This window comes from Gouania willdenowi, chromosome 4 (assembly GCF_900634775.1).
Source record: "Gouania willdenowi chromosome 4, fGouWil2.1, whole genome shotgun sequence".
Classification (NCBI taxonomy): domain Eukaryota; kingdom Metazoa; phylum Chordata; class Actinopteri; order Blenniiformes; family Gobiesocidae; genus Gouania; species Gouania willdenowi.
Window position 1 is genome coordinate 38,144,411 of NC_041047.1, and position 61,416 is coordinate 38,205,826.

At 40.0% G+C, this 61,416-nt stretch overlaps 3 protein-coding genes across 7 annotated transcripts; 1 reads left to right on the plus strand and 2 right to left on the minus strand.

Moving 5' to 3' along the window:
- Positions 1-8,611: 8,611 nt before the first annotated feature.
- LOC114462127 (homeodomain-interacting protein kinase 2-like) lies at positions 8,612-18,984 on the minus strand. 3 transcript variants are annotated; one of them, XM_028444787.1, is made up of 10 exons: positions 18,723-18,984; positions 16,832-16,996; positions 10,666-10,841; positions 10,397-10,573; positions 10,094-10,275; positions 9,848-9,971; positions 9,605-9,724; positions 9,425-9,517; positions 9,088-9,257; positions 8,612-8,993 (listed from the first exon to the last, which is right to left on the minus strand). In XM_028444787.1, exons 3-10 carry the CDS (start codon positions 10,828-10,830, stop codon positions 8,816-8,818), a joined length of 1,209 nt encoding a protein of 402 aa, XP_028300588.1. In that variant the 5' UTR covers positions 10,831-10,841; positions 16,832-16,996; positions 18,723-18,984; the 3' UTR covers positions 8,612-8,815. The 3 variants fall into 3 exon arrangements, with proteins under 3 accessions (XP_028300588.1, XP_028300589.1, XP_028300587.1); XM_028444788.1 differs by lacking the exons at positions 16,832-16,996; positions 18,723-18,984 and adding an exon at positions 12,701-12,759; XM_028444786.1 differs by lacking the exons at positions 16,832-16,996; positions 18,723-18,984 and adding an exon at positions 11,895-11,972.
- A 245-nt stretch (positions 18,985-19,229) lies between these two features.
- On the plus strand, positions 19,230-21,729 carry LOC114462125 (tubulin alpha chain-like). The gene is made up of 4 exons (XM_028444784.1): positions 19,230-19,319; positions 19,466-19,688; positions 20,502-20,650; positions 20,733-21,729. The coding sequence occupies exons 1-4, from the start codon at positions 19,317-19,319 to the stop codon at positions 21,708-21,710; spliced, it is 1,353 nt and encodes a 450-aa protein (XP_028300585.1). The 5' UTR covers positions 19,230-19,316; the 3' UTR covers positions 21,711-21,729.
- Positions 21,730-34,617: 12,888 nt separating this feature from the next.
- Positions 34,618-56,866, minus strand: LOC114462121 (zinc finger protein 135-like). Of its 3 annotated transcripts, XM_028444779.1 has the most exons (7): positions 56,786-56,859; positions 56,124-56,245; positions 49,069-49,134; positions 48,901-48,958; positions 44,256-44,426; positions 39,825-39,899; positions 34,618-37,603 (listed from the first exon to the last, which is right to left on the minus strand). In XM_028444779.1, exons 2-7 carry the CDS (start codon positions 56,142-56,144, stop codon positions 37,590-37,592), a joined length of 405 nt encoding a protein of 134 aa, XP_028300580.1. In that variant the 5' UTR covers positions 56,145-56,245; positions 56,786-56,859; the 3' UTR covers positions 34,618-37,589. The 3 variants fall into 3 exon arrangements, with proteins under 3 accessions (XP_028300580.1, XP_028300579.1, XP_028300578.1); XM_028444778.1 differs by lacking the exon at positions 34,618-37,603 and having other exon boundaries at positions 39,115-39,899; positions 56,786-56,866; XM_028444777.1 differs by lacking the exons at positions 34,618-37,603; positions 39,825-39,899 and having other exon boundaries at positions 40,852-44,426; positions 56,786-56,866.
- Positions 56,867-61,416: the final 4,550 nt, after the last annotated feature.

The window sequence follows — 61,416 nt, forward strand, 5'->3', positions numbered from 1 at the left end:
GTTCAACTCCACCCTGTTCGGCCATTTTTGTAGTTTGATAGAAGAGATACGATTATGTAGCGGCGCAGAAACTTTTTATTCACACGTTATTTACAAAATGTCAACAACAGAAGACTTGTCCATCCAGCCTTACATGTTCGAGCCAGAGTCTGACCTGGCGGAGCGAGATGAAAATGATGATGAACCTGCAGAACAACGTCTTCATATGGACGTTAACAAGTGAGCTAACACAAGCGCCGAGCGAACGCGAGCTCCAAGCTAACGTCACAAAATGCATTTTAATACAGTCTTTTCGGAGACAAAAACGGCAAAATGAAGTGACTAATGAAAACTTTAGACTTAAATTAAATCGCGTAGGCCATATCATGAAGGATCTAAAACAAGCACACAGCGCTAACATATGAAGACGGTGCAACTGCTAATGCTAACAAAACAATGACAGGGACGTCTTATCACACTTTTTAGCGTTATTTACAGCTTACCGAAGTGCTCTGTTCATCGTCTCCAAAGATAGAAGGAATTGAACCCTCAATCAGACGAAGTCTTTCGGCAAATCCTTCTTTATTCTGGTTGCAGAAGCAGTCATCCTTGAAGTGCTTCACACACACAAAAATGACCTTACCCACAGATGTGGGTACATTTCCGTGAAAAATAAAACTCAACCAGGCACTTTGAAAAGGTTCTGATGCTGGGAGACGTAATGAAGCGTGTGGGTTACTACATCCAACAACCAAACATTTTGATTTCTCCTCTCGTAACTTCTGCATCCTGGAGCTTGGACTACAAAATAAAAGCGAGAAATAAAAATGGCGGATTGCTCGAAGTGTTGGGCCTGGAGTCGATGTCCTAATTTGGCAGTTCCGCTGACGTTATTGTTCAAAAAACGTAATAGAGAATCGAAAAATCGACACAGATTGAAAAATATGACCAAAACAGAATATAAAGATATCAACGGAGCACCTGAAGAGATTAATTTGAACTTTTCTGTGCTTCTAAACAATCTAAGTATACATCAAAATGCATTTAAGGTTTAAAAAAGTGGATTTAGCATAATATGTCCCCTTTAAGACGTCTGGCCCCTTCATCAAGAGATCATTTAAACTTAGGCCTTTAAATCACTGGCTACTGTTCCAAACAAGTCTAACTGGGGTGGTGACAGAGTGCGGGTTGGGTGCAATGAGATGGCTGATGTACCACACAGGGCCAGACCATGCAAGCATTTCTTCTCTTGTCAGCTTCACTGCGGCTTGACGGGCAATCATCTCATGAACTTGGTGTAGGCAGCTTTCCACTCTAGATCCCTTGAGAGTTGCTTCTCCGTTTCTAAAAAATGTGGCTTCGACACCTTTCCTGTTGTTCAGGAGCATTGCTGGGTCTGCCAACCACGGATAGCTGCTGTGCCAGTGTGGATCTCTGCTGTGCTCATCACTGGGGATGTATGAAAGTCCATTCTTCACCACTTCCAGCTCTCTTTCCTCTGCAAGGGTCATGTCTTTACCGCCTGGCTGGCAGTTCCCACAGCGGCAACCACCACACTTGGGCTCACATGCTGCACCGATACTCTCCCATCTCCACCATTTCAAGAAGTCATGACTTGAAGTGAAGCAGGACTTCTCTGGTGGGCAGCAGCTATCTATCAGTTCTTCATATCTGACAGCAGCAGACCTCATTGAATGAGCAAAGTGAGTCTTTGAGGTGTGGGCCTGAACAATGGATTGCTCAAAGAGCCCAGGATGAGCACCACCAACTGTCTTCCCCAATGGGCCATCCCACAGCACCAGGTCACCAATGGTTTGAATCTTTTGTGGGACCTGTCTGCCTTCCTTGTGACTGATGAGGAGATCTATCCTTTTTGGCTTTCTCAGTTCATCAGGATGGACATCTGGGAAGAAACGTGCCAGTTGTCTTGTTGAGACATGTTGCTGGATTCCAGCAATACTGTCAAGACCGTAGCATAGCAGTTGGTGGGAAGTTATGGTTCCTTGAATGGAGTGAACCCTAATTTTCAAGAGACACCTTTTTGTTTTCACTAAGGTCTTCATGCCTCCAACTCCGTGCACTATCAGTGTGACATCCTCGCACCGTAAATTAAGCCTCTCTGCTGCCGCGTGGGTGATATAATTTGTGTCTGATGCTAGGTCTATCAATGTGCCAATCTTCTGACCTGCATTTGCCGTCACCTCCAAGATCATCACGATGACAGGTATTTCTTGGACACCTTGGTCTTCCAGTAGATCTGACTGATTCTTAGAGTTTAGGGTCCTAGACACTGTGTTGCAGAAAGCGTTCTTGCATTGCTGAGTGAGATCAGGTGCCAATTTTGCCAGGAAAACCTCTTGAGCCTCTGTGCACCTGCTTCCCCTTGGTGTGCTACCATTGCTCGTTCTGGGAGTTTTTTCAGCTTTTGTGCAGAGGTTGTAGTGATGGTTTGACCGATTTTCACACTCTGGCCTCTGGCATAGGAAGGCAGGTTAACAAGTATAGCTTCTTTCGTGGACCTCTAGACATTTTTTGCATGCACCGGCCCTCTTTACTGTCTTCCCTCTCAGCAGGTTTCGTGAATCGAAACTTTTTGCAATGGTACAGCTTCTTGGAATGCTTTGGGTCCCCACAGAGTCTGCATATTGACAAGGTGTCACTGCTACTGGACCCTGTAGCTCTGGTCCTGGCTTGTCTAGGTTCAACCTTGTCTCTCTCCGACTGGTTTCATCATCTTTTAGCTGATCCATCTGTTTGTAAATACTTTCTTGGCTTTTTAGGAAGAACAACAGGTTGTCGAAACGATTCTCTTGAGTACATTCATTTCCCTTCTCAGCAGCATACAGCAACCATTCTTTTTTTAGTCCATCAGGAAGCTTACTTTCTATAGATTTGGTTGTCAAGGGATTTTTTATGGCTCCAGTATCACCAAGGTCCTGCAGATCACTCAGGGCTTTCTCAGCTGCTTGAATCAAATCTATAATTCTTCTTGGCTGTTGACTCCTAATGGGTGGTAACCTTTGTAGCTCTTCCACTATCTCAACAGCAATGGCCGTGCGATTTCCAAAGCGGTTAGTTAGCACCCGAACAATGTCATCTGCTGAGTTGTAGGACGAGAGCCGCAGGTCTCGGACTATTTTGTCTTCCAAACTGTCGAGCAACTGGAACTTCTTGACCTCTTTTGATCCTGATGGTTCAGCTTGTGATTGCAAAGCGTCCCACTCTTTCCACCAGCGGTAGAAGTCACGCTTGTTCCCTGTAAACTTTGGAAGGGACGTTGGCTTCAGTCTAATGGCTGGTGTGAATGAAGCAGTCTGACCAAACATAGACATTATTCCTTCCTCTTCCCTTTTAGCCTGAATGTAATCAGCTTTCCTGGACACCAACTCTGGGAGGGACTGCTCAAGAACTCTTAGCAGTTGGGTGATGTCCCTAGCTTCAGGACGGGGAGTCCAGCGATACCATTTCTGGAAGGTTGCCTTTGCCGTCTTTAAAAGCTGCTCCAGATGGTCTACCATAAAATCATAGGTCTCTTTGCTCGTGCCTGGTTGGGTGCTTGTAAACCTTTGGTTTCTTTTCTCGGCAGCTTCCAGTGCCAGTGTCACCTCTGCTTCTTCAAAGTCCGCCCACAATCTCCCTTGCAGTAGGCTTTTGGTCTCCTTTAGCTTGGTTTGACACTCCTCTTCTGTCCTGGCCAAGTCAGTTCTTTGCTCAGGACTAAGTTGTTCAGCTTCTCTTACTTCAGCAAGCAGTTTGGCCTCTATGTCATTGTTTATGTCCATTATCTTTGCACCCTCAGTTGTCAGTTTAAAGAAACTTTCTTCAAGCTCTTCCACAGTCATCTCGGTATATGTCCTTCCGACACGATTTACAATCTTTGTCAACTGTCTCTTGGCCACTGTTCTGAGGGCCTTTAATTGCTGCACAGACACTGGTTCTGCCATCTTGTCTGAGATTAGGATGTGCCTGAAGCTTGACTGTTTGCCTGCCACTGGAGTTTGAACTGGAGCTCAGTCGGACTGGAACTGGAGTCAGGCTGGAACTGGGCAGGAGTCAGGCTGGAACCGGAGTCGGACTGGATCTGGAGTCGGACTGAAACCGGAGTCGGACTGGATCTGGAGTCGGACTGAAACCGGAGTCGGACTGGAACTGGAGTCGGACTGGATCTGGAGTCGGACTGGATCTCCTTGGAGCCTCTTTCCCTTCTTCGGTAAATCCACAAGCGGTTTTTTACTGTCAAGTACCCTCTTAACTGTCCTGTACTTGATAGGACGAGAGACCCACTCAGAAGATGTTTGACAGGAATTTACTCTGACATCAGGTTTCTTTACTGCATTTCTTTTATTAGTTGTAGCAGGTAGCAATGCCTTCAATCTTTCTTCCTCATTTTACATTTTCTGTCCATACCTAGTAGGACGGCAGGCATTACAGGACAAAGTCAAATAAATGCTTTCATAATTATGATATTGTAACGGACTGGGTCATATGTTAATGAGTAATGTTCCACATTAAGTTTATTCAATGTGTAACAGTGTTGTGGTTTCCCATGCACATGAAGGCATCATTGTTACGTGCAGCTTTATCTGCCAATGTTCGTCTTTGTTTACAAGTGTTCTGCGTGTTGAATGGCTGGGAGGCTGGAAAAGGGTGGGCGTAAGCGGAGAATAGGAGAATGGTTCCCACGGGTGTTGAGGAAATACATGATGGAGTAGACGATTCTGTTTGTGTTTTAATTGTTTATTTTGGCTTCGGCGGGCCGGATTAAAAAGACCAACGGGCCGGATGTGGCCCGCGGGCCGTAGTTTGTCGATCTCTGTCCAAGAGGATCTCGCACTGTGCAATAAAATAGTTACGAGTAGAAATCTGTCCAATAGTGCTGTGGCTAAATTTAAAGAGGCCATTCCTGCTGCCTTAAATTCAGTGCACCATCCAATAAATAACTATGATATTAATTATAACTCAACTGGATCTGCTTGTCGATAGCTCTGCTAGTCTATTAAAATCCACCTTGGACTCAATTGCCCCATTGAGGGAAAAAACTATTAAACATCAGAGGAAAGCGCCGTGGTTTAGAATCCGTGTATCATTCGTTCATTCGTTTTTCATTATGTAACAAAAACATGAAAAACGAAAAAAACACTCATTATTTGATATTTGTTTCCAAACCCAAAATGAAAAAAAATGGAAAACGCCTTGTTTTTCAAATTCAAGCTCTTTTGCTTCGGTACAGAAAATGGTAAACTGAAAACGAACACCTTTATTTGTTTTCTCCATCACCGATTTGCCAAAGTACGTGACCCGGAAGTGAAGCGTTACACATTCTGTGACATCTTTATCTCTGCAACACTTAGGAGTCTCAAAATCCTCCTAAATGTCCGTGAGGAGGTTCTGTGTTCAACACCTGCTAAAGCAAAAAGGACACGTTTTGGATGCACAGCTGGAAGCAGCGATCTTGTCATGCCGAACTGTCGTTAGCATAGCCGTTAGCGTCAGATGACACTTCCGGGTCACGTACTTTGGCAAATCGGTAATGGAGAAAATTAATAAAGATGTTTTTTTTTTTCCGTTTTTCGTTTTCTGTACCGAAGTAAAAGAGCTTGGATTTGAAAAACAAGGCGTTTTTTGTTTTTTCATTTTGGTTTTGGAAACAAATATCAAATAATGAGTGTTTTTTTTTGTTTTTCATGTTTTTGTTACATAATGAAAAACGAATGAACGAATGATACACGGATTGTTTAGCTCTGAAACTCGCACACTCAAACAAACAACCCGTAAATTAGAGAGAATGTGGCGCTCCAATAAAACAGAGGAGTCACGAATACTCTGGCAAGAAAGCCATAGTAAATACATGACAGCCTTACGACAAACTCGATCTACATACTACTCCTCACTAATTGAAGAAAATAAAAATAATCCAAGGTACCTTTTCAGCACTGTAGCCAGGCTAACACAAAGTCAGAGCTCAATTGAGCCCATGATTCCTCTAGCCCTCAGCTGTGAGGACTTTATGACATTTTTTAACGATAAAACTCATAAGATTAGAGATAAAAATAGCCACTCCCTGCCTTCACCTGGGCCTGCTGTACCATTAAATGTAAATAGGCCTAACCTAAACTGTTTCACACATATAGGACCTCAGGAACTTCTCTTGAACCATCTACCAACCACGGTTCGGGGGGCAGACACCCTCTCTACCTTTAAGGTTAGGCTCAAAACATTCCTCTTTGGTAAAGCTTTTAGTTAGGAACCAGCTCATTGCTCATAGTTAAGATGCAATAGGCATAGACTGCCGGGGGGGTCTGGCATGCTCGGTTGGAGAGAGGATGGAGAGGGCGTTAAAGGGGACATATCATGCTAAATCCACTTTTTTAGCCCTTAAATGCATTTTGTTGTATATTTAGAGTGCTTAGAAGTACAGAAAAAATCAGGTGCTCCGTAGATATCTTTATATTCTGTTTTGCTCATATTTTTCAATCTGTTTCGATTTTTCTATTCTCTATTACGTTTTTTGAACCCACACGCATCATTACACCGTCTCCCAGCATCAGAACCTTTTCAAAGTGCCTGGTTGAGTTTTATTTTTCACGGAAATGTACCCACATCTGTGGGTAAGGTCATTTTTGTGCGCGCGAAGCACTTCAAGGATGACTGCTTCTGCAACCTCCACCAGTATAAAGAAGGATTTGAAAAAAGACTTTGTCTGATTGAGGGTTCAATTCCTTCTATCTTTGGAGAAGACGAACAGAGCACTTCGGTAAGCTGTAAATAACGCTAAAAAGTGTGATGATAAGACGTCCCTGTCATTGTTTTGTTAGCATTAGCAGTTGCTTAGCAGTTGCACTGTCTTCAGACTTCATATGTTTGCGCTGTGTGCTCGTTTTAGATCCTTGATGATATGGCCTACGTGATTTATTTAAGTCTAAAGTTTTCATTAGTCACTTCATTTTGACGTTTTTGTCTTTGAAAAGACTATTAAAATGCATTTCGTGACGTTAGCTTGGCGCTAGCGTTAACTCGGTGCTTGTGTTAGCTCACTTGTTAGGGTTCTGCAGGTTCATCATCTTCATTTTCATCTCGCTCCGCCGGGTCCGACTCTGGCTGGAACATGTAAGGCTGGATGGACAAGTCTTCTGTTGTTGGCATTTTGTAAATAACCTCTGAATAAAAAGTTTATGCGCCGCTACATAGCCGTATCTCTTCTATCAAACTACAAAAATGGCCGAGCAGGGTGGAGTTGAACCGAGTGTCACCTGAAGAGGGGGCGGGATATGGAGTTGCTCTTAGAAGCACATCAGAAAAGGGGTAGAAAAGGTGCCTGTGGAGCTATAATAATGAGGAATTCAGACCCAAGCATTGCAGTTCCGCTTTATATAGACCACAACTGTATGATTTATATGTAAAAAGGAAGGATTTAAAACCATGATATGTCCCCTTTAAGAGAGAGGTCATTTAGGTTAGAGAGGGACCGGAGAGGGTCCCATTCCTCTCTCTAACACTCCCTCTATGTCTGCTTCTTCCATTGTGTGTTTGCTCCTGTACTCCTTCTGGCTTTTGTCTTGCAGGTCCGTGGGATCCTCAGTGTGGAGTTACAGAGTCTCAACAACTCTGTCTACACCCTTTCCTCTGCACACACCCAACACAGCATAACGTGGATGGCTGTTCATCATAGGAATGGGATCCACACAAGGTTCCTGCTGCTTAACAGAAGGTTTTCTTTGCCGCCATGATGAATTCATGTTGGGTGTGGGATACATATGTATGTGTATGTACGTATATATGCATATGTGTGTATCCATAAAATGAAGAGTCCGTCCTTAAGACTGCTCTACTGTAGTGTCTTGAGATATACCATTGGTTATGATTTGGCACTATACAAATAAAAGATTGAGATTGATTGATTGAGAGATCTGCTGCACCTGTACAGTGAATAATTGATCCAAGTACTACTTTGATTGTTTGTGGCGAACAATGCCCTAATTATAATTCAGGTCCTAATTGTCTCCATCATATTTGATATATTCAGTGGGTGATAGAGGAGAGCAATCCCTGTCACCTTTTAGAGAGCAGAGGCCCTTTTTCATTTTGATGTGCAGTTTTGTTAGCTACACCCATGGCCGACCCTTTTCATTATTTTTGTACTGTGCTGAGCTCTTCCATAGGTAACTGATTATGGACAGAGTCAAAATTATTACGACTGTTCATAAATTATTAATATTTTGTCAGATTTTATTCCATCACAAATGTTTTACCAATTCTAAATATATGATTTATTATTATATCAGTGACATTATTGTTGAAGAATTGCATGAGGTGAATAGACAGGACAAAGGCCACATGGACTCCTGGTAACCATAGGAGGAAGTTGAGATCATGCTACCAAGTTGGAGTTTGGAATTAGTTTTGAGGCCGACATTGTATTGGGCAATATGCCATAACCCTTAGTGACTTATAAAAACAAAGCCCCTTTTCATTTTGTTCCAGGAGATTTAGCAGCTCTGCAGAACTTTTAGCACACTACAATGTCAGGGACTTCCCCGAAGAACTAAAAAGAAAATGTTTGAGAAAGGGGTCAAAACTATGAAAACATTAACAAAGCAGGTAAGTCATAAATATTTATTGTAAAAATGTGGCTAAAAAATTCATGCAATAGGATTATTTACAAATACAATGAAATAAAAAAATATACTAAGATTATTCATTCAATACAGTTACTTAAAAAATACATTGAAATAAACAAATTTACAAAGAAATACAAAGAAGAACAAGAAAATACTACTCAGAATGTCTACATTTACCAATTGCATGAGAGAGGGTACTTGGTATTTCAATCTTTGGGCTAATATGCCACAATGAGTCCACATTTGTTGTGTTCATTGAAGAGAGGGTACTCGGCATCCCAATCTTCAGGTAATTGTACCACAATGCGTCCACAGTTGCCATTTTCATTATTAAGAGGGTACTCGGCATCCCAATCTTCAGGTGAATGTTCTTCAATGACCTGTGCCTCGGTTTGACTAGAGGAAAAATAAAAGAAGATTAGTACAAAATTCAAAAGAACAACAAAATGACCTTCATGTGCGTGATCGCTTTCACAGTGCAGTTACTCACTGTTCTCTGTTGTCTGGCTCCTGGCTCAGGTATGACCCTGTAATGTAGGGATGCTGAAGAGCATCAATGGGAGAGATTCTCTCTTCCCCATCCAGATTCAACAGTTCTTTCAGGAACTCGATGAAGGCCTTCCTGTCTTCTACCGTCTCATTGTCCCCTAGTTCAGACATCTGGATTAAATAAAATAGAGTTTGGTCAATACACTAGTTTATACCTCTCTTGCTCATGTTAACGATAATGGTGAGTAAATTCAGCTTATAAACATGTCTGAAGTAGGTTAGATTTTAAAGTAGAGATCTCTAAGTATTTGTACTCAAATGTCATAGAGAACACTTACATAGAGCAGGTCATCTAATGATGACAAATGTGGACGATATTCGGGCCACTCCTCAGCTTGTCTTCTGTTCCTAGAGGTGTACTCTTCTGGTGTCTGAGGAAACACAATGACAATATAAGGGGTTTAAGATAAGTTTAGGGCAACAGTCAAGGTTCAACAACAATAAAAACTATGTTTTACCAGCAGCCTCCATCTTGTGCCCAATTCATCCACCTCATGACAAAAGAACCTCTTGCTGTATAAGCCAAAGTGGAGCTGGTACTTTGATGGCATTCCCAGCATCTCCACCATGCTCTGCATCTGCACAAAAAACACACAATTATACACATTAGGGGCAGTTCTTCAACACTTTCTATACCTGTAAAAAAGAGCACATGGGTAATTAAATGAATGGAGGGATGATGTATAGAAAAGACGACCTACCATGAGGTATTCACAGTGGACAGGAAAGAGGTTGTCATTTAGGAAGAGGAATGCCAGCGTGCAGCCCACTCCCCACATGTCAATGGCCCCCGAGTAAGGAAGGCCAAGACAAACCTCTGGGACCCTGTGAAGCAAAATGAATGAAATATACTTCAGAACTCTATATTTTAGCATTAAGTACCAACACTATAATAACACAGGTTTGTTCCAAAAACCCATAAGTCATTCAGGGTGACATCCTCATACCTGTAGCCGATGGGCTGATGTCTGAGCCCGGGCATGGCGGCAGAGATGGGAGAAGCCATTCCAAAATCAATGAGCTTTACACTGAATGGACTTTCATCAATGTTGACCATCATAATGTTGTCTGGCTTGATGTCAGTGTGCATTACTCTTACAGCTTTGAGTCCCTGTAATGCCATCATCAGCTGCAGGGACACAATGAGAAAAGACAGGATGAGAATGGAGTTCCTCTTATGGAGCTGTTTAAGCTCAGGTTTGAACTCAAGGCTTTCCTAATCAATCAGCAAGAAACAAAAAGATTCATACCTGCTTTGCAATAGGACGGATGTGGTTGACGTTCAGTGAATGAACCAGGTGGAGCAAATCCACGTCCAACAGCTCAAAGACGAGGCACTTATAGCCCAGGTATTCAAACTGCTCATAGAATGTGACCAGATTGAAGTGGTCAGCATTCAGAGAGCTGATGGTCTTCAACACTGACAGCTGGAGGGAAAAAAGGACAGTTAGATCACCTTCATATCACTTTACCCCAAAAATTCATAGTTAAAGTTCTGTTGAAGGCACCAAACACTTACTTCGTCCTCCACATCTTGAAAATACTCCTTCTTTAGGATTTTTACTGCCACCAATTTGCTGCTGTTGTGAGCACGACACTTGGCAACTTTCCCAAAGCTACCTTCTCCGATAAACTCTAGGATTGTGTATCGAGTGGAGGGGCTGTGGAGGGCATGCCCTACCATTAGAGGATGTGCTGTCAAAGTGAAATGACAGGGCACAAGGTTAGTATTCAGTAATTTAACACTAATGCTCACACAAAGAAGGAAATATTGTTCTGTCCTGTCACTTCTAAAGTTTGGGTTGGAAAAAAAGCCCAAGAGGAAAAAGTACTGAGTAACAAGAGCATCAATAGAAACGTAATGAAAAAATATCCCTCAAGAATAATAGTAAAGTACAGATACTTCAAAAATAGTTAGGTACAGTATTAAGTACTTTAAGTTCATTTGTCCACACTGAATACATGCATGTACAATATAGGAAACAGATTATTGACATTATTTGAAAGTGAAAGGTTGTCTAACTGCAAGATGATAGAGAATCCAACAGTATCTGAAAATCCACTGTACATGTGAAGTCCTGTCCCTGTATTGACTGCATGTGTAGCACATCCTAATTTTCTGTTGGTACACTGAGCACTTTTTACAGTAAAAAGATATGCACACACATCTTTGATTCTGAAAGCTCCCACAAAGTGTTCCAAACAGTATCATTTACATCAAATATTGAGCCTATTTTTCAAGGAAAAGTATTTTTAATATATTAAAACCAGAGTAAACGTATTCTCTAATAATGACAATCTGTACTTCTGTTTTTGTTTTTTTTAAAGAAAATCTAGTGAATCCTTCAATGACTACAGTGTTCTTTCATCTTAGCCGATTCAAATTCATTCTCATATTATGTCTGTAAAGTCTGTTTTACCTGCAGCAGCCATTCCTCACTCAGGTTTTTATAATTGAAGCTTTCAAACTTCACAAAAATAGCTTGTTTTACTTCTGATACAAAGATACTTAGACAGAGTTTTTTCACACTTCAAACAGTATCATCTACATAAGATATTAAACTTATTTTTCAAGAATTATTTTAAGTATAATCTGTACTTTTTTGGAAAAAAAATGTATTAATTATAATAATCTTTTTTTTTTCCTAAAGAAAATCCAGTAATTCCTTCAATGACTACATTTTTTCTTTCATCTTACTGAGCAGATTAAAATTAATCCTCATATTTTGTCTGTAAATTGTGTCTTACCTGCAGCAGCCATTCCTCTCTCAGGTTTTTACAATTTAACCTTTCAAATTTCACAAAAATTGATTGTTTTACTTTTTGATGCAAAGATGCTCAGAGAGAGTTTTTGCTACTTCACCACTTGCAGTGAGAGAAGCAACTGAAGATTTAGTTTTGTTTGAGTCTCTTTCATCTTGCTGCCACGGTAACCGTTCAATTTCAAGTACTTTTTGGGATACTTTCTATATTACATTTCTATTGATGCTGTTATTATTCAGTACTTTTCCCTCCTGTCAGCTTAGTTTTTTGCAGTTGCTTAATTTCTGATAATAAATAGTTTCATTGATTGTCATATAGGTTATCCCAGTTCTATAATAGTAAGTAAGTAAGTTTTATTTATAAAGCGCTTTTTGCAGATAAAATCACTAAGTGCTGTACAGAGTTGTGGTAAAAGTACAAGTGCAACACAATAGAATAATAAAACAAGAGTGCATAAATATCATAAGAACAGCAACATTAAAGGATAAATAAAAATTAAAATCCAGTAACTAAAAGCTTTTCTGTAAAATGTGGTCTTCAGCAGTTTTTTAAAAGTGACCACACAGTTGAGCTCCCAGAGAGACTGGTGCAGGTTATTCCAGAGTCTGGGAGCTACAGCCTGGAACACCAGGTCTCCTCTGGTTTTAAATGTAGTTTTTGGGGTCTTTAGGAGACCCTGACCTGAAGACCGATGAGTAGGGGCACAACAAGTCCGAGATATATTTAGGGGCCTGATCATGTACTGCTCGGAACGTGAGAACTAATATTTTATATTTTATGTGAAACTTAACTGGAAGCCAGTGCAGAGTAGCAAGAATGGGGGTGATGTGGGATGTTCTAGAAGCACCAGTTGAAAGTCTGGCAGCAGCGTTCTGAACAATCTGGAGTCTGTTTAGGGTTGACTTATTAAAACAAGTAAAAACAGAATTACAATAGTCAATACGAGATGATATAAATGCGTGTATGAACAGTTCCAGATCTGATTTTGATAATAGATGCCTCACTTTAGAGATAGAATATATTTAGTCTGTCACACTCATCAATGCATTTAGTATTTCAACACTAAGACCCACACAAACATGGAAATCACATCTTGTTCTGTCACTTCTAAAGTTTGGGTTAAAAAAGAAAAGAAAAAAAACCAGCAGGCCTGCAAATCCACTTGATATGTGAAGTCCTGTCTCTGCATTAACTGCATGTGTAGAACATCCTAACTTTCTGTTGGTACACTCAGTATGAGCCATGTTACTTTTTACAGTAAATTAGTATTAAGTAGTAATAAATAGTCTCATTTTTCAGGAGCTCTTCCTGCTATATCACATTATTCTGCCACAGGCAGATTATATGTTGGTTTTTATTTGAAGTTGTTGGCTCATGGCATGTTAAAGCCAATGTTTTGAGTGTAAAATATGCCAATAAAGCATATTTCATACATAATGTTCTCATAAAGGTGTACACATTTACAGATTAGTTGTTTTTTAAGTCATATATAAAAAGAAATCACAGTAATCGCCTCATACTTTAATATCGGGATAAATCGTATCGTATCGTAACCTATGTATCGGGGTAAGAATCATATCGCCAGATGCCATGCAATACACACCCCTAATGTTATTATTATTATTTATTTATTTATTTTTTTTTACTTCTCTGCACATGCTGTCAAAGGTCAACACCACAGGAAGTGCAATCATTATGAGACAGCGATGCATATTTTGTTATTGCAATAAAATACATTGATTTATTTTATTGCTTAATTGTGACCATCACCAGCCCTCCCTAAGGAAGGGTAAGAAGTCTTTTATTATAGGGAGGATATAAAAAGGGAGAGCAGTGTTACACCTAAGTGGAGGGGGAGGGGGAATGGGAGGGGAAAGGGAGCAGGGAGGAGAGACTCAAGGCAGGAAATAGAAAAGGTGGGGAAGAATAGACTGTTTTACAGTGAGGGTGAGATGTGAGGTTGTAGAATAAATTGTGCTTATTATGTTGTGTAATCCAGCCAGTATGGTGACAAGTGTGAAGCTTAGCTATAATGGTGGTGGCTGTGAACAGGGGGAATGAGTGAATGGTAGTACCTAAAGCAGGTATTTGGGATTAACGGGTCTAAGGTTAAGCCCAGTATGAGTTTTATCCCACATCCCAAGGCGTGCCAGAAATCGTAGACCAGTATATGTGCAAAAAAAAAACGCTACTGCAAACCCAGGAACTGCCCTGGGCCCGCAGATGCAGCCAGGCCAGCAGAAAGAGCGGGGGCCAGGGAGCCCCAGGCAACCCCCCCGCGGCCGAGCAATCCCCCAGATGCCCCCAAGAGAGGCTGCCACCGCCCCCCCACACACACATCCGAGGAAGCCCCAAGCAGCCCCAACCCCTAATATTATATATCATTGTTGTTCTTGGTAAAATTGTTGCTGTTCTTTCTTATACTGACTAATGATAATTATATAATAATGATATTTCAAAGTGCTTTAAATACAATTAAAGTCAAGTCAAGATTCACAGGCATATAAAGTAAGGACTAATACAATATAGAATAGCTTCAAATACTGGTAATAAGACACACCTTTTTAAAGTAAAAAATAAATAAATAAAAATGTTTAAATCCAAACTTTAAAAAAAAATTCATAAAATAACATTTCAAATATGTTGAAAATTTTAATGCAAAATAAACATAAGTGATGAATTATCAATATAATATATTAGAATGTGTGTTTAGTTCACCCAGTGTGGTGCGTCCTAAAGAAGGACAGCTGATGTGTGGAGAAACACCGCCGTCTAGTGGCCACAACAGTACATTACTGGTTTATATCTCAACTGTGAATGAGTGTCTGAAAGTCTGACACAGAGACACAATGTGTATTTAATTATTGTTTCTATAACATTCACTCCTTATGACAGTAAAAAGAAAAAAGTCATTTATAAAGTACTGCAGTAACTATACCCTATACTCTGATACCATGAAACATTATGATTTGAAAATCACTGTGGTATAAGTTTTAACAGACATAGTGCCCTGCACTGTGATCAACAGGAACAGTAGAGCTACACATTACTGAAACTTGAACCTTTGATCAGCTGATCAATGATTACAAATAAGAAATCAGGGTCTATTTTAAATCTTTGTGATGCATGTTTATTGCTTTATTTGTTCATTGGATCCCCATTAGCTTCCATCATGGTGATTGACACGTGTTCGTTACACCAGTAAATACATTAAGAAAACACGATATATACATTAATGTTGGTAAAATAATGATTTTAAAGATCTTTTAAATATGCGTAATGCTGACATGTCTTTCAGGTCCATAGGTAATTTGTTCCAAGGTTTAAAATATCCTGTGATTCCTGCACTTTTAGGAGGGTGCCCTCTAGGTTACGTGTACCCCCTAGGTTACGTGTACCCCCTAGGTTACGTGTACCCCTAAGGGTACGCGATGGCACTACAGGGGTTACTTGAGAGAGAAAGAGAGTGGAACAAATAAAGTGTCTGTCTTGGTCCCACCCCAGACATGAGATGACTGGATATGATGAAAACTATAGATATAAATGTATTCAGGAGGCACTAAATCATTGATTCTCAACCTTGGGGTCACCTGGAGTTTATTTGGTGTTGCCTGAAATTTCTGAAAAATTCAATAAGATTTTTAATATATTATTGTTTTTGTTTTAATTAAATTTAAACAACACAATCTTTAACAACTGTATTTCTATACTTTCACTTTGTGAAATATAAATCTAGTTCAACTAAAATGCAGTGAAAATATATCTGAGCTCAAACATGATCAAAAACTAATTCTAGAAAACAAAATGTCTTTGGGGTTGCCATAAATTCTTGATATTAATATGGGGTCACGATCCAAAAAAGGTTGGGAACCACTGCACTAAATAATGTGTATTTCCACTTGTTTACAAAATGAGATTCTTTAACATGTGTGTTATCAGTCGTTCATTCCATCATCATGCTCTATAGATGTTTTTAAATAGTTTTCTAAGCAAATTGTTGGAGTCGGATAAAGGAGGTACTTTGATTCAGAAATAAGAAAAAGGGGGTACAAACAAGTGTGAAAGCCACTGTTCTAGAACATCAGTACATTATTGTAGGGACCACAAATGAGCTGATATTGCAACATTTAGCTAATAGATTTTGAGGTAGGTTCACATTTCTGTTGAGTCACTGCACAAAGACTCAAAGTATTTTTTTTACATGAATCATTGATATTATTGCAGATGTTGGAGCTGTGTATTTTTATGAAGGTAGATATGTTGCAAAATGGGAGAACTTGTTGAATGTGATGTGAGCTTGTGTTAAAAAATAAATAAAAAATTAACCCACGTGTGAAATGATTTTCACGAGACAAATGATGGGAAAAAATGTAAACCTGTAGAATTACAATTTAAACCCAAAGAAAATATTCACACATGCATGATCTGAATGTGAAGTCACAGAAAAAATATTACCAAATGTGTAGACTGATATTACAAAAATAAAATGACAGCTGCAAACATGTAACCAAACATTTACTCGTATGTTTTTTGTTTTTTTTTCTGTATTACTTGTGCCAGTTATTGTTTATAACCACAATTCTACGGTTATAACTTCTCAATTCTGCAGCTACAAATGCACAAATACTTTTCTCACCTAAATCCCATTTTGCAACATATCTACCTTCATATATTTTTGGCAGGGGAGTTTATATCATCTGTGTTTTGAATATGAGTTAAAGTTTGTGTGGCAAGATGAGGATCATAAAATAATCAATCTGGTTGCTGAACAACGCCACCTGGGGAATTTCACTCCAGGAAGTTATCACCAGTTGTAACATGTGGACTAAAGGCTACACAGGTTCAAAATTAACCACGGGGCCAGAGACAGTGTTCAGAAGTACAAATAATCTTTATTACAATGAGTGTTAAAAGCAGCTCACCTGCTATCGATACCTAATATTAGACAAGGCCAGCAGAGGGGAATGGACAGTGCTGGGTTACCTCGGAGGCCCAAAACCAAGGAGGGACGAGGAAATCATACAATCACCCGTGACACTGCGCACACACACACCAGGGATTGGGTCGCCAACCGGAGTCCACAGCACCTGTCCACAGGGCAAAGGAGAACCATAAAATGACCACACAGCACACTCACTAAACAATAAACAATATAGAAATAACAAGTGGAGGAGTTCAAGTATCTCAGGGTCTTGTTCACGAGTGAGGGTAGGATGGAGCGTGAGATTGAGATAGACGAATTGGTGTGGTGTCAGCAGTGATGCGGTCGCTGTATCGGACTGTTGTGGTGAAGAGGGAGCTGAGTTGGGGGGCAAAGCTCTCAATTTACCGATCGATCTACGTTCCTACCCTCACCTATGGTCATGAGATTTGGGTAATGACCGAAAGGACAAGATCGCGGATACAGGCGGCCGAAATGAGTTTCTTTCGCAGAGTGGCTGGGCGCACCCTTCGAGATAAGGTGAGAAGCTCAGTCACTCGGGAGGAGCTCGGAGTAGTGCTCCTTCACGTTGAAAGGAGCCAGCTGAGGTGGCTCGGGCATTTGTTTTGGATGCCTCCTGGTCGCGTCCCTCAGGAGGTGTTTCAAGCATGTCCTATTGGGAAGGGGCCACGTGGTAGGCCCAGGACACACTGGAGGGACTATGTCTTTGAGCTGGCCTGGAGTCGCCTCAGGGTCCCCCCAGAACAGCTGGAGGAGGTGTGCGTGGATCGGGAGGTCTGGGCATCTCTGCTGAGACTGCTGCCTCCGCGACCTGGCCCCGGATAAAAGCGGTAAAATGGATGGATGGATGGATGGAAATAACAAAATACAATATAACCAAAAGCAAACTACGAAATAAATTGAACTCAATCAACAATTAACAATTAAATCTCAAATACAAGAGAAATACAAAATAAATCAAATTCAAATCAATACAAAAATGAAGGATCACATAAATCAATAAACAAATGAAAAATAATTAAATTTCCAACAGAATATCAACGCAAACAAAAGAAATGAAATTCAATTAATCAGTAAACAAATATTTAAATTTCAAATACAAAGGAACTACGAAATAATTGAAATTGAAATCAGAACACAAATGAAGGAGCAAATAAATCAATAAACAAAGTATTAAATCTCCAACAGAATGTCAATGCACACAAAAGAAATACAAAATAAATCAAAGTCTAAAGAGCATAGGCTGCTGATAAAAATAAAACAGCCGCATTGACGCAACAGCGGTATTCTGACAGCAGAGGAACACTAACACAGTGCGGCCAGACCCGTATATAAAATGTGTGAGTCACCGCCCAGCAATCAGTGGAACAGGAGGGGTGAGGAACCACTTAGGTAAAGTTAGAAATATATTCACAGGTTCAGCTTTTCATTCAGTAACATGTTGTAGTGTCATCAAACTCACAGCACACATAGTTGAACTCTTCTTGATTAACTATGTGTGCTCTGAGAAAAAACAAAAAAAAAATAAAACTACCAAATGTTGTAAGACAGTTATTGCATATTTTAGTACTTATTTAATGAAAAAAAGTCACTAAAATGTTATAAAAGCACATTTGTTGAAACTAAGTGTTGTAGTATAATCATGAAGCGTTTATCTATGTGTGCTGTGAGTTTGATTACACTACAACATGTAATAGTACAGTTATTGCATATTTTAGTACTTATTTAATGAAAAAAATCACTAAAATTACATGAATATTTATTAAAACTAAGTGTTGTAGTATAATCAAGAAAAGTTCAACTATGTGTGCTGTAAGTTTTATGACACTACCACTTTCCTTTGTGAAGTTATTGGTTTTTATTTTTTGTACCTTTTTCCGGTGTTGTAATTTGCAGACGGTCCCTGCTTATTCCAGCCACAGTCGGCTCCGCGTAGAGGCCAATATAAATGACCAAGAGCGGAGAACGGCTCGTTTTGAGGAAAATCCGCTTGTAACGTTCAGTCCACCTTGCTGTGATTGTAACGAGGTCTCGGTTTTGTAAAAGCAATGTTCCGTTGATGAGTTATTGGTCCGGAAAAGCTGAATCTGTGAATATTTTTATAACTTTATCTAAGTCTACAGTCGCATCTTCGACATTAACGCAAAAAGTAAAAAAAAAAGACATTTACAACACGGCCATAGTGTACATCCGGGCATTTTTTTGCTCATTATTGGAACGCAATGACGTACTGGTTATGACGTCAGACTTAGTGCGTGTGTGTACACACGCACTAAGTCTGACGTCATAACCAGTACGTCATTGCGTGTAATGTGTACATTATTGGAACGCAATGACGTACTGGTTATGACGTCAGACTTAGTGCGTGTAGTTCACAGTACACGGTGTAGAAACGCATAGTTAAAGTTCTCTCTGACACTACAACTTCTCTCCAAAGCCTGAGCATTTAAAAAGAAAGATAAACAATGGTAAGACAGGATTTCATTGTCTTCATCTGCTTTATATTCATAATTGAACAAATGATTAGATTTTGCAATGAACAAATTAGCATATGACCAACTGATGTCATGATTAAGTGATGCCAGGATCCTGATATATTGTTTTCTCTCTGCAGCGTGAGATTATTTCTATTCATGTGGGCCAAGCTGGAGTCCAGATCGGTAATTCCTGCTGGGAACTTTTCTGTCTGGAGCATGGGATTCAGCCAAACGGACAGGTGCTTTCAAACCAGGAATCTGGAGGAGGAGACGACTCCTTCAACACCTTCTTCAGTGAAACTGGGACAGGGAAACGTGTCCCCAGAGCGCTTTATGTAGACCTGGAGCCTACTGTCATCGGTTTGTAATCATATCATTACTCATTATTATATGATTATATCAGAACTATGACTAACAAACTTATAACTATACACAGAATACTTCTTTATACTGGAATCACTGTGAACACATTATCATTTCTTTTAAATGTCAAGACAAAACAATGCAATTCTGTGATACAACAAACCCATTGAAAAAATATACAACCTATTTTAAAATTTAAAATTACAATAATACAACATAACACTTACAGGTATAGTGCAAATGTCTCAAGGAAACAATAACAACAATGGTGCAAAAATCCAAAAACAATGTAAAACAGTGCAATCAAAAGTTAAAATACAGTATATACAGTTTCAGTACAAGGACATTTCTACTTTCCTGTTTGATTTTAGGTTTTGTGTTACTGACTAATCAAATCAAAGAACACAATGTGCAAACAACATAATATAATTACTGTATATAGAATAGAACAAGAATTAGAATAAAATAAATAGAAATATGAGCAGAAGATTAACATATAAAGTTACAGGTTTTTAGTATTAATATTCAATTAGGAGAAAACATGTACAGTGATTGTAAAGGGTGTGTTTCACGTTCATTATACCTTTTTAAATTATCATTTAAAAAAAAAAGAAATGTGGTGCTATTTGGCCCCCTTCCAGCAGATGGCGCCCTGGGCCTGTGACTAAACATCAGGAAAACTGCACCAATTAAATAAGTCATGTTTTTTTTTAAAAAAAAACGTTGATGTATTGAAGATTATTCTGAATTGTGTATTTCATTAGATTATTTTGAAACTACATAACTTTACTGCTTTGATTTTCTCTATAGATGAAGTGCGAACAGGAACGTACCGTCAGCTGTTTCATCCAGATCAGCTCATCACAGGAAAAGAGGATGCTGCCAACAACTATGCCCGAGGACACTACACCATTGGGAAAGAGATCATAGAACTTGTTATGGATAGGACTCGTAAAATGGTACAGCTAAAAGAAATGAAAGTTGCAGGAAATAAAACCTAATCTTAAAACTAATAAGGATTTTATTGCTTTTTTTTTACAGGCGGATCAGTGCACTGGCCTGCAGGGATTTCTCATCTACCACTCCTTTGGTGGAGGCACTGGCTCTGGTTTCACCTCCTTGCTGATGGAGAGGCTCTCTGTTGACTATGGTAAAAAGGCCAAGCTTGAGTTTGCTGTCTACCCATCACCCCAGATTTCCACTGCTGTAGTTGAGCCTTACAACTCCATCCTGACCACCCACACCACCTTGGAGCACTCAGACTGTGCCTTCATGGTGGACAATGAGGCCATCTACGACATCTGCCAGAGGAACCTTGATATTAAGCACCCTTCATACCCTAATCTTAACCGTCTCATGAGCCAGACCGTCTCATCAATCACATCTTCTCTTCGTTTTGATGGAGCTCTGAATGTTGATCTGACAGAGTTTCAGACCAACTTGGTGCCTTACCCTCGTATCCACTTCCCAATGGCCACCTATGCCCCGGTCATCTCTGCTGAGAAAGCCTACCATGAGCAGCTGTCTGTGTCTGAAATCACAAACGCCTGCTTCGAGCCAGCCAATCAGATGGTGAAGTGTGATCCTCGCCATGGTAAATACATGGCCTGCTGTCTGCTGTATCGAGGTGATGTGGCGCCAAAAGACGTCAACGCTGCCATTGCAGCCATTAAGACCAAACGCTCCATCCAGTTTGTGGACTGGTGCCCCACTGGCTTCAAGGTGGGCATCAACTACCAGCCTCCCTCTGTGGTTCCTGGAGGAGACCTGGCCAAAGTGCAGAGGGCCGTTTGCATGCTGAGCAACACCACTGCCATCTCTGAGGCCTGGGCCAGACTAAACCACAAGTTTGACCTCATGTACGCCAAGAGAGCCTTTGTCCACTGGTATGTTGGAGAGGGAATGGAGGAGGGAGAATTCTCAGAGGCCAGAGAGGACATGGCTGCCCTGGAGAAAGATTATGAAGAAGTTGGCGCTGATAGTGTGGAAGATGAGGGAGAGGAAGGAGAAGAATATTAAAGGGCTTGATGTAACTGCACACCCCAAAAGTTTGTCATCAGTGCATTGTTCAACCAACTGTTTGCTCTGAAGTGATAAACTAATAAAATGAATTAAAATAAAAAAATAAAATGAAATGAGCTTGTAATCATTTACAGCATCCTCTAGTGGCTTTCTCAAGTAATTGTTTCTTGTAAATATTGACATTTGACTCATATTTTAAGAAATTCTGGCTTAAAAATAAGTAATGACTTTAAAAAATAAATACCCTAGGCCAGTGGTTCTTAAACTTGTTTGGCTCAAGTACCCCCTTTCTCTTATTTCTGAATCCAAGTATCCCCTTTTGTCCGAATACAACATTTTGCTTAGAAAATTAGTTAAAAACAACTATAGAGCATAATGAGGGAATGGATGAGTTTGATTTTTGTAAAGAAACAGTATTTAGGGCAGTGGTTCCCAACCTTTTTTGGATCGTGACCCCATTTTGAGATCTAGAATTTCTGGCGACCCCAGACATTTTTTCTAGATATAGTTTTTGATCACGTTTGACTTCAGATATTTTTAGTTTTACTGCATTTAAGTTGAACTAGATTCACAAAGTGAAAGTATGGAAATATAGTTTTTTTTTTAACATTGTTGATTTAATTAAAAAGAGAGAAAACAATTCAAAAATCTATTCTAATTTTTCAGAAATTTCAGGCTACCCCACAAGGAGTTTTGACCCCAAAGTTGAAAAACACTGATTTAGTGGCTCCTGAATAGATATATATACTGTATATATATTAAATCAAGAAGGCGCCGCGGATGGCTGCTGTGGTGTGTTGGTGCGCACCTTTTTGTCTTGTTTTTGTCGTAAAATCCGCATCTCCCCCCTCCCCCCCCCCTCCCACAGAGACACCTTTCTCCATCAAAGAGAGAGATGTAAATAGACTTTTCAGGAGACAAAACCCCCGTAAGGCTTGTGGACCGGACTCTGTCTCTCCTTCCACCTTAAAGCACTGTGCTGATCAGCTGTCTCCAGTGTTCACAGACATTTTTAACACCTCACTGGAGACATGCACTGTACCAGCCTGTTTTAAGGCCTCCACCATCGTTCCTGTCCCTAAAAAGCTGAGGATCACAGGACTTAATGACTACAGACCCATCGCTCTGACATCTGTGGTCATGAAGTCCTTTGAACGCCTCATGCTCTCCCACATCAAGGACATCACCGACCCCCACCTGGACCCCCTGCAGTTTGCCTATAGATCCAACAGGTCTGTAGACGATGCTGTAAACCTGGCTCTCCACTTCATCCTCCAGCACCTGGACTCCCCAGGATCCTACGCCAGGATCCTGTTTGTGGACTTCAGCTCTGCTTTCAACACTATAATCCCAGCTCTCCTTCAGGACAAGCTTTCCCAGCTGAACGTGCCAGACTCCACCTGCAAGTGGATCACAGACTTCCTGTCTGACAGGAGGCAGCACGTGAAACTGGGAAAAACCATCTCTGCTCCCCGGACCATGAGCACTGGATCTCCTCAGGGCTGTGTTCTTTCTCCTCTGCTCTTCTCCCTGTACACCAACAGCTGCACCTCCTCTCACCAGTCGGTCAAACTCCTGAAGTTTGCAGACGACACGACCATCATCGGTCTCATCTCTGATGGAGACGAGTCTGACTACAGGTGGGAGACAGACCGGCTGGTGTCCTGGTGCAGCCAGAACAACCTGGAGCTCAACGCTTTAAAGACAGTGGAGATGATAGCAGACTTCAGGAAGAACCCAGCCCCCCTCACCCCGGGAGACTCTACAGTGAGCTCTGTGGAGTACTTCTGCTTCCTGGGGACCATCATCACTCAGGACCTCAAGTGGGAGCTGAACATCAGCTCCCCTATCAAAAAAGCTCAGCGGAGGATGTACTTCCTGCGGCAGCTGAAGAAGTTCAGTCTGCCAACAAAGATGATGGTGAACTTCTACAGTACCATCATCCAGTCCATCCTCTGCTCCTCCATCACCATCTGGTACGCTGCAGCTACGGCCAAGGACAAGGCCAGACTGCAGCGTATCATCCACTCTGCAGAGAAGGTCATCGGCTGCAATCTGCCCTCCCTCCAGAACCTGTACGCCTCCAGGATTTTGAGGCGTGCAGGAAAGATTGTGGCCGACTCCTCCCACCCCGGTCATAAACTGTTTCAATCTCTCCCTTCTGGAAGAAGGTTTCGGTCCATCAGGACCAGAACCTCCAGACACAAAAGCAGCTTCTTTCCCTCTGCCACCATCCACATGAACACACCCCAAGTCACCCACTGAACCCCCCCCCACCCGATCACCAACTCCATGATGACATTATCTGCTGCAATGTATATATATATATATATATATATATTTATTTATCCTATTTATCCTTTGTTCTCTATCTATCCTTTATTTATCCCTCATCCTTTATATTTATCATTATTATTATTATTGTTCGTGGGTTATTCTTTGTTTTTTTGTTGTTTGTTTTGTGCACCAACTACCAAGACAAATTCCTTGTACTGTCCTTAAAACTGTACATGGCCATTACAAACATTTCTGATTCTGATTTCTGATTCTGATATATATATATATGTTTTTTTTTATATAGTTTTATTTCTTTATTGAACAAAACAAAAATGTATTCACATTAATACAGATTATGGACAAGGTTACAAGACATGAAAGGAGAGCAAAAAAGAGCAAAGGGGCTAAACAATGTACTTAATCAAATAACAAATTGAGCTACAAGCGTTTTCACACTCTGGAACTGCGCATGCGAGACATGGACGGGGTGTCAGGTTTATTTATTTATTTACTTCATTTAAACTAATATAAATACAATACAACACAATGTAATATATAAATGAACATACAACTACAAAGGAATAGGAAGACAATAAAAGGAACAGACAACATAAAAATAATGAACTAAATAATCATAAGGGATGGCTTTGGTGCCCGTGTTGATATATTTCTTGAATGTTTTGCAAATGTTTATGGCCTTATGTTTGCCGTGGATTTAATATTGTGAAAAGACTGGGTTACATTATTTTGTTTTGAAAGTGATGTTGATTTGATTTGTTTTGGCTCCATTTGGCTTTGTGTATGTGGTATTTAGCAAGGAATATTAGGGTTGGTTGTTTTTCAGTGACGTGCCGTGACCACTAGGGTTGGGTAGGCACGTTGCAAATCGAGACCACCAATGACAATTTCATGTGTTTCTGCTGTCAAGTGTTAATTCAATTCAAATCAATTTTATTTGTATAAAGCAATTTCCAACAAAGTCATCTCAATGCACTTATCAAAATATAAAATTCATAATAACAAAGAAAAAAACCAACAAGATCCACATGAACAAGCATTTAGCCATCTAACAAAATCAACACCATAAACACCATTAAAGAAACATAAACAATTGTTTTGTATAGTCTCCATACTCTCCCAACAAGATATACTGTATGTCATGACACGACAGCACTTCTGTTGTTTGTGTTGGAAACACAGAAACACAGAGAAAATAACAAAAACAACTCAGAACAGCCTCAGTGAGGATCATCCACAAAGTCAATCCTTCCTTTTGTACAATTCACTGTATAAAATACGAAACATTTTCTGACCTTTCTTTTGCTGAAGGTCTGGTAACTCATGTGTTGGTCTCCCATCTTTTTAAAGCTGTCGTTTTTCCTCAAAAAAAAAGTTTCTCTATTGTCTCTAGCGCTGTCATCCTGACTATAGTGTTATGTCGCCCACTAGCTAGAGAAGGTAGCAGCAGCGGTCACATGGCATCTATTCACTAATGTACTGTGAACTTACGTATGGCATTTAGCATAGCGCGGTTACGTGCAAAGGCAGCTCTCTACGCTGCCTTTGCACGTAAATGGTTGTCATCTTGGGGACCTGACTGCGCATGTGCACACACGTAAACCATGCAATGGGAACGGAGGGGGTGTTGCCTCCCTCTGCCTTACAGCGAAGTGAAAAAAAAAGACTGTGCAGCTGTTCCAGGAAATAGCGCTGTTTAGTAATTTGGGCTATGAAACGCACAAAATGCGGCCACTTTCAAACTTTTAGGTACTGTAGGCTATTGGAAATGGAAAAATACATCATTTATAACTATATTACAATTTTTAAAAAAAATTATAAATAAAACAAATAATTAAAATATCAATTCACCCATGGGTAGGCACTGCCTACCTTGCCTACCCTGACGGCACGTCACTGTTTTTCTTTTGGACAAAAAACCTATGAGCCTATAGGCCCATTTAAAATACATTTCAAAAATAAATACATGGATTGAGATTCAGTACTCTATTATCATAAACACTTCAGTGCACACAGCCAGGGTCTGTAACGCACAGACATCAGTTCTCAGATGAATATACAGTATGTGCTATTAGTTAAACTTCACAATAACGCTATAACAATGATTTGGTCAGCTGACATGAACCTGAGTCACTGCACCAACTACGTTATGTCACGCAACTCTATAGAGGGTTTTCACCGACGTAACGTTCTGTAGCAACCCGGATGCGCGGCCATGTTGGGGGAAATCGGAGGCAAACTCTGCGATGGACAGAAAAGCTCCTCAAAATGCGTTATAATTGCAAAGGCATACTGTGAAGGACTTGGTCCGCAGAAAAAGTTACGAATTAAGGACGCTGGGCTTGTAATCGGAGGGTTGCCGGCTTGAATCTCACCCGGGCCATCACTGTGGGATGTTGAGCAAATCCCTTAACCCCGAACTGCTCACCAGGCAATATTATGTGTCTGCAGAGCCGGAGGCACCAGCTACAGGACTGCACTCTTATTCTACGGACGCACGTTTACAGCACTATAGAAGAAGAAAGCAGCTCTGGGGAGGTTATGTACAGAATTTTACATGTATTAATATACACACATGTGTCCGGTTGTACAAGCACATACATACATATATATATATATTATATATATGTGTGTGTGTGTTGACCGACATGATCATGTGTTATCAAATTCAAGTTATTTTTTGTAGCACTACAAATACATCAACATTTTTTTTAATTATCATTAATAATATTATTCAATATAATTGTAACTAGAATTTTATACACTATATTGTCTTCATTGAGATGGTATTTTTTTGGCTCCAGAAACATTTCAATCCAGGTGAGATTTTACGCAGAACCTTAAATCAGGCTTAAGCCGTGACGAGCAGAGCTGTGTGTGCGTGTGTGTGTGTGGGGTGGGAGCATCGGCGGCGCTCACAGCGGACACTCCTCGGCAGAGCTCTTGTGAACAGTGCTCCGCTCCAGAGAATAATCCTTTTATGACGAAAAACTTGGGGGCAATTTTGGCCCGTAGAACAAGGTTTTTAGAGGCATTCTTGGCTAAATTTAGGGACAAATGGCCCATTGCACTCACTAATTTCCAACATGAGCATTTATCGTTTCTATTGAGGGATGACATATTCTTACCAGTGAGAATGTTTTTGATGATATATCGTGAATGATAACATGTTGCACATTTTTACTGCCTCGTGTGGTTTTCTCCTTTCGGATTGACCCTAAATGAACATAACGTTTTAAACCATATATTTATACATGTTTGATAGGATCTTAAAGGAGACATATCATGCATTTAAGTCCTTCCTTTATTACATATAAATCATACAGTTGTGGTCTATATAAAGCGGAACTGCAATGCTTGGGTCTGAATTCCTAATTATTATAGCTCCACAGGCCCCTTTTCTACCCCTTTTCTGAGAGCGACTCATTTTGGTGCGGTCTCTTTAAATGCAAATGAGACACTTCATACCCCGCCCCCTCTCCAGGTTGCAGAGGTGACACTCGGTTCAACTCCACCCTGTTCGGCCATTTTTGTAGTTTGATAGAAGAGATACGATTATTTAGCGGTGCAGAAAATGTTTATTCACACGTTATTTACAAAATGTCAACAACAGAAGACTTGTCCATTCAGCCTTACATGTTCGAGCCAGAGTCGGACCTGGTGGAGCGAGATAAAATGATGATGAACCTGCAGAACCCCAACAAGTGAGCTCACACAAGCGCCGAGCTAACGCTAGCGCCAAGCTAATGTCATGAAATGCATTTTAATACAGTCTTTTCGGAGACAAAAATGGCAAAATGAAATGACTAATGAAAACTTTAGACTTAAATGAAATCACGTAGGCCATATCATCAAAGATCTAAAACGAGCACACAGCGCTAACATATGAAGACGGTGCAACTGCTAATGCTAACAAAACAATGACAGGGACGTCTTATCACACTTTTTAGCGTTATTTACAGCTTACCGAAGTGCTCTGTTCGTCGTCTCCAAAGATAGAAGGAATTGAACCCTCAATCAGACAAAGTCTTTCGGCAAATCCTTCTTTATACTGGCGGAGGTTGATGAAGCAGTCATCCTTGAAGTGCTTCGCGCACACCAAAATGATCTTACCCACAGATGTGGGTACATTTCCGTGAAAAATAAAACTCAACCAGGCACTTTGAAAAGGTTCTGATGCTGGGAGACGATGTAATGAAGCGTGTGGGTTACTACATCCAACAACCGAACATTTTGACTTATCCTCTCGTAACTTCGGCATCCTTGAGCTTGGACTACAAAATAAAAGCGAGAAATAAAAATGGAGGATTGCTCGAAGTGTTGGACCTGGAGTTGATGTACTAATTTGGCAGTTCCGCTGCAAATACTGTGACGTTATTGTTCAAAAAACGTAATAGAGAATAGAAAAATCGAAACAGAGAAAAATATGACTTACAGTACCTTTTCCTCTTAGGACAGGCTCATATTCCTCTATAAACACCTACAGGAGAACTTCTAGCTCCATCAGGATGAAATAAATTGCTATCCTCCAGTTGGTTGCCATAGTAGCTCGTGGTGTATTTGCTCCATTGATGATGGCTTTTTAATCGCGCTCGTGCACGTGATTAACTCAAGGTTTACATACTCAGAGTTGATTGAGCCATTTCATACCAGCTGTAATGGAACCGGATACTCAGAGTTTCCCATCAGGGGGTATGTTAACTCCGAGTTTATACTATGTATATATGTCCCCTCTACGTCTACGCCCAGGAGAGCCTCCGTGCTGCGCAGGGAGAAGAACAATGCACACTGTGCGTTTTCTTCCGCTGCAAATAGGTCCACCTCGGCCCATCCGTAACGGGCTCACAGCTGCCGCACCACTCCCGGGTGCAGCATCCACACCCCATAAACTGGGACGCCCCTGGATAGGTTGGCACCTACGTTCAATGATCCCCGGGATGTGCGTTAGGGTTAGGGTTAGTTAGTTAGTTAGTGAGAGGAGACGCCCAACACTCTACAGGATCAGTTTGCGTGCCAGTAAAAGCAGTCGAAGTGAGCGCAACCCGCCCCGATGGTTGATGTACGCCACTGCCGTGGTGTTGCCAGTCCTCACCAGGACATGATGTCCCCTGAGAGACGAAAGAAAGTGGATCAGCGAGAGGAACACGCTGACAGTTCCAAATAATTTATGTGAGCGCGCTAGAGGACCGCATCCCAGCGACCCCTCGCAGATCTACCCTTGTGGATCCCACCAGCCTGTCAGACTGGGGTTTGTGGAGATCACATTCCTGGACTTAACAATGCCCATAGGCTCCCCTTCCGTCAGGAAGCTCGAGGGCCTCCAGTGGCACAGAGCTCCGCCGCACTCTGACGTAATCAATACCCTCCGTGCGCCATGGAGAAGGTAATGGACCTTCCCGCAGGCTGCAGCCGTTACTACTTGGCGCCATGAGCACAGGCTAGAGCCCATATAAGGCCACCACAGTTGGAAATTCCTCATGTGAAGGCGACCAAGATGGATCACCAGGATGGTCGAAGCCATCAACCCGAGTAATCGAAGACATAATTTGAACTGAACAGACTTGCCCATCTTCACCAGCTCCGGTGAAAGGCACCGAGCGCAGGGACAGACCGAGAAAGATTATTTCCTGTGTAGGGGACAACACGCTCTTTTCCACATTCACCACAAATCCCTGGTTTGACAGGTGATTCAACAGAATGTCACAGAACAGCTGTTTGTGAGCTGCTCCACAAACACTCAGGAAGTATTATTTATTTTTTATCCCCCTGGACATAAAACTACAACTGATCAATGTCTGAAAGAGGGACATGATCACATTCACTATTCACTGCACAGTCTTATCTTACTGGTGTATGTAACATTTCTGGTTGTGTTACTTTGAGGGTAAGTAACTATCAAGGCTATTGTCTGCATCTGTAGGGACGATGAAATGCTGAAAAACTCTAATAGAACCATTTTCAAGTCCATTTACATCCATTGTATGAATGTAGTGTGTGAGTGAGTGTTGGTGGTTGTCAGAGGGACCGATGGTTCACTCTGGCAGCCTCACTTCTGTCAGTCTGCCCAGGGCAGTAGTGGCTACAATAATACTGTAGCTTAAGCACTTTGAGTGTCTATGAAAAGCACTAAATAAAATCTAATGCATTAATATTAATAAGAAATAAATTAAAAATTCGGAAAACGAATTAAAAAAAAATTATTCGGAAAAAAACGATTAAAAAAATATTAATTCGGAAAAAGGATTAAAAAAATATATTAATTCGGAAAATGGATAAGAAAAAATGTGAAACTTTGGGGGGCACAAAAATGCTCCTCTCTGAGTCGCACACAACCTATATGCTACATAAACACAGCCACAAAAACAAAGTTAGCACGCTAACATACCTCTGACCAAGTGGTCGCTGCAGACATGGGCATCAGCAGACTCTGCAGACTCTGCTCCTCCCGACTGCAGACGTAGGTTTGAAATCCACTTTTTACAGCGTTCTTCTGTGAACGACAATCTTCAGCACTCTATAAAATCTATTTTCCTTTTCTCGGTTAGAACGATTGGAGCAGCTGTAAACTCCACAAAACATGAACATTTTGATGATTTCAGACAGCAGATTCTCAAGATTCCTGCTCTTCATCAGAATTTAGCGCTCTTGCTTTGTCGCGATGCAGCAATGTCAGTGACATCACGTGAATCAACAGGGCAGGCCAAAGACATATACCCATTCTATTGGCTGATCCTAACAACTAGGGATGTAACGATTAATCGTAAGGCAGTTAAAAATCGATTCATAGGGGTCACGGTTGATATCGATTTTCTGACAATTGAATCGCAGTACTTTTTTTAACCAGCAGAGGGCGCTATCCGGAAGTGTAGGCGGCGGGCGGAGTCTGCTAATACTTTCTTTCTGGCCGCCTTCTACTCTTAAATATGTTAATAAATGATTCATTACCCCTTTAGCACCGAAAGAAAATCTGTAATATTACTTGAATAACTGTAAAAGTCACGGTTTTCTATTAGCTCTGTCTGCTAGCATAGCTTCTCTTCTTCACTGCAAGATATCTGCATGCCAACCGACCACTGGGTAACCAGCGCCCTCTGCTGGTCCAAACAAATATGACGTAAATCAGTGTAATCACGGTTTTTTTTTTTTTTTTTTTTTAAAGTCCAATTGTTAAGGCACAAAATACATTTTCAGTTGCACTTTTAAAAGAAAAAGAACTATTATGCAGTTTTGCATAGTTTATTATAGAACCAGAATTTAAATTAATAGGCTTCATTTTCATTTGTATTATTCCTTTATTTATTTAATTCAAGATTTATTTTTAGTTAAATTGCATTGTTTTGAATAGTTTATCAAGGAATTCTTTTGACAATGAAAAATAAAAGGAAAATAATACAGTATTTTCTAGTTTTTTTCCCAAAAAAAAAATTGTCTACAGTCCCATTTTGTAAATGAAAAAATCGTGAGAAAATCGTATCGTGAACCCAGTATCGTGAATCGAATCGTATCGGGAGTTGAGTGAATCATTACATCCCTACTAACAACAGCTCTAGGGTACATTCAATAGCACAAATGTAGCAGACTCGTCTGCAGGATTTATTTTACTCTGTAACGGAATCTATTTCAAATGTAGCGAAGTACTGTTACTTGAAACAAAATTTACCTAAGTAAAAGTAAAATTACAGATTTTAAAAAGTATTCAAGAAAGTTGAAGTACACAAAAAAAGCTACTCAATTACAGTAACGAGAGTAAATGTAATTCGTTACTTTCCACCACTAGTTTTAGATCAGAAAACTGACAGCCTGAGTACATGTGCGCGGCTATACACTCTAAGAAATGATTCAGTGATGCTGTTCATAATATATACGTTTGTTGTGTTAAAATTACACTAACTTTGAGGTTTTTACTCTAAAAATAACTAGGTTTCATTGGATTAATTTAAAAGTAATAGATGTCAAGGCTAAATCAAACACAACAATTTAACTTATATCAGACATGCGCAGTAGCTACTCTGGAAGCACCTGGACTCAGCTTGCTGTCCATGTGCACTGGTTGCGCACGGCTTCCTTCCGTCATCCTTCAAAAGCGTGGTTAGCAAAAGTGTTTCCTTAAAAATACAGTGTGAAATTGATATTGCGTAAACCTATTTCAGAGTTCTCAGTGTTTTTAATCACACGGTTGTGTATTTTGGTAGAGTTTTGAAAACAGTAACAGTTAGCCACATACTCATGCATGCATTTCATACGTTGCTGGCAGCCGAGTCACTTCGAGCCGGCCGATGTGTGGGTAAACGCCGGGACGACCAGTGGCCTACGAAGCAGCGGGTTTTCCTGCTAGCACCAGCTGCCACTGGAGCAGACGGAGGTGGCGCGACAGACAACTGAAGCGTGGCTGCAGCGGAGGACTATCGGCTAGGCTAAAGGCTAAGCCGTGGAGATGGCGCGCACGCAACACACACACAAGTCATCTGCTTCTGCAGCAGCTCACACTTTTCGGACTCAAAAACACAATAACCGCTTAAATAACCAAGTGTTTGACTGTAATTTTACTGATGACTTAAACAGACACACCTACTCATGAAGCAAGTTGAACACTGTTTACAGTAGCCCCTCCCATCAGTCAGCTGAGCATGTGGCTTTTAAGGAGGACTGACAGGCAGCACAGCAATATCAATGCTCGTGAGGCTTGAGGATTAGCGCAACCTTAAAAAAACTTTTTTCAGGACCGTTGAGGTTGTAGCTTTAAGGCCCAAGTAGTTTTGATACCGGGTTTTGGTACCCATCCCTATTCTAACAAAAGCTCAGCAGAACACCAGGTGGCACTCAAGCTTCTTCCTGAGTTGGCTGAATTGTTCAGGAGAGATAATCAATAACTTGGTGGATTTAGTGATTCAGGTATAAATTGCGAACTTTATAAACTTGTAGGCCTGTTTTAATATATGTATATACACACACACCCTATTTTGTCCAGAATATTGTCTAACTGAATGGTTCTTCTCAGATACGTTGATTTTTTTTTATTCTTGTTTAGAACTGTTTCGGAAAACAAATGGGATTTTTCGACCAATACGACTTATGACTTCTTCAAAATATAGGTTGACAGCTGCAATAAATATTCTGCAACATACTGCTCTGGAAAAAAATTACATTGCTGTCATACATGAAGCGATGGTGAATTTGCAGTGGTCTTTTAATTTGTTTCCAGAGCGGCATTGTGTGAAAATTACAGTAATGTGTAACTAATATTTTTTCTTTGTGACATTTTTAGGATGTTGATGCTGGTGCAGAAGGAGAAATGGAGAAAGTGGTTTTTAGCGTGTACAATGTGCAATATGAGGGAGCGGCGGCAACAGATTCATCTGCAGATGTTGGCGTCATCGTTGAAGGATGCACAGTGCTAAAGGACCTGAAAGATGTGGCCAATGGCTGTGCCAACCGATTTGGCTTGATCTACTGTTTAAACTTGAGCTATCCCAAGGACCTGCGATACACTTTTGAGTTCATTCAAAAAGTGATGATGTGATTGGATGGGAACAAGCTCTCCACTAAGGTTCAAGTCCTCAAAAACAAACTACATGAGTAATGTGCCATCACGACTGTCGATACGGGGGACTTCCGGTTTGGGTGAACATGGGATAGGGTGCGTCGTCTCTGTCTCCCGCAGCTACAACTTTGAAAATCTACTTTTTCCTTAAAACCCCCAACCTGCTTCGAGGGTTATAACTATTATCTAAACCTAAACCAGCCCAGAGAGATGTCGAAAGCTACAAAGTCGGCAAAAAAGACAGAAGCGGGTGCCTCTGCGACTAATAGCGACACAGCGCTAACTAGCATAGCCGCCATGCTGGAGGCCCGCAGAGCAAGCCTCGCAGCCGACTTTAAAGCTTCATTTGCCGCTTTGGAAATGAGACTTGAAAAAATACAGTCAACGATGACAGAGCAGGGTCAACGTATAGACTCTTTAGAATCCCATGTCGAGCTGCAAGACCAGTGGATCCGGGCACTGGAGGAGAAGTGTGTGGCACTTGAGGCTAACAACACCAAGCTAACGGCTAAGGCTATCGATTTGGAGGGCCGCAGCCGCAGAAATAACATTAGAATAATCGGCTTGCCTGAATCCATCGAGGGCCCCAGACCCACAAGTTTCTTCGCTGACGTTCTGGCAGAGATATTTGGTGACCAGATTCTACAGTCTCCTCCTGAGTTGGACAGGGCCCACAGGACGCTTACCGCCAAACCACAACCAGGCTCCCGACCGAGACCGGTGATCGTCCGTCTCCATCGCTATCAGACCAGGGAATTGATCATCCGAGAGGCCCGTAAAAGCCGAGGGAAGCTCCAGTACCGGGGGTCACCAATTCAGATCTTCGAGGATTACACGCCAGAGGTCGTCGAGGAACGGGCTAAATACCGTGTGGTGATGGCCCAGCTCTACAATCTCAACCTTCGGCCTGCACTCCTTTTCCCGGCCCGACTGCAGATTACCCTAGAGAACAGAGCGAGGAGGAGATTCTCATCTCTGGAGGAGGCCTCAGTCTTCGTGGCCGATTATCAACAAACCTCGAGGCCTGATTAGCTTAGGTGCTAACTCACCGGCCGTTGATGTGGGCTAAGGTAACCTAGCCTCCTTACAAGAGGGGGAAAAAATAACATTACACATCGGTAAGCTGCTTGTTTCAAACGGGAACCTTTTGTGCCTTAGCACCAGTCAGTGTTTATTTATTTTTTACTCTATTTGGAAAAATACTTGGTTATCTTGTTTGCTTGGAGAGGTTTGGAGTCGTATTGGACATTGTGGAGCTCAGGCCTGAAGCCTCACTGTTTGACTGTTCTGATGTGTAGCCGGATAATAGTTCATAGGATGATGTTGTGCTGTTAAGTTACTACATGGTGAGAAACTACTATAATTTTTCTATGTATATAATGAGGGAGGAATTGTGACTATAATTGACCATTTAATTTTCAAATCCAAGTGTTTAATGTATTGTATTTCAGTATCTCTTATTATTATTTTTATTTTTTTTTGTTATTAGTATTTTTAATTTGCTTTACTTTGTTTTCACCATGTTGTGACTATTTAATCGCTTCAGGTATTCAATACCTCTCAAATGTTTATACGTACATTGCACAAGATTATTTTATTTATGTATTTTACTTTACTATTATTATTTTAAATTTTACTTGTTTATTTTTCTTTTCATTATTTACTTTACTTTATTTAATTTTCAATTCATTGTTGCTATTGATTTATACTAGTATGAGTACGAGTATTCAAAACCTCTCCCATATCTATCTACGCATTGTACAAAAGTTATTAACATGTTCAAGGTTCACACAAAGGACTTTGGGGGTTTCAAACAGTATAAAGAAGCTGCAGAGCTGAGACAGACAGAAGAAGAGGAAAGATGACATAGAAAGGGAAGGTCGAAGAGTTGGGGAATGGGGAAGGGGGGTGGGGAAGAACCTCTTTACCTGAAACTGTTTACTTAGAATTTTGTTTTTTGTTTGTCTTCATCTCATGTTGTGCTGTCTCTGTGCAGAGGTTCACATGCACCTCTGGCTGCTTGCTCCCTGGAGTTGACCTACCAATCTACTGCTGGATGCTGGATCATGGCTAGTGTAGTCAATGGGGGTGCTGCTAGTGGACGGGCTGTGAGGATCATTTCACTAAATACTGGTGGGCTAAACGCTGCGATCAAACGCACGAAAATTATGACCCATATCAAAAACCTCAATGCCGACATAATGTTTCTTCAAGAGACTCATCTATGTAACGCAGATCACAGAAAATTAAATAGGCCTTGGATTGACAAATGTTTTCATTCTCAATTTAGTGTGAAAACAAGGGGTACAGCTATATTGATCAGGAAAAATGTACACTTTAACCCAGATAGAGTACTGACAGACTCAAGCGGTCGTTATGTTGTTGTCACGGGGACATTATATGAAAAACAAGTAATCCTAGTGTCAGTCTATGCTCCCAATTGGGACGATCACAATTTTGTAAGCTCACTATTTGCTACCATTCCCAATTTAGACTCTCATCTGCTAGTAATGGGAGGAGACATGAATTGTGTAATTGACCCGATACTAGATACGTCTGTCACACGATCAGCCACACCAACTAAAATGTCCCAGGCTTTTTTCACATTTATGGCACAATACGGATTTATTGACCCTTGGCGACTCTTACATCCCTCTATTAAACAATACTCCTTTTTTTCTCATGTACACCGTTCCTTTTCCCGTATAGACTATTTCCTGATAGATAAAAAACTTTCCTCAGCAATTATCTCTACTCAGTATTTACCCATCACAGTATCGGATCATTCCACGGTAATTTTGGACCTCCATTTTAGTATGAAACCAAAAGGATTCAGACATTGGAGTCTGAGTCCTCTTTTACTAGCAGATGTTGACTTTTGTAAGTACATCTCGGACTCTATTACATTCTTCTGTGAAACTAATATAAATAATGAAACCTCCCCGTCTATAATATGGGACACTCTCAAAGCCTATCTGAGGGGTAGAATAATTTCTTTCACTTCACATGCAAATAAATTACGGAGGTCCCGGCAAAAAGAGCTAGAGGAATCTATCGGAGACTTGGATAATCGATTGTCAAATACAGGTACACCGGACCTGTACAAAGAAAGAATAAAACTTCAAACCGAACTAGATCTCCTTCTCACCACTGAAGCTGAACCGTTGTCGGCTGCTCTGAAGAGGAGAGCAGGATTTGAGGGTATTGAAAGATGGGGCACAGAACATCGGGTCTCATTATATGCAGATGACTTGCTTTTATATGTCAAAAATCCTCTGAAAAGCATTCCTCATATCCTGACACTGTTGAACTCTTTCGGTCGCACATCTGTATATAAACTTAACATCTCTAAAAGTGAATACTTCCCAATAAACCAGTCAGCCAAAGACCTACCTCCCTTGTCTATTCCTTTCAAACCAGCCATCACAGGATTTAACTACCTTGGCATTACAATTACACACTCTATACGAACTATGCGTGAGAGGAATTTGACCTCATTGACAGCTGCAGTTAAATCAGATTTATAAAAATGGGACTATCTGCCGTTATCTTTAGCAGGTAGGATACAAATAATTAAAATGAATGTACTACCGAGATATTTGTATGTTTTTCAATGCCTCCCAGTGTTTCTTCCGAAATCGTTTTTCACAGCCATAAATGGTATTATTTCATCATTCATCTGGGCTAATAAACGTTCAAGGGCAAATTGAACACTGCTCTGCAGGGATAGATCAATTGGGGGGCTGGGGCTACCCAATCTTATTGGCTACTATTGGGCAGCCACTATGAACAAGATTATAGCATGGTTCACAAGCCCTCACCTCAAGTGGTGCCGAAGTGAGTCCGTCTCATGTTCCTCATCTCTGTTGGCTTTGGCTTGCAGTACCTTGCCCCTCACGCTGTCAGATTTCACTTCTAATCCAGCTGTTGTTGGAACTCTTAAAATTTGGGCACAAATATGGCATCACCTTGGATGGCTCACTGTCCCTCTAGCATCTCCTATTTGCAATAATCATCTCTTTATTCCAGCGAAGACCGACTCACGATTTGCCACCTTAGAAAAGAAGGGATTATGTAATTTGGGAGACCTGTACATGGATGGTGTGTTTGCAAGTTTTAATCAATTAATCTTCTCATAACCTACATAAATCAGACTTCTTCCGGTACTTTCAACTGCGGAACTTTGCAAAAACGCACACTACATCATTCCCACAGAATCCAACACCCAGTGGAATAGACTTGATTCTTAAGGCTAAAACCTTAACAAAAGGCCATGTTTCATTCTTTTATAAATTACTATCTCCTATGAGCGAATCTATTAATAAAATCAAGGTACACTGGGAGTCAGAACTACAACTTAATTTCTCTGAGGATTTCTGGGAGGGGGCCTTGAGGGCTGTTAACTCGTCGTCCAGTTGTGCTAGACTCTCTCTCATACAATTTAAGGTCCTGCATAGATTACATTATAGCAAGGAGAAACTTTCAACGCTCTATCCAGACACAGTTGACCAAAATTGCTATAGATGTTCTCAAACCCCATGCAATCTCACTCATGTTTTGGTCATGTCCTAAACTGTCCACATTTTGGCAACTATTCTTTAAAACAATTTCAGATGTTTTGGACATTAATATACTGTACTTCCTACCCCACATATTGCCATTTTCGGAAAACCTCCAGACGACCTTCGTACTACGAATATTCAAAACAATGTCATAGCATTTGCGTCCCTTATTGCTCGTAGAAGAATCCTCTTGTTATGGAAGTCTTCCCAACCACCTTCAGTCAAAGTTTGGTTACGCGACATTCTCTCTCTTCTTAAACTTGAAAAGATCAAGTTCTCACTTAGAGGCTCATCTAATAGATTCTACTCCCACTGGAGACCATTGCTCTCCTATTTGGATGGGCTCCCAGCTTCGGAAGTCTGTTTGTAAGCACCCACTGTGGGCTCATGTGAGCACCACTTCTCACTGTGTCGGTCCACTGGCGGCTGATGACCCCCCCAGCACATATTCATTATAAAATATGCCAGCATGGCGATTCCGCATCAACAACCAGGGAGTGGACATCCATCGATATTCATTCTGTACTGTTGTTGACAGCTACTCAGGCAGGGATGAGGATGCGCACATGCATGGTTCATGTGTAGATGTGTAGCTGCACATGTGCACTTAAATATGTGTGGACATGTGTATATGTGGGGGTGTATGTGCTGTGCAGAGCTAAGTGTATATATGTGTATGTACTTTTTCATATCTATTTTGTAGTCATATTTGCACGGTAATTAGGGCGGGGCTTTCTTTGTTTTGTTTGGATCAAGTTTTTGTCTTTTTTGTCCAAATTGTTCAATTGTATAAAAATAAAAGAAATTGTACGCTTTTGTATACAGTTATATCTGTGACTTGCATTTCATAAATAAAAATAAAAAAAAAAAAAAAAAAAAAAAAAAAAAAAAAAGAAAAAAGACTGTCGATACGAACTGGACTTAGATTTGAATTGTAGTGATCGTTACTGAGTTGGTCCGATGTTTAAAATAACTTTTTTTTTTTTCCCCTTCCCATATTTTTCTCAACTTTTATTCAAGTTCCCATTCTGCGAGAGAATGGCAAGAGAGTGAATCGTGGGGGCTGGTATCTTCGTGCCTCCTTCAGGAGGACATTTGTGACTGGGCATGCTGAACAGTAGAGCTTTTTTCTCGCAAATATTTGTGTCCACAGCGCAATAGGTAGCAGGCCCCAGAGTCTCACACTCATAGACGGATCCCTTTAAGCCGTGGCCTCTAAATATGATGGCTGGTGCTGAACGCTGACAACTTCTGATCCCAGAACAGATGGCAGTTTGTAGGTGAGACCATTTTTCTTACTGTTCTTTAGTTGAATATTGTGTGATGAGGTTTTCACTCTGGTGTTTTGCCTTGAACTGACATTAAAAAAGAGATGACAGGTTGTTTTTTTTTCCTATTGTGCAATGTTCAGCAACTGATGGCCTACTTAAGAGCCTATATTGGACACTATTGCTTTTGATGTTTTAAATCATATGGAGGGTTTTCACAGCGCATTGTCAACCCAAAGTCACCATTTTGGAGATAAATAGCAGGATTCCAAACAGTACGCAGACAGGCAAATGGTGAACTATTGTCGTGTTTTTGGCTGTACTAATCGGTCAGACAGTAAAAAACATGTAGTTTTATAGACTACCAAAAGTTAGAACAAATCAGGGAGAGCAATGTCTGCAATTTACTGTTCGTAGTTCTACATCAGTGACATGGTCAGCTCACCGTTATTGCTGGTGTATAAGCAAACACCCTCGTCTCCCGTCTTGCATTTACATCCAGCTTCAGGTCCAGTTTGTCCTCCAGGGAGTGGACATTAGAAAGCAGGATGGAAGGAAGCACAGTTCTCTTTATTATTACTACTACTACTAATATACAGGGAAATATTAATAATGCTGATATTTTCACCACGTGTTTATAACCTAATACGCACTTTACATAAATAAGAAAAAATAAAACAATAGCATGTCGGGAAGCGCATGAGGCTGTTACATTGCACGCTCCATTGGTGCCACAGGCAGAATATGAGAATAATCTACTGCTCTGTACAAACAAATCCAACCACAAAGGGACTCAGTCAGTGTGTTATTTTGTGCCAGTCCCAAGCCTGGATAAATGGAGAGGGGTGCCTTTGGTAAAACCCACCTGTTTTCTGTGTTTCTTTTCTATGGTAATATGTTGGATGTACATGACATGTTTGGGCGTAATTAATTTTCCCACTGGGTTTTTTGAGTTTTTCCTTGACGAAGGAGGGTCTAAGGACAGGGGATGCTCTGGGACATTTATTATCCATTTGCAGTCCAGCGAACATTGATGCAAACTTTATCAATTTATCATGCGTTTGTCCCATAGAATTAAACCAGGGAAATCACACACGCTAATTTACTTTGCATCCGCAAATATGCACTTTTATAACATTACAGAGTACAGAGTATGTACACCTCTTTGTACATCCAACCTTCAAACACATACTCATTTGGCCGTAATTGACAACTCAACTTAAGCCCCCACTATATGAATACATACTTCTGACCGGCACTGTACTAATTTTGTAAATAATAAATCAAAGCACATCTGAGGTAGAACTAACATCTCTGACATGAAATGACCAGCAGGGTATGCAATTAAGAAAATATTATGGGGCAATTTTGGCATGCATTTCCTCATTTATAATGAAATTGTTTTCTTAAAAAAAAACAAAAAAAAAAAACATGAAAAGCAAAACACAAGTTGGGATGGATAAATAGGGGTTTATTTCACATAATGTATGACGTATGATGTTTTATCCTTCCATGCAAGTGTTAAATATTACCATAAGCAAATCTATGGCTCTTTGTAAGCCATGTACTTCTTACTTTGTCTCTTCCTTTTATGAAGTGGTTTGCATTTGCTCTTAGCCCATTCTTATGTTTCGGTGGGTTAGCTCAGTATGCTTTAGTCAAGTTTCCAGTTCATAATCATTGCTGCAGGTTCACATCTGTCAACGTGTTTGCGAGAATTTTGGGTGGATCAGGTGGAGGAACCTGGACTGCTTCACTTTGTTGAATAGGTGTGTGGTCTGGTAGTGGTCCATGCTGTACAGCTGCATGGCAGCTTCAGGTTGGCTGTGACAAGCAGCGCAGTTTGTGTGTGTAACTAATAAGTTGATGAACAAAACATTGGAGGAAATTGTGGCCCATGAAACAAGATTTTTGGGAGCGTTTTTAAATAAATTGAGGGCCAAGTCGTGGCCCTAGCTAATTTCTTAAACTGACGAACAGCAATATGTCAGTACACGTTACATGTGGCCAAACATGCCAGTCGATGCCCAATCACATCAAATGTGTGAAGCTAAGCAAGGCTGGGCCTGGTTAGTAGTTGGATGAGAGACCACTCAGAATTCCAGGTGCCACAGTGGGGGGCAGTTGTCTAGTGGTATCTGTCATTGTGTCCTGAGGCAAGACATTTAACTCTCACTGCCTAGTATGATTGTGGAGTGTGTTAGTGGTGGTCGGAAGGGCCGATGGTGCACTACGGCAGCCTCACTTCTGTCAGTCTGTCCCAGGGCAGCTGTGGCTACAATAGTAGCTTACCACCACTAAGTGTGAAGTTAAAGAATAATGCCATGTAAAGTGCTTTGAGTGACCAAAGAAAGGTCACTCAATGACTCAAATCCAATGAATTATTATATTGGCCCATCCAGACAAGCGAGCACTGACCAAGGTATTTGCTCGGGTCATCACTTCAGGTGGTGAAACATGAAACTCCTGATGTTCCTAAGCTTACATTTCTGGGTTACGGGTGGTTTCCTTAACAGAGTTCAGTGAGATCATTGAACATTCTATCACACATTTTCTATTGATAACATTGCTATATAAATATTTATCACCATCGTTTCATCGCCCAGGCCTAGTATTACACAAACCTGATTGGTTTACCTGTGTCACGTAAGATGGAGAACTCGTATGTGATTGATTTGAGCATTTCCTTGACAGCTAGAACGCTACCGTAAAGACTGCAATAGCTACGTAGTCTAAATATAGAAGCACTACATTAAAGGTGCAGTCTGTAACTCTTAGCAAATATCACTTTTATGAGGACAGCCTTACATGAAACTAGTAGTTTGTGAGAAAAAAAAACAGGCTCATTGAGTCCCCCCTGCTGCCGTGACCAAGTAAAAAGAGCCGATCAGAGTCAGGATTGTGTTTGACGGACTGTCTGATAGCTGTTACTCACAGCCCCCGCCCCTTTCTGCCATGGCCAAAACACAGCAATGCTCATAGGAAGGTAGTGCCTGGAGCACCATCTTTTTTTTTTACAGTGTATGGTTTGGAGGAGTAGAAGATGGAACTGGCTACTTTTCTGCTTGAAAGGTAATTACTGCTGCTTGATTTACATTATGTTTGATTTGTAACACTAAAACTTTGTAGTTCATGTGTCGTTTGTTCGTGTGCGTGCTACTCTCACTGCACCCTCCCTGTGGACTGCTGTGAGTGACACTTTGTTGTTGCTGCTGATAAGATTGGTGTGTGCACATTGAGAGAGAGAAGCGCTGCAGTAATATGCTTTTAACAGTGCATGTTATAATTCTGTGATGTTGCTGTCGGGCTAACGTTATCTCCTCTGAGGGAGGGACTTTGGAGGCATGGCAAGAGAGCAGCGGAGAAGTAGGGGGAGGGAGGGATCTGAAAGTCACCGACTTCACCTTTAAGTTTTCATTCATAATTCCTGTTTAGTCTGTGTGACTGGGTCTGCATGGCACCCCGTGAGTCCGGACCTGGACCGGGATCCGCCTATCGGTGTCCACTGCTCTAGTGTGAATTCTCATGTGTCGAATCAAGTTAGATTTCAAGGTAAATCTTTTCTGACAAACATCACAAACATAGGGTTTCTCCCATGTGTGGGATCTAATGTCAATCACTTCACACTTTTGAGATCCTGATTGTGGCTGCATCTCTTGCCACAAACATCACAGTCATTTCTCTACTGTGTGGATTTTCATGTGTCGCTTCAGGTCAGACTTGCGACAAAATCCTTTACTGCAAACATGACAATTAAAAGGTTTCTCTCCTGTGTGAATTATCTTGTGGATCTTCAGATCAGATCTTTTAATGAATCGTTTCCCACACACGTCACAAACAAAGGGTCTCTCTCCTGTGTGAATTCTTGTGTGGTTCTTCAGATTAGATCCACTGCTAAATTGCCTCCCACACACATCACAACTATAGGGTTTCTCTCCTGAGTGAATTAACATGTGAGGCTTCAGATGAGTCTTGTATCTAAATCGTTTGTCACAAACATTACAACCAAAGGGTTTCTCTCCTGTGTGAATTCTCTTATGAATCTGCATTTCAGATCTTGTGCTAAATGGTTTCCCACACAAGTCACAAAGATGGGTTTTTCTTCCTGTGTGGATTCTCATGTGATCCTTCAATTGCTTCTTTTTAGAATACCGTTTCTGACAAACATCACAACCATAGGGTTTCTCTCCTGTGTCGATTCTCATTTGATTCTTCAAATGCTTCTTTTGAGACAACCGTTTCTGGAAAACATCACAACCATGGGGTTTCTCTCCTGTGTGAATTATCGCGTGACTCTTTAGACTAGATCCGCTGCTAAATCGTTTCCCACAGACATCACAACCAAAGGGGTTCTCTCCTGTGTGAATTCTCCTATGGATCTGCAGTTCAAATCTTCTGCTAAATGGTTTCCCACACATGTCACAACCAAAGGGTTTCTCTCCTGTGTGAATTCTTGCATGGCTCTTCAGACTAGATCTTCTGCTAAAAGGTTTCCCACACACGTCACAACCAAAAGGTTTCTCTCCTGTGTGAATTCTCATGTGGACCTTCAGATTAGATCTGCGGCTAAATAGTTCCCCACACACATCACAACCAAAGCGTTTCTCTGTGTTCTGTGACTGTCTTTTGGTATTCTTCTCAGTCCTAACCTCACAGCTCATGTCCATGTGTTCACTCTGAGCTTCAGACTGGGACAAAACTTCCCTCCAATCCTCACTGTCTTCAGTGTCAGAGCAGTCTGTTTCCTCTCCATCAGTGTCTGGTTGTATACAAGTGTTTGCTGCTTCTGGACCTTCACTGATGTCTCCATTTGGTTCTACTTTAATGAGTTTAGCTGAGGTGCAGGTTGCAGGTTCTCCTTTGATGTTCTCCTCACTTTGTCTCCAGTGTAGCAAGGAACACAGAGCTTCCTCCTCTTCATCTTCACTCTTCACAGTAACAGCCGTGATATCCGTCCCCAGCTTTTCCTCCAGATTTTCCCACAATTCTTCCTCTTCCTTCTTTATGTGGAGATGATCCTGGAGCTGCAGTCCATGAATGAAATCTCCTTTACAGAAAACAAAAAAAGGTTTGTTGGATTTTGTTGTCATTGTATTCTTTTAGAGTAATTATGTTTGTTTTGGTTGTGGTTGCTTTTTTATAGTGAGAAATGTCCCACATTTACACACTATTGTTCCAAGTAAATGGACGGGCAAAAAGACGGAAATGTTGCCACGAAATCTCACAATATCACAGACGTCACACTCTAAAATCTGAATAACTATGACAGAATAAACCCATACCCACATGTTTTGGGACAATACGACATTAAAACATTTCTACCCTTATATTCACTGTAAAACAAGTTGATTCATGTTTAGCTTTAGCAAAAACGGATGAACAAGTTAAAGCAGGCTGCAGAGGGTTTGTAGCCACCTCAACACCCAGGCTACTCAGAAAGATGGGGGTGCGAAGGAAGCACCACCGGCAAAGGGCATTCAGTGACTATGGATGAAGAGGAAGAACTCCACCTGGGCTGTCAAATTGAGTTGATGGGATCTAGAGGGTGAACATGGGATGCTGGGATTCACTGCTGAATTCTCTGGAGGTGTTGTGGGCTTGTCAGAAAAATACCCAAGAAAAAGGGCACCCACTTGACATACCAAGGATGCCATCACCCAATTGATCACCCCACAGAGTCTAATCAGCGCCTCAAGACGTATGCAACTAGGGATACTAACATCTTATCCCACACAACGCAACTGATCATCAGGTGAAAAAGTGACTGTTGCGAAAAGGCAGCTGGCAACAAGGAAAAGACCTTCTGATGTCATAGAAAGACAGCTGACAGGAAGGAATAGACCCCACTGGGGCTGCCATGGGCTAGTTACCCATGGTGGTGGGATCCAGTCAAATGGTGCATGGGTCCCACCCACACATGACTACAAAAAAATCTAAGAAGAAGACACCTGAGGATCCAACAGCTACAGCAGGACGCAAACTCCAGAGCTGCGTATGTTGCTGGTAGGAATGGGCGATAGACACAAAAAATCATCCCGATAATTTCTGGTATTAATCACGATAATGATAAAAATCATGATAAATAAAGACTATAAACAAAAAATAAAAATAAAGAAAATTCACCACTTAAAGTGTAAACTGGTTCTTTACAAACACAAATAAATGTGAACACATCAACATTAGACACATTTAAAAAGGCTACAATAGCTGCTGACTCGAAGAGTTCATGAGCTGATATTTTATGTTATTGTATGTAATTCATTTATTTCCTAATTTGAAATAAAATTATTTTCTAAAAAAAGCACACGAAAAGCAAAAACAACTCCATTAGTGTTTTACTGCTGATGAATCTTGTTTCATTTATCTGATAATGAGTTACATAAAGCCATGATTGATAAATAACTCTGATTTCCTATAATTAAACCAGAGCTGATGATTTAATCATTCAGTATATTTTGGTGTAATAATCTCAATAGTTACATTAGTCTAATGCAGGGGTCTGCAACCTTTACTCTACAAGGAACCATTTAACCTCATCTCACCTGGATTAAAGTCCTCTGGGAGCCAAAAGAAATACCTTCTCAATAAAGACAATACAGTGAATTAAATTCTATACAGTAAAAATTATATAGAATAATGTTTGATTTAATTTGCCTTGATTTTTGTTGATCATGTAAATGGCGACATAAAAACAGTTTAAAATAAAATAAAATAAATTGACATCAAGAAATAAAACAGCATCTTCAAATTCTTACGCATCTCAGTTTACATGAACACAATGTTATATAAATAAGATTCTTTTTTTCCTAATGTATTTGAAAGGCTACAAAAAGTAACTTAAATTTGATAACACATGATCTTGTGGTCAACACATGCTTATTTGCTCATTTCTTGCCACACATAAAGCATGCATATTTAACCGGCACATTGGTGGTTGAATTAATTAAAATCTCTCTTTTCTTCCAGAATAGAGTTTTTGTTGGTTTAATTATCTTACCAGGGATTTAAAACTTAAGGTTAGCCACAGGTGCAGGAAAGTTGATGGTCTGTAGATGTTGCAGGAGGTGAAGTAGGAAGGTGCTGAGTCATTGCACAACACAATTTATTTTAGGTTAAGAAAATGTTATATCTTGATTTTACTGTCGTTAATCATTAATAGCCTCTGTAAAAAAAAAACAAAAAAAAAAAAACGATTTATTTCAATAGTTTTTTTTTTTAAAGCTATAGGGAGCCATTGCATAAGAGTCAAAGAGCCACATTAGACTCCAGAGCCGCAGGTTGCAGACCCCTGGTCTAATGGGACCAGCTTTGTCTGTGAACACGTGAAATATAATTAAAAAATATTGCGTTCCACAAATTGGGACGGATTAATAGTGACATTATTATTTATGCTAACATTTATTTCACGCAATGTGCGACATGTTAGTTTTTATCCTTCCATAGTAATGTGTTAAATCTGACCATAAACAGTAAGATGTGTTCTTTTTACTTGGTCTGTTCCTTATTTGGAGTGGTTAGCGTTAGCTCTGTGTGTCGTGGGTTAGCTTAGCATAGTTAGCTTTGGTTGAGTATCCAGTTCATAATCGTTGCTACAGGTTCATCTCTGTCCCCGTGTTTGTGGAACTTTGGGTGGATCTGAGGGAGGAACTTGAATCGGTTCACTTTGTTGGATGGTTGTCTGGTTTTAACCAAGTCGCGGTCCATGATGTATCGCAGCACGGCAGCTTCACATAGCTGAGACGAGCCCCTCACACACAGACAGACTGCGGTGGTGGAGGCCAGAGCTCCCGTAAACAATGTTCCACTCCAGAGAATATTAAGTTGACAACAAACAGGGGAAGTTTTGGCCCGTGGAACACGTTTTTTGGGGGCATTCTTAGCTAAATTGAGGGACAAATGACCAGTGGCCCTCGCTAATTTCCAACATGGGAATTTATCGTTTATATCGTGGGATGACAAATTCTTACCGGTGAGAATGTTTTTGACAAATCATAAACGATATCGCACATTCCTAGTTGCTGGTCAAAGGTTACTTCCACCCAAGGCCTGAAACTACACCAGGGCAAGAAAGGGTCCAGAGCGACCAGCCCCGCATTAGTGGTCACCCTCTGGACCGCTAGGGGGTGTGGCTGGTGCTGTGGTTATGGGGTTGGGGTGCCGCTGTGCTACGTGAGGCCAGAATGGTTTGGGGATGCCGCAGGATGGGTTTGCGGCCATGCTGCTTTGCGTGTCCCTGGGGCCCACAGTGCCGCCTGCCCGTCTGCACCCTCTACCCTCTACAGGGATCCACTATATGGATGGGCCAGGCTCATACCAGACAGACCTCCTACATGGACACTTTGCTTCACTCTCAGCTAGTCTGACCTGAAATTCTCAGTGGTCTCCCATCCAACTATTAACCAGGCCCAGCTAAGCTTCCAAGATCTGACGAGATCGGGCTCTGACAGGCTGGTATGGCCAGAACACTTACTACAACCACGGCCACTAACCATGTATGAAGTCCCGCTCTTGAAGGTGGAAAAGCTGGAGAGGCTGGTCAGACTGGAGATGATGGTACTGAATTCGAGTGATCCAGTTGTAGCCCAAGCTGCCCCCATCCTGACCACCGAGAGGAAGTGGACTCAACTGAGCTGGCAAACGCAGCACTCAGACACAGGGACATCGTGGGCTGGGTCCAAAAGAGGAGAAGTGGTCTTGGTCATAAGGCCAGCACACCAGCCTGGAGCAAGGCCACTCCTGCACAGAGACGTACGCTGGTGGTCCAGGAGGTACGCCGGGATGAGGAAGGTGTGCACAAGCTGTGACAGAGGCAAAGCAAGGGCAGTGGATGGCATGGGAAGGAGTGGAGAAGAGGAAAATAACCTGGAAAGAGCTGCGGGAGAATGAGACATTCAGGGCGAGCTTTACCATCAGGGCTGCCTATCATGTCCTGTCTTCTCCCGCAAACCTAGACAGTGGGCAGCAAGGAGATGCACGGGGGCTGGAAGACTTTGGCCAGAAACTCTGCTTCCCAGCTGATATTGCAGCCACCAACCTGCGACCAGACAGCCTTGCAACAACAAGGCTGGAGAGCAAAGGTTCCTCCGGTGGTAGTAGGCTACAGGGGGTTTGTAGTCACCTCAACATCCAGGCTCAGAGAGATGGGGGGTGTGAGAGAAGACATTTTGACCTTAGGACATCAGATGGCCTCTGACTTCCAGTGGAGTGAGAAAAATACAGCAGACATTCCCGTCAACAGAATAGGAAAGATTACAGCAGCCTCCTTTACATTAACACCAAAGTCATTAATAATAACATGTTACTGTGATACAACAGTAAATGTTACAGAAAATCAGAACATGTTGAAAATGTCTGTAGAAACTTATTAAAGTGTAGATCTTCAGTTGTGGATCTGTGGAAGTTCTCGTGTGTTTATCACTGCAGTGTTGGCCCACAGCACAATATGAACAAGTGACGATGTGAACAACTTAGTGTTAAAAGTCATTTCAGATTCATTTCAAAATAAAAGTAAACTTGATTACCACACAGGACGTTGGCTGGAATCCTCTTGTTCTGGAACAAAGCTTTTATTTCCAGTTTCTGGGAAACAGTAAATATTTTTAATCAGATAATGATGAGCGTGAGCAGCTGTAGAAATATGTAGTGTAGAGAAGTTTGCAGTAAACATGGTCATAGATCTCTGATGTTACCTCCTCAGGTTCTCTGTCAGTCTGCTTTGCATCCTGGCTTTGCTCAGTCATGATCTCCTTTATCAGCTGCAATTATTCACAGAGAAGAAGATTTACGCAAAAGGTCAACATGGAATCAAAAGCTCACTGTAGACATGTCAGGATAGATCAGGGACAGTCATCTGTAATCACCAGCATATGAACAGTAACGTATGTAGCATAGATCTAAGGCTGCAAGGATTAGTCGACATAATCGATAACGTCAAAAATTTGTTCACGCAGATTTTATAGCATCGACGTGTCGTTTAATCTTGTAAACAAAGGATAAAAACCGGCGCGCAGCCACTTATTGATGCAGGTCCTTACATGAACTAGAGGGGGCAGTATCACTCCCACTCGACATTTAAATGCTGAAATTGGAAAATACAAGTGAGAAAGAATGGCAGACCAAACTGTTGAAGAAGCCTGAAAGCTTTGACCTAAAGTCCCTAAAGTGTGTGAACATTTCAGCGAAGATAAAGCAGCGAAACAAGTTATGATGTAAACTATGTGAGGTACACCTGGCTTTCCATGGTAGCACTACAGTGATTCATGAGCACCTTAAGCGCAAGCACCCCGCAGCCGGAATTCCACGTTCTTCATGTCCAGTGGAAAAGTGATCATTTTAATCACATGCAGATTTGGTCATTAGCCAAAAAACTATGATTGAACTACTTATGTTTGATTTACGCTTAGTTGTCAGACAACTACGGAAGAAGCCTGCTAAGTTAGCACATGCTAGTTCAGGTACATTTATGCATAATTTACTTCACTAAACCTGCTTTGAATTAAATACCTTGTTTTCTGCTTATACTAGCATTAATTTTTAATAGTAATATGCTTTTATCTACTATCGATTGTGTAATTTTATATAATATTGATAAATTATTAGATTTTTCTTAACTTGTAGGTAATTTGATAATTTGTAATAGGTATTTTATTGTGATAAACATAAAATCTTTAAATTGTGAACTAATATATACATCTTTTTTTTTTCTTAAATAGTGCTCCTAAGCAAAGGTGTTTGGATGAGTTTGTCATGAGGAGTAGTTCATGCACTCCTCAAATGGCTAAAGTACTAACAGAGAGCATCTTGAATATGATCGTCATCGATATGAGATCAATATCCATGGTTGAGAATGACAGTTTTAAGCAGATGATACAGACCTTTCATCCAAACGACACCTTACCATGAAGAACTCATTTGAAAAAAAATAATGGAAGGAAAGTATGAAACCACAGTTGGTGAAATAAAAGATGCTCTCAAATTAAACAGCAATAAAAATCAGCCTGACAGCTGATGCTTGGACAAGCATTCCCACAGAAGCATAACTTGGCATCACTTGTCATTTTATAAGTGGACTGGGAGCTCACTAGCTTCTGCCTCACTACAATGCCACTTGAAGAACAACACACTAGATCCAACATTGCTGGATGAATTGAAGAAGCCGTGGGAAGGTTTGAGATCAGTACAAACAATTGTGGCTGTTGTACATGATAATGGTGCTAATATTGTCTTGGTTGCAAACATTTGACAAGAACAGCATGGGTGGATGTCAGTTCGCTGTGCAGGCCACACTTTGCACTTGGTTATCAATTGGGCTGTAAAACACCCTCTGATCACCTAAACACTGGGTGCAGCAATATGTTTTGTGGAGCACTTCAAAAAAGTAAACTGGCTTCAAGTAAACTGAAGGTCAAACAGAAACAGATGGGAACCCTAGAACATAAACTAATCCAGGTTGTCTTAACAAGGTGGAACAGCGCCTTTTACATGGTGACTCGTCTGCTGGAACAAAGATGGCCACTGACTGCAACTGCACTGTCAGACCCAACAATAACACAGACTGTGTCCGACTAGCCCCTCCTATCTCCTTTCCTATCCACTTTTCCATAACCCTGTGGATGACGTCACGGGGTTAAGGAAAGGTGTTAGGAGAGGAGTTAGGGAAAGGTGATCACGTTTGTTTTGACAATCAGAGGCACTTCAACTATGTGACATAATAATCTGACTACAACATTTCCAAAAATGGACTAAAAGCTCATTTACAACACTTTCCACTGATATAATTAGGGATGTCCCGATACAACTTTCTCATATCTGATATGATACCGATAATGCAGCCTTGGGTATCGGCCAATACTGCTATTAATCCGATATCAGCATGAATCATACATTTATTTTATTTAATGAAAAAATAAATAATGACTTATTTTGTAGTGTGGAATGTTAGAAAAGGCTTGATCAAGTGATGTCACTCAAACAGAGAACAATAGTCGGCAACAGTACGTATGAGAAAAACTGACCCATTTATTATTAACCAATTGGTTACATATATTTCAACCTTCAACATAATATCTACAGTATTCTACAATTGACTAAAATAAATAAAAAATGAATAATTAAAAAAAATATTGGTAAATCCGAAAATTTGAATCCGATGTTCTTTTTCAGGCTAATATGGGCCCAATATCAATATCGGATCGGGACACCCATAGATATAATCTCAAAAATCACAGATTTGAATGTAAATCAAAGGAAAAGAGGCTACCAGGCTACGAGGAACAAAAGTGAAACTAAAAGAATGTCATATTGAAAATGGTTGCTAACGCTCACCTTCCACTCACTAATATGAATTATGTTGAATAAAACATAATGTGGCTAAAAATGTCTCTGATCCCTTTTAGTTTTACCACAGAGTGTTTGTTTTATGTCAGTTATAATCTGATAATAGGTCTTACATATAATAAAATATAGGTTTTAGATTATTTATTTAAAGTTGTTCAAGGCATATTATTGCTTTGGTAACTTACATGATCTCCGTTACTTATCATGAGTTTCCGTGAGGAATCAGGTGTGTGTTTCCCTTTAAATGTGGGTCAGCATTATCTCGTCTCCCACTAATACCCCTCTTTTCTTATAAATATCCTCTGGGGACTGTACAGTTTTTTAAGATTATAATATCCTGCACTATTCTATTCTGCAGTTTTTTTTATAGACTTTGATTCAATGTTTTTTGGACTAATTATCTTTGCACTACCTTCTGCTGTTCACACTTTTTTACGAGAGCTGCTATTTTTTAATTTCGTTGTGCTTCTAAAGAGTAACAATGACAATAAAAGGATTCTGATACTGAAAAAGAAAGCATTGAGCCTATTTTCCTCAGTTTAAAGAGAACTTGGACGCTCTTTAGCATGGCAACAACTTAAACACTTCCGGGAGTGAAGGAACAGTGGATAGTTAAGGAGACAGGAGGAACGATTCGGACACAGCCACAGAGTGGTAAACTTTACCTTGACCTGAAAGCAGATCAGTGGGCCCTGCTAGAGGAACTAACTAAAGTCCTTCAATCCTTTGAATATGCCACAGTCTACTTGAGTGGTGAAAACTATGTGACAGTGTCTACTCTGCCTCCTCTGGTCGGAGGGCTTCTGAAGTCCACTCAGACCACATGTGATGCAGCTCCTATGCAGATTTTCAGGAAGTTGCTTTGGAGGAGATCATTACAAGGTGGTATGAAAATGTTAGTCACTTGTGATAGCCCATGCAAACAGATCACCGCAGCTGAATTAGACCCACGCTTCAGGAAACTGAAATTTCTGACTCCAGAAGAGAGGTTCAATGTTAAAACATCCAAACTCTGGCCTCAAAGTCCATGCTAGAGGCAGGGAAGACAGAAAATGTCTGTGAGACTGACAGTAGCCTGGGAAAGCAAACTTTTTCAGTTCTTGAATAACTGCTTGGCTGTGACTCATCCACAGACAGTGACATAGAGTCACGTGAAGAGGATGCTCACAACCAAGCCATCACAATGAGATAAATTTTTTTAATATATGTTTTTTAATATTGCTTGTTATTTAACACATAATGAATGTAACATTACAGAATTCCTATTCTTGTCTGTTACATGTGGCAGGTCCTTATGTACTTCAGAGAGCAGCCTTTTTCAAAGGCTGAGAATCCCCTTGCTTGGTGGAAGGTGAATGAGGCTAAATATCCAACCCTTGCATCATTGGCCAAGTCATACCAATGCATTCCAGATACCTCTACACCACCTGAGCATCTTTTCTCTGCTGCTGGAAACATCGCTTCAGAGAAGAGCCAGCCATATGCCCAAGCATGTTGACATGCTGACGTGTCTGCACTTCAATTTAAAAAAAAAAAAAAACCTTTACGTTTCCTATAGTCAAGTTGGCTTGTTAATCTTAGTTTGACTGTTTGCACTTAAATAATGCCAACCTATGAATAAGATGGCTCTTTTTTTTGCATTAAGTCAGGGCTCCACACTAACTTTTCCAGTGGTAGCACTGGTGCGACTAACTTTCTCAGTTGGTCGCACCAGCACAGAATTAGGTCGCACCTTTTTTTCCTTTATTTTCAGCGGGGGTGGGGGGAGTTTACAGCATAGCCATGCATGCTAATGATTAGTTGACTTAACTAGCGTACCGTAGTTTTGTATGAAGTAAAGATTGACAATGACTTGAGAAATATTTGTTAAATGTTTTAATGTTTTAGTGTCAATATTATTTTTTTCAATAACAGCAAAGCATAACAACAGGTTACATGTATTCTGTTTTTTATTTTGCAGAAATGCTGTACTTGAATTAAGTTAACAGCAGCATAACCAACTTAGCATCTGCATTGTTTCACCCCATGGGATTAAATTCAGAGGGTCCAGCTCTTATAGTGGGGTCTCCTAACCCTCTTCCCCTATTCAGGGATTTGCAACCTTTACGCTACAAGGAACCATTTAACCTCATCTCACCTGGATTAAAGTCCTCCTGGAGCCATAAATACCTTCTCAATGAAGACAATACAGTGTATTAAATTCTATACAGTTAAAATGATGTAGAATAATGTTTGATTTGATTTATATTGATCATGTAAATGGAAACTTAAAAATAGTTTAAAATGAAATAAATTGACATCAAGAAATAAAACAGTATCTTGCATCTTCAAATTCTTACACATCTCATCTCTTACATAAATACAATGTTATATGAAGAAGATGTTTTTTAGTTAATGTATTTGAAAGGCTACAAAAAGTAACTTGAAATTGATAACACATGATCATGTGATCAACACATGCTAATTGCTCTTTTCTTGCCACACATAAATCATGCATATTTAACCAGTACATTGGTGGTTAAATGAATCTGTTCCCACACAATTAAAATCTCTATTTTCTTCCAGAAAAGTGTTTTTGTTGTTACATCTTGATTTTATTTGTCATTAATCATTAATAACCTCTGTAAAAATTTATTTTATTTCAATAGTTTTTTCAAAGCTATAGGGAGCCATTGCATAAGAGTCAAAGGGCCACATTAGGCCCCAGAGCCGCAGGTTGCAGACCCCTGTCCTGGGAGAACCACAGCTGAACATCTGGCCTGGCATCATAGTCCATCAGTTCTGCTCCCTCCATGCTGATCCTGATGAGCTTGTACACTAGCACGTTTTTCCTTTTTACTGGTACCCTCAATGTGAGCGCGCACTCAATGAAGGGCTCGTTACGCCTGGCTCTGGTCGCGGACCGAGCGCACTCCAAAGTAGCACATTGGTGTTTATACTCGGCTTATTCACCGTTGCATTACCCGCAGCAAAGTTGCGCGAGCGTGCACCGTCTCCTCACCCGCAGCACTGCGGTCAAGCCAGCCTCCACTCCGAATTCCTCGATCAACCTAGCCCCAAGCCAATTTGCAGTGCCTGTTTATAGATGGTTTTACGGTAATCCCGCAGTGCGGAGAGAGAGTAAATGGTAAATGGACTTGATTTTATATAGCGCTTTATCCCCACACTGAAACCAGCTACAGCTGGTTCAGAACGCTGCAGCTCGGGTCTTAACCAGAACAAAGAGGTCAGAGCACATTACTCCAGTTTTAAAGTCTTTACACTGGCTCCCAGTCAGCCTCAGAATAGACTTTAAAGTTCTGCTGCTGGTGTATAAATCTGTGAATGTGCTTGGTCCAGAATACATCAGTGACATGTTAGTCAGGTATGAACCCAGCAGGTCTCTCAGATCTATGGACACAGGTCAGATAGTGGAGCCCAGAGTTCACAGTAAACATGGTGATGCTGCTTTTAGTTGTTATGCTGCAAAGAAGTGGAACAAACTGCCAGCGGAGCTGAAGTCAGCATCCAATGTGAACATTTTTAAATCAAAGTTAAAGGCACTTTTTTTTCTCTACTGCATATGATTGAGAGAGAGATTTTTTGTCATGTTGTTGATGTAATGATGATTTTACTGATGATTTTAATTGATTTTACTGATGATTTTAAATGTTCTTATTGATTTAAATGTTCTTATTGATTTTAAACAATTGAATGTTTTATCATGTAAAGCACATTGAGTTGCCTTGAGTATGAAATGCGCTATATAACTAAATTTGCCTTGCCTTGCCTTGAAACAGTCTCAAAGCGCTTTACATAACAGCTCATTCACCCAATCACTCTCACATTCACACACCAGTGGGACAGGACTGCCATGCAAGGTGCTAGTCGACCACTGGGACCAACTTAGGGTTCAGTGTCTTGCCCAAGGACACTTCGACACATAGTCAGGTAGTGGGATTGAACCTCCAACCTCTCGATCAGATCAATCAGTTCTTTTAGTCTTTCATTTTGCACATTTTAAAAACAAAATAAACATGAACCACAGGTAACAGTGCAGCGCTGTTTGGAGCTCTTTGCCAAAAATAAAGCACACAGCAGCTAGCTTTAGCATTAGCTTGATTGCTAGCTTCAAATAAATGCTACATACTCAGTGGTGTGGTGGTAGATGTAAAGCTTTCCCCCATATCGGTATCGGCTCCAAATATTCTGAATGGCCCATGCTCTGTCTAGTATAGAGCTATATGAACAGTAGCGCACATATCAGTGAGTGTTGAGCTGGTGTTACGGTTCAACTGGTGACCGTGTTACCCTGAGGCTGGACTGAGTGGAACAGTCAGTGTTAGGAAGATAAACACGGTGCAGATGTTCTCCTAAAGAAGGTTTGACCGACAATAATCAGCTTTAAAGACAGAAAGCAGCTTCTCACCTTCTTCTCCTCATTCTTCATCTATTGCTTCTTCTATTGCTTCTTCATTCTTCTTCGCCTTCTTTATTGTGGTTTTATAGCAGTTGGCAAAGTAAGAAGTGCATTACCGCCACCTACTGTTTCTGAGTGGAAAATCGTTTAAGAGGTCCATAACTTGCAAAATGAGTTAAATAATAATAATAGTAAAATAAATCAAAAGTACAAATAATCTTTAATACAATGATTGTTAAAAGAAGCCCACCTGCTATCTATACCTAATGTTATACAACACATACAGTGCTGGGCAGTGGTGTGCACAGACATTTTGGGGTTCAGGTGCTCAGTGAAAAATAAGGGCACGTGATGCTGCATGTAGAACTGATGGCTGCCTTATTACAGCGTGTGAGACTTAAAAAGTAAAAAAAAAAAAAAAAAAAACATTACAGGCACATGTTTAATGTAATTGCATAATTATGTCAATATCTTAATAAAATTACTTGACCTTTGAACTGGTACAGTTTCACACTATAGCACTGATCAGTTAATAACTATAGTTTTATTTCTTTGGATTGAACGCACATGGAGAGGTTTTAAGCAAGTTACAAGCTACAATGATAGATTAGTGTAGTCTTTTTCCCCGAGGGTCACTGCTTGCACCGTTTTTTTTAATCGTTTTATCTCACCATTGCCACACTCCAATAATCCGCAAAAGTTCCACACATGCTCTGGTCGGCTGTGCGCTGGTGGGAACATCAACATCATCTCTCGTAGCGCCATTTTCTGTCTTTCTGAGCTCTGCATCCAAAGGTGCGCTGCTATCTGACTCACACCCACCCCCGTCGATCACACAGACTTTACTTCCTCTTTCTCTCGACACGCAGCGATTACCGTTTAGCTTGGTTAGTTGATGGTTTTATCTCACGATTGCAACATTATGAATAATCCACTCAGGTCCACACATGTTCTGTGTTAGTATGTGGTGCAGTGAGCTGCTGGATACTTCACAATATCACTTCATAGCGCCATAATCTCCCTCGTTCCTGCTTTTTTTTTTTTTTTTTTTTTTTTTAGAAAATAATTTCATTTCAAGTCAGGAAAGAAATAAATTGCATAGAAAAACAATAATAGAGTGATCCACATGTACAAATAAATTCCATAAAATATCAGCTCATGAACTCCTTGAGTCAACCTTTTTCTAATGTGTCTAGTATTGATGTATTCAGATTTATTTGTGTTTGTAAGGAACCTGTTTACAATAAGTTGTAAAAAAAAAAAAAAAAAAAAAAAAAATGTATTCATAGCTTTTGTTTATCGTGATTTTTATCTATATCGTGATAATACCAGAAATTATAGTGATAATTTTTTTTAGTCAAAAAAACTGTTCAAACATGACATGCATTTACAATCATATAAATAACATCAAGGACTGCCACAATGGTTGATGTTGTGCACACTGACAGGAGTAACTCAGTTCATTCTGAAATAAAACTTGCAGCTATATTTCAGTCTTGTTACTGATCAGTTGTGGATTCAAGTTTTGTTAGAATATTTGACATTTACTGGTTAATATCTGAACACTTTCAACTGCAGACAAAGGTAATGTGACAGAGAAAAATAGTACAACGCTCAGGAAAATTAGCCTAAAGGCTCAATCAAAATGTGAAAGTAAGTTTTTTGTTTTTGTTTATTTTGACAAAACCAAACTTTAACTCATATTCAAAACACAGATGATATAAACTCCCCTGCCAAAAATATATGAAGGTAGATATGTTGCAAAATGGGATTTAGGCGAGAAAAGTATTTGTGCATTTGTAGCTGCAGAATTGAGAAGTTGTAACCGTAGAATTGTGGTTATAAACAATAACTGGCACAAGTAATACAGAAAAAAAAACAAAAAACATACGAGTAAATGTTTGGTTACATGTTTGCAGCTGTCATTTTATTTTTGTAATATCAGTCTACACATTTGGTAATATTTTTTCTGTGACTTCACATTCAGATCATGCATGTGTGAATATTTTCTTTGGGTTTAAATTGTAATTCTACCGGTTTACATTTTTTCCCATCATTTGTCTCGTGAAAATCATTTCACACGTGGGTGAATTTTTTATTTATTTTTTAACACAAGCTCACATCACATTCAACAAGTTCTCCCATTTTGCAACATATCTACCTTCATAAAAATACACAGCTCCAACATCTGCAATAATATCAATGATTCATGTAAAAAAAATACTTTGAGTCTTTGTGCAGTGACTCAACAGAAATGTGAACCTACCTCAAAATCTATTAGCTAAATGTTGCAATATCAGCTCATTTGTGGTCCCTACAATAATGTACTGATGTTCTAGAACAGTGGCTTTCACACTTGTTTGTACCCCCTTTTTCTTATTTCTGAATCAAAGTACCTCCTTTATCCGACTACAACAATTTGCTTAGAAAACTATTTAAAAACATCTATAGAGCATGATGATGGAATGAACGACTGATAACACACATGTTAAAGAATCTCATTTTGTAAACAAGTGGAAATACACATTATTTAGTGCAGTGGTTCCCAACCTTTTTTGGATCGTGACCCCATATTAATATCAAGAATTTATGGCAACCCCAAAGACATTTTGTTTTCTAGAATTAGTTTTTGATCATGTTTGAGCTCAGATATATTTTCACTGCATTTTAGTTGAACTAGATTTATATTTCACAAAGTGAAAGTATAGAAATACAGTTGTTAAAGATTGTGTTGTTTAAATTTAATTAAAACAAAAACAATAATATATTAAAAATCTTATTGAATTTTTCAGAAATTTCAGGCAACACCAAATAAACTCCAGGTGACCCCAAGGTTGAGAATCAATGATTTAGTGCCTCCTGAATAGATTTATATCTATAGTTTTCATCATATCCAGTCATCTCATGTCTGGGGTGGGACCAAGACAGACACTTTATTTGTTCCACTCTCTTTCTCTCTCAAGTAACCCCTGTAGTGCCATCGCGTACCCTTAGGGGTACACGTAACCTAGGGGGTACACGTAACCTAGGGGGTACACGTAACCTAGGGGGCACCCTCCTAAAAGTGCAGGAATCACAGGATATTTTAAACCTTGGAACAAATTACCTATGGACCTGAAAGACATGTCAGCTTTACGCATATTTAAAAGATCTTTAAAAATCATTATTTTACCAACATTAATGTATATATCGTGTTTTCTTAATGTATTTACTGGTGTAACGAACACGTGTCAATCACCATGATGGAAGCTAATGGGGATCCAATGAACAAATAAAGCAATAAACATGCATCACAAAGATTTAAAATAGACCCTGATTTCTTATTTGTAATCATTGATCAGCTGATCAAAGGTTCAAGTTTCAGTAATGTGTAGCTCTACTGTTCCTGTTGATCACAGTGCAGGGCACTATGTCTGTTAAAACTTATACCACAGTGATTTTCAAATCATAATGTTTCATGGTATCAGAGTATAGGGTATAGTTACTGCAGTACTTTATAAATGACTTTTTTCTTTTTACTGTCATAAGGAGTGAATGTTATAGAAACAATAATTAAATACACATTGTGTCTCTGTGTCAGACTTTCAGACACTCATTCACAGTTGAGATATAAACCAGTAATGTACTGTTGTGGCCACTAGACGGCGGTGTTTCTCCACACATCAGCTGTCCTTCTTCAGGACGCACCACACTGGGTGAACTAAACACACATTCTAATATATTATTATAAATCAGATATTGATAATTCATCACTTATGTTTATTTTGCATTAAAATTTTCAACATATTTGAAATGTTATTTTATGAATTTTTTTTTAAAGTTTGGATTTAAACATTTGTATTTATTTATTTTTTACTTTAAAAAGGTGTGTCTTATTACGATATGATTCTTACCCCGATACATAGGTTACGATACAATACGATTAATCCCGATATTAAAGTACGAGGCGATTATTGTGATTTCTTTTTATATATGACTTAAAAAACAACTAATCTGTAAATGTGTACACCTTTATGAGAACATTATGTATGAAATATACTTTATTGGCATATTTTACACTCAAAACATTGGCTTTAACATGCCATGAGCCAACAACTTCAAATAAAAAATAACATATAATCTGCCTGTGGCAGAATAATGTGATATAGCAGGAGGAGCTCCTGAAAAATGAGACTATTTATTACTACTTAATACTTATTTACTGTAAAAAGTAACATGGCTCATACTGAGTGTACCAACAGAAAATTAGGATGTTCTACACATGCAGTTAGTGCAGAGACAGGACTTCACATATGAAGTGGATTTGCAGGCCTGCTCGTTTTTTTTTTTTTTTTTAACCCAAACTTTAGAAGTGAAAGAACAAGATGTGATTTCCATGTTTGTGTGGGTCTTAGTGTTGAAATACTAAATGCATTGATGAGTGTGACAGACTAAATATATTATAGAACTGGGATAACCTATATGAGAATCAATGAAACTATTTATTATCAGAAATTATGCAACTGCAAAAAACTAAGCTGACAGGAGGGAAAAGTACTGAGTAATAACAGCATCAATAGAAATGTAATATAGAAAGTATCCCAAAAAAAAAAACAAATACTCAAGTAAAGTACATTTACTTTATTAATTCACACTGTATGTATACATGTGCAATATAGGAAACAGTTTGTTGACATTACTTGAAATTGAATGGTTGCCGTGGCAGCAAGATGAAAGAGACTCAAACGTAACTAAATCTTCAGTTGCTTCTCTCACTGTAAGTGGTGAAGTAGCAAAAACTCTCTCTGAGCATCTTTGTATCAAAAAGTAAAACAATCAATTTTTGTGAAATTTGAAAGGTTAAATTGTAAAAACCTGAGAGAGGAATGGCTGCTGCAGGTAAGACACAATTTACAGACAAAATATGAGGATTAATTTTAATCTGCTAAGTAAGATGAAAACTATAGTCATTAAAGGAATCACTAAATTTTCTTTAACAAAAAAAGTCCATATTATCCTTAGAAACTACTTTTACTGGTTTTAATAGATTGAAAACATTTTTCCTGAAGAAAACAATTCAATATTTTATGTAGATGATACTGAAACAGTTTGAGAGTGTATGCATGTTATTAGTGTTGTCAAGAAATTAAAATAAAAAGAGTGTTTAATTAATTATGCTCTGTAATTAATTTATTTCATTAATGTATTTTTAAATCTCACTTAAAAATATCTGAGAAAAGCCCTCAACTTCAGGTATTTTCATTTAAATTAATTACATTATTGTGCAGATCAAAAGACTGATACAAAATAATGTATTATTTAT

Coding starts and splice junctions, on each gene's coding strand:
- LOC114462127 (XM_028444786.1), bottom strand. Junction 9,518..9,604: donor GCACAAGATGGAGGCTGCTG/GTAAAACATAGT, acceptor GTGTTTCCTCAG/ACACCAGAAGAGTACACCTC. Junction 8,994..9,087: donor GAGCCAGACAACAGAGAACA/GTGAGTAACTGC, acceptor TTTTTCCTCTAG/TCAAACCGAGGCACAGGTCA.
- LOC114462125 (XM_028444784.1), top strand. Junction 19,689..20,501: donor CCTGGAGCCTACTGTCATCG/GTTTGTAATCAT, acceptor TTTTCTCTATAG/ATGAAGTGCGAACAGGAACG. Junction 20,651..20,732: donor TGGATAGGACTCGTAAAATG/GTACAGCTAAAA, acceptor TTTTTTTTACAG/GCGGATCAGTGCACTGGCCT.
- LOC114462121 (XM_028444777.1), bottom strand. CDS start 56,144: ATGAAGAATGAGGAGAAGAAG. Junction 48,959..49,068: donor CTGACAGAGAACCTGAGGAG/GTAACATCAGAG, acceptor ACTGTTTCCCAG/AAACTGGAAATAAAAGCTTT. Junction 44,427..48,900: donor TCCAGCCAACGTCCTGTGTG/GTAATCAAGTTT, acceptor TTTTCTGTAAAG/GAGATTTCATTCATGGACTG.